General features: G+C 38.3%; 1 protein-coding gene and 1 non-coding gene across 2 annotated transcripts; one reads left to right on the top strand and one right to left on the bottom strand.

Moving 5' to 3' along the window:
- Positions 1-36,235: 36,235 nt before the first annotated feature.
- LOC147636316 (U5 spliceosomal RNA) lies at positions 36,236-36,358 on the bottom strand. Its single transcript, XR_015266566.1, has one exon. It is a non-coding gene; the product is annotated as a U5 spliceosomal RNA (small nuclear RNA).
- A 12,248-nt stretch (positions 36,359-48,606) lies between these two features.
- LOC147636315 (uncharacterized) lies at positions 48,607-51,996 on the top strand. Its single transcript, XM_086802104.1, has 4 exons — positions 48,607-49,015; positions 49,086-49,191; positions 51,582-51,822; positions 51,909-51,996. The coding sequence occupies exons 1-4, from the start codon at positions 48,700-48,702 to the stop codon at positions 51,912-51,914; spliced, it is 669 nt and encodes a 222-aa protein (XP_086658230.1). The 5' UTR covers positions 48,607-48,699; the 3' UTR covers positions 51,915-51,996.
- The last annotated feature ends 20,093 nt before the right edge of the window (positions 51,997-72,089 follow it).

Below are 72,089 nucleotides of genomic sequence, written 5' to 3'. Positions count from 1 at the left end.
AAGCTCCAAGTTTTCTAGAGGGAGGATGAGCTACAAGCAGCTACTAGAGGCCAACAAGGCAAGTAGCCTACCTAGTGCTATTAAAATGCATAGAGCATCTTTACTTTGGCATCATTTCTAGTATTTGGTGCAAACCAGTACAACTAGCAACCAGGCAAGTAGCCTACCTAGTGCATAGCATCTTTAGTTCTGGAATCATTTCTAGTATTTGGTGCAACCTGGTTTGAAGCTAGAGAGTCCACAAGTGTGTAGCTAGTTCCCATCCATCCCAAACCTGCTGAAAGAGGAGGAGCAACACATATAAACGAGAAACACACAAGTGAAAAAAGGAGAGGGCAGCAAGCCAGAGGACTAAGCATGCGTGGTTCTTCTAGCCCTAGTTCTCAGTGCATCTCCATTCCAGTCAATCCGCTCTGCCATGGGTAAGTTGCTATGGCCATAAGAAAATGAGGAGAGACTGCTGCTAAGCGACGAAGCACCTACCTGTCTGGGAGTTGGGAACCTTGCCTCTCAACTGTGCAATCAGACATGATGACATGACAAGATGAGGCTGCAAGAGAGCTCACTTGATCTAAGGTGGTAAAGTGCTTCTGCCAAGGCCATGCGGCTAGCCATTCCTCTGCTTCTTCTCGGTCAATGTTGGTGAAGCTTTGGCTCCTTCTTGAGGATCCAAAAGACAGCCTTCGTCTCCTCCCCCTGAGCCATCGATGGTGTGGTGCTGCTCATCCTTTCTCACAACCCAGCCAACAACCACATGCTGCGATCGATGGTGTGGTGCTCACTCAACCACGGCTTATGCAGGCCTTCGTGCAATGAGGGCATGTCACGAAAGTGGCCATACAAACCAATGTGCTCATGTTGTGGCGGTCTGGTCTCTCTCTGGGCATCCAGACACATATGTCCATGGAAGTTCCCCATGTCCTTGACGATGGCCTGAACTAACCACCCATGGCGATGGCACAAAACCTGCACAGTCATCAGGAGGATGAGAGAGACGAGTGATAGAACACACAGAGACTTACCTCAGATACACACCACCAGCGAGAGCCGAGCGAGAAAAACACAGATGAAACCATAGTATCATTGATTATAATCCTCCAAAATATCTAGCTTGAATTCAATTTACAATCATTCCTTGATCGGTACGTATGGCATCATTGGCAACCAGAACGCTCACCACCTGTTCACTCAGGGGCCTTTTCAATAGTTCCTAGCTCATAGTACCCAAAAATATAATCACATAAGAAAATCCAGATGGACTCTCCATTGAAGATCAGCAAGATCAACCAACAGATCCATATAAAAGAGCCATGGACTCATCCGTTGAGGACCAGCAAGGCCAATCAACCAGATCCATGCCCAAGTTCAGAAAATAACTCTAACTCATTCCATTTTCTTCCCCGACGCACGTGTGGGTATCCTCGGCGACCCAGAGCCCGAGCACTGTATGGTCAACACCCTCTAGGCTCCTTCTTCGCAGGTCACCTAGCGCTTCACTCATAGGCTGCTTCCTTGGTCTCTCATCCACCGTACCAGAAGCTCACCATTTAAATTGAACCGAGGTTGGTCAAGACCTCGGCCGACCTTGCTACACAAGACATCCTCCCTTGACTCTCCGTCAGCTGTTATAACTTTATCACTTAGGTCTCCATGACCTTATTCACAAGATGGTCAAAATGCTTCCCCAGCATTTTGACCTTATTCACAAGATGGTCAAAATGCTTCCCCAGCATTCTTGACATAAAACAATAGGTTTCATAAATACAGTTTCTAGCGAACTCTCATCTTTCCACATTGTTCCACATCATTTCTCGTTATTCCACATTCTTCTACATCAATTCACATTGCTTATTCCACATCCAGTCATGTGTATTCCCATCGTCTTCATCCATTCTCATCCAATCACATCTCATCATCATCACATCACGCCATAACATATCCACATCACATCTCATCCATTCATATCACATCACATCACGCCATAACATATCCACATCACATCTCATCCATTCATATCACATCATATCCATCTACATTCATTCACATCCACATCACATCCACATATCATCACATCACGTTCACATCTATTCACATCCATTCACATCTACCCAAGTCCACATCTCATCTATCCACATCATATCTCATCCATTCATATCTAACCAGATCAACATCACATCACATCCATTCACATCTCATTATATCACATTGACATCTCTACACATCCACTCACATCTCATCGCATCCATTCACATCCATCACACCCATTCATATCCCACATCGCATCCATTCACATCTACCCAAGTCCACATCTCATCTATCCACATCATATCTCATCCATTCATATCTAACCAGATCAACATCACATCACATCCATTCATATCTCATTACATCACATTGACATCTCTACACATCCACTCACATCTCATCGCATCCATTCACATCCATCACACCCATTCATATCCCACATTCATTCACATCTCATCACATCCATCCTCATCTTATCACATCTCATTCACATCCAGCCACATCACATCACATTCATTCATTCCATCCACATTACATCACATCCACGTCTATCCATATCACACCGCATCCATTCACAGCTCATCACATTCATTCACATCCATTCATTCATTCACATGCACATTTATCACATTATATCTCATTCTCATCCATTTTCATCACATCACATCCTTTGTGAGATCCCAGTCTCCACCACGCAACAGATTCGGGGTACTAGCAGCGGAAGTAGCACATCGTGCGCGGGTAGGGGTCTCACACTCGGGGCCTCGCCCACGGATATCCGGACAAGAGACTAATCCGTCGGTTTGTCCAAAATCGAAACGGAAAAAACTCCCTTTACCCGGAAAGCATGGGCGATTCCACCAGGATAACTCTTTACTCTAACGTAGTCAAGATCAATACGGATCAACTGATCTGACTGCACCTTTAACGGTACTTGGTCAATTCAAGGAAGAAACTTGCACTTGGATCATTGGGATCAACGCTTTTTTTCCCATCAAGAGGCACAGCCGTTGATTCCTATCCATAGAACAATTTCTATCTGGGATTTACTTCATCTATCGTAATAATAGAAATTAAAATCTCGATTTACGGATCCATCAGTCCAGCCTAACCCTGTCCAGTCCCATGGGTTAGCCAACCGCCCAACCACTGTAGTGATGGGATCCAATTAATAATTTGGTTAGGTTTTGTCCCGGGTACCAAGGAAAAGAGTTCCAAGGCCCCCTAGCCGGAAGTTCATACAAACATAAAACTAGTCATACCACTTACACACCCAATATGAAATTGCCTTTTTCTTAGCATCAACTAGCTTTAAAACAATCCTTTAATAAAACCATTATGTCACTGATGACAATCCTCAAAGTCTCTGGTTGAATCCTTATTTCCAGTCATTCTTTCATCGGTGTACTTATGGCATCATTGGCAACCAGAACGCTCACCACCTGTTCTCTCAGGGGCCTTTTCCATAGTTCCTAGCTCATAGTAACCGGCAATATATTCATATAATAGAATGGAATCTCCGTGGAAGATCAGCAAGATCAACCCACAGATCCATATAAAAGAGCCATGGACTCATCTGTTGAGGACCAGCAAGGTCAATCAACCAGATCCATGCCCGGTTTCAGAAAACAACTCTTACTCCTTGTTCCAATATCTTCCACGACGCACGTGTGGGTATCTTCGGCGACCCAGAGCCGGAGCACCGTATGGTCAGCACCCTCTAGGATCCTTCGCAGGTGACCTAGCGCTTCACTCATAGGCCGTTTCCTTGGTCCCTCATCCACCGTACCGGAAGCTCACCATTTAAATCGAACCGAGGCTGGTCAAGACCTCGATCGACCTTGCTACGCGAGACATCCTAAATTGACTCTCCGTCTCAGCAGTTGCAACTTTATCAGTTCAGTCTTCATGACCTTAATCTCAAGACGGTCAAAATGCTTCTCCAGCATTCTTGACATAAAACAGTCATTTACAAACAGTCACAAAATACAGTTTCTATAATGAACTCTTGTCTTTCCATATTATCCACTCTCGGACCACATTACTTATTCCACATTCCATTCAGTATTCTACATACATATCCATGTTCGTACGTCCACATCATACATCCAATTTCACATTCATACATACGCATCTACATGCATACATCCACATCTACATTCATACATCCATACCTCCATTTTCACATCCACACATCCACATTCATATTCATACATCCACATTCACATGCATACATCCATTTTCACATCCTCATTCATACATCCACATTCACATACATACATCCACATCCGTATCTACATCCATACATCCACATCCACCTCTTCATTCACATTCACATCCATACATCCACATCTACATCCATACATCCACATCCACCTCTTCATTCACATTCACATCCATACATCCACATCTACATACATACATCCATACATCCACATCTACGTACATACATCCATTTTCACATCCTCATTCATACATCCACATTCACATACATACATCCACATCCGTATCTACATCCATACATCCACATCCACCTCTTCATTCACATTCACATCCATACATCCACATCTACATACATACATCCATTTTCACATCCTCTTTCATACATCCACATTCACATACATACATCCACATCCGTATCTACATCCATACATCCACATCCACCTCTTCATTCACAATCACATCCATACATCCACATCTACATACATACATCCACATCTACATACATACATCCATACATCCACATCTACATACATACATCCATTTTCACATCCTCATTCATACATACACATCCACATACATACATACACATCCACATCCACATCACATTCATACATACACATCCGTATCTACATCCGTACATCCACATCCACATCAACATTCACATTCATACATATACATCTACATGTATACATCCACATCACATTCATACAACCATATTACATCCATTCTCGTCCTAACACATCCCATATACATCTTAACACATCCTAACTCATCTTAACACATTCTATCACATCTCATACACATCTTATCACATCTTTTTACATCTCATACACCTCTTATCACATCCTATCACTTTCCATACGCATCTTATCAAATCTTATCACATCTTATCACATCTTTTTACATCTCATACACCTCTTATCACATCCTATCACTTTCCATACGCATCTTATCAATTCTTATCACATCTCATACACCTCTTATCACATCTTATCACATTTCATATCTTTTTAAAAAAAAAGAGAATTCTTATATTTGATATAAGATTTCTCTACACATTTATTTATACATAAATTCCATTTAAGGAGACTAACACTTTCGAAATTAAAATCAATCTTTTATACATCTTCTTATGCATAAATTCAATTTGGTAGGAAATTACACTTTTAGAATAAAAGAATTTCTCTTATGCATCTAAGTTATGCATAAAATCCATTTATGAGGAAAATCACACTTTTAGTATAAAAAGAATATCTTTTATGCATACCTATATGCATGAAATCCAATATGATAAAAGTAACACTCTTACAATAAAATAATCAACTTTTATGCATACCTCTATGCATGAAATTCAATTATGATAAAAGTCACACTTTTATAATAAAATAATCAACTTTTATGCATACCTCTATGCATGAAATCCAATATGATAAAAGTAACACTTTTGATATAAAAAATTTTCCTTTATGCATACTTCTATGCATGAAAATTAAAAATGATAAAAGTAACACTTTTGATATAAAAATTTTTCCTTTATGCATACTTCTATGCATGAAAATAAAAAATGATAAAAGTAACACTTTTGATATAAAAATTTTCCTTTATGCATACTTCTATGCATGAAAATTAAAAATGATAAAAGTAACACTTTTAATATAAAAAAATTATCCTTTATGCATACTTCTATGCATGAAAATTAAAATTTGATAAAAGTAACACTTTTATGTTAAAATAATAATCTTTTATGCATACCTCTATGCATGAAATCCAAATATGATAAAAGTAACACTTTTATGTTAAAATAATAATCTTTTATGCATAGCTCTATGCATGAAAATCAATGATGCATAATATAAAAATCAATTTCTCTATGATTACAATGAATATCTTTTAATTAATCTAGGATGATAATTCCTAGAATATGGTAGGAAGTCCTCATTTTATGCTTTGAATGAAATTATTTTATGCATAATTTTTATAAAAATTTTGCCATAGCTCCGCTGCTATGACTGATAAATCTCAATTTTTCTAAGGGATAAAGCTTATCATTAAGGAAATAATTAAAATGATCTCTAATTGGATCATTAATCCATAATGGATTGAATCATCAATATACATAAACTAAAAGCATAGAAAAAAGCCATTAATTTGGCCTCAAGCATAGCTTAATCTTGGGTTAAGGAAAAGCTTTATGAAAAGCTTGATTTGGATTGAGAATGGGTCATGAGTATGACCATTTCTTGAGTGAGAGAGAGAAATTACATAAAAACCATTAGAATTTAAACATAAATAGAAATTAACTTCAATAGCATTTATTAAATTATGTAACTCTTCACTACTATTCACCAATTAACTTCAATAGCATTTAAAAAACCATACCAATTAAGCTTCTCAAGCTTGAGAGGGGTTGAGAAGAGAGAAACATTGAGAAATTATAGAAAAGATCAATATTCACTAATTACCTTACAAATTGCTTGATTCTTTCTTCATGGTAGAGGCCCCCAACCAATCAATTGGTTAAGTATGTTGATGGAGCCACTAATTGGGATTGAAGAAAGAGGGAAGCTCCAAAAACTAGTGAATTATTAAATGAATTCACAGTTCTTGGCTTAGGTGGAGTAGAGTAACGATGCATAAACACTATATATTTTTCAACAAGGGGGAGGCTTCTATTTATAGGAAAAATTGAGCTCCTAACCAAACAAACTGATTCTAGAATTTTCCAAATCAGTTTGGTCAATTTTTGACCATTTTTAGGTCAGTTAAGCTAACTTTCTGGAACTAGACTTGAATTAGGAGAGAGGAGAGATGAAATATCTCAATTTTATGAGTTTAAAACTCATTCAAGCATGTGAAATATGCACCTCCTTTAAAGAACTCCCCTTCCTTACATATGTGTCATAATGGAATCATTTTAATATTGCTCATAGTTTTTTTACTAATAAACCTTGTACATTTTCAACTCTTCATCTTATGTGAAATATGCACCTCCTTTAAAGAACTCCCCTTCCTTACATATGTGTCATAATGGAATCATTTTAATATTACTCATAGTTTTTTTTACTAATAAACCTTGTACATTTTTAACTCTTCATCTTATGTGAAATATGCACCTCCTTTAAAGAACTCCCCTTACATATGTGTCATAATGGAATCATTTTAATATTGCTCATAGTTTTTTACTAATAAACCTTGTAAATTTTTAACTCTTCATCTTATGTGAGCATTTACTCATTTTTGGATACCCAAAATATCTCATATTTTTAATATTGCTCATAGTTTTTTACTAATAAACCTTGTACATTTTCAACTCTTCATCTTATGTGAGCATTTACTCATTTTTGGGTATCTTCTTTTACAAATTGGATTTATCTCCTCCCTACACATGGATTGATGCTATTGGCCCATAGGAACCTTAATTGGACCATAATCCAAAAATTTCTGAAAATCTAGACCCTTAGGCTAAGGTCCTTTATACCCATTTCCAATTAATTCCAATTGCACATTGGAAAGTTCTTTTTGAATTTCTTTTTTAGGGGAACTTATTTTAATAAGATGAGATAATTTTCTATCCAAAAATATTAAAAATTTGAATATTCTCTCTCTAGAATATTTTCTCTCTCTAGGTTAAAACAGTTAGAAACAAGTCTTTTATATTTCTTAAGAGGGATTGATTACAAGGGAAGATGTTGACATTTTGAGAGACTGGGGAGGAATCTTACATTCTCTCCCACTTGAAAAACGCGAGATGCCCCCATCTCGCAAACTGGGGGTAATTTCGTAAGATGCACAAGTATGAGACTGAGAGAAATTTTTTAATTAAGATTAATCACCAATTAAAAAAATCTCAAAGAGAGTAGGGTCAAGACAAGAACAAGATTTAAACTTTATTCATTCTTGGAACATATACAGTAAAGATAGAAGAACTCTTTACACTTCCATAAGCCCGTCCATCATATGATCACAAAAGCAGCACTCACAAGCTACGCACGTATAAGGTAACTCATCTATGGGAATGATTCTGTTGGTTATTGCCGCGCCTATCTCAGTGGTATGAGGTGTTCTAACAAAAGGACCTCTGAGAGGCAAACCAAAAACGGGGTAAAGGCATATCTTCTGATGAGGAAGAAAACACGCCAGTAAGAAGACCCGCTCAGAAAACCCAAGATGTCTTGATCTCATGACGCAGTAGTATCGGGGACCCAAACCCAAGGCTTCAATAACCATGGCCAAGCGGACATTGTTGCGAAAGTGCTGCTCAACTGTGAGATCCCAGTCTCCACCACGCAACAGATTCGGGGTACTAGCAGCGGAAGTAGCACATCGTGCACGGGTAGGGGTCTCACACTCGGGGCCTCGCCCACCACGGATATCCGGACAAGAGACTAATCCGTCGGTTTGTCCAAAATCAAAACCGGAAAAACTCCCTTTACCCAGAAAGCATGGGCGATTCCACTAGGATAACTCTTTACTCTAACGTAGTCAAGATCATTACGGATCAACTGATCTGACTGCACCTTTAACGGTACTTGGTCAATTCAAGGAAGAAACTTGCACTTGGATCATTGGAATCAACGTTTTTTTCCCCATCAAGAGGCACAGCCGTTGATTCCTATCCATAGAACAATTTCTATCTGGGATTTACTTCATCTATCGTAATAATAAAAATTAAAATCTCGATTTATGGATCCATCAGTCCAGCCTAACCCCATCCAGTCCCATGGGTTAGCCAACCGCCCAACCACTGTAGTGATGGGATCCAATTAATAATTTGGTTAGGTTTTGTCCCGGGTACCAAGGAAAAGAGTTCCAAGGCCCCCTAGCCGGAAGTTCATACAAACATAAAACTAGTCATACCACTTACACACCCAATATGAAATTGCCTTTTTCTTAGCATCAACTAGCTTTAAAACAATCCTTTAATAAAACCATTATGTCACTGATGACAATCCTCAAAGTCTCTGGTTGAATCCTTATTTCTAGTCATTCTTTCATCGGTGTACTTATGGCATCATTGGCAACCAGAACGCTCACCACCTGTTCTCTCAGGGGCCTTTTCCATAGTTCCTAGCTCATAGTAACCGGCAATATATTCATATAATAGAATGGAATCTCCATGGAAGATCAGCAAGATCAACCCACAGATCCATATAAAAGAGCCATGGACTCATCTGTTGAGGACCAGCAAGGTCAATCAACCAGATCCATGCCCGGTTTCAGAAAACAACTCTTACTCCTTGTTCCAATATCTTCCACGATGCACGTGTGGGTATCTTCGGTGACCCAGAGCCCGAGCACCGTATGGTCAGCACCCTCTAGGATCCTTTGCAAGTGACCTAGCGCTTCACTCATAGGCCGCTTCCTTGGTCCCTCATCCACCGTACCGGAAGCTCACCATTTAAATCGAACCGAGGCTGGTCAAGACCTCGATCGACCTTGCTACGCGAGACATCCTAAATTGACTCTCCGTCTCAGCAGTTGCAACTTTATCAGTTCAATCTTCATGACCTTAATCCTCAAGACGGTCAAAATGCTTCTCCAGCATTCTTGACATAAAACAGTCATTTACAAACAGTCACAAAATACAGTTTCTATAACGAACTCTTGTCTTTCCATATTATCCACTCTCGGACCACATTACTTATTCCACATTCCATTCAGTGTGTACTCGTTCTCATCCATTCACTCATATAGACTACATTATCTCACATACATCTTCATATTCATTATTCTACATACATATCCATGTTCGTACGTCCACATCATACATCCAATTTCACATTCATACATACGCATCTACATGCATACATCCACATCTACATTCATACATCCATACCTCCATTTCCACATCCACACATCCACATTCATATTCATACATCCACATTCACATGCATACATCCATTTTCACATCCTCATTCATACATCCACATTCACATACATACATCCACATCCGTATCTACATCCATACATCCAAATCCACCTCTTCATTCACATTCACATCCATACATCCACATCTACATCCATACATCCACATCTACATACATACATACATACATCCACATCTACGTACATACATCCATTTTTACATCCTCATTCATACATCCACATTCACATACATACATCCACATCCGTATCTACATCCATACATCCACATCCACCTCTTCATTCACATTCACATCCATACATCCACATCTACATACATACATCCATTTTCACATCCTCATTCATACATCCACATTCACATACATACATCCACATCCGTATCTACATCCATACATCCACATCCACCTCTTCATTCACAATCACATCCATACATCCACATCTACATATATACATCCACATCTACATACATACATCCATACATCCACATCTACATACATACATCCATTTTCACATCCTCATTCATACATACACATCCACATACATACATACACATCCACATCCACATCACATTCATACATACACATCCGTATCTACATCTGTACATCCACATCCACATCAACATTCACATTCATACATATACATCTACATGTATACATCCACATCACATTCATACAACCATATTACATCCATTCTCGTCCTAACACATCCCATATACATCTTAACACATCCTAACTCATCTTAACACATTCTATCACATCTCATACACATCTTATCACATCTTTTTACATCTCATACACCTCTTATCACATCCTATTACTTTCCATACGCATCTTATCAAATCTTATCACATCTCATACACATCTTATCACATCTTTTTACATCTCATACACCTCTTATCACATCCTATCACTTTCCATACGCATCTTATCAATTCTTATCACATCTCATACACCTCTTATCACATCTTATCACATTTCATATCTTTTTTTTAAAAGAGAATTCTTATATTTGATATAAGATTTCTCTACACATTTATTTATACATAAATTCCATTTAAGGAGACTTACACTTTCGAAATTAAAATCAATCTTTTATACATCTTCTTATGCATAAATTCAATTTGGTAGGAAATTACACTTTTAGAATAAAAGAATTTCTCTTATGCATCTAAGTTATGCATAAAATCCATTTATGAGGAAAATCACACTTTTAGTATAAAAAGAATATCTTTTATACATACCTATATGCATGAAATCCAATATGATAAAAGTAACACTCTTACAATAAAATAATCAACTTTTATGCATACCTCTATGCTGCATGAAATTCAATTATGATAAAAGTCACACTTTTATAATAAAATAATCAACTTTTATGCATACCTCTATGCATGAAATCCAATATGATAAAAGTAACACTTTTGATATAAAAAATTTTCCTTTATGTATACTTCTATGCATGAAAATTAAAAATGATAAAAGTAACACTTTTGATATAAAAATTTTTCCTTTATGCATACTTCTATGCATGAAAATAAAAAATGATAAAAGTAACACTTTTGATATAAAAATTTTCCTTTATGCATACTTCTATGCATGAAAATTAAAAATGATAAAAGTAACACTTTTAATATAAAAAATTATCCTTTATGCATACTTCTATGCATGAAAATTAAAATTTGATAAAAGTAACACTTTTATGTTAAAATAATAATCTTTTATGCATACCTCTATGCATGAAATCCAAATATGATAAAAGTAACACTTTTATGTTAAAATAATAATCTTTTATGCATAGATCTATGCATGAAAATCAATGATGCATAATATAAAAATCAATTTCTCTATGATTACAATGAATATCTTTCAATTAAACTAGGATGATAATTCCTAGAATATGGTAGGAAGTCCTCATTTTATGCTTTGAATGAAATTATTTTATGCATAATTTTTATAAAAATTTTGCCATAGCTCCGCTGCTATGACTGATAAATCTCAATTTTTCTAAGGGATAAAGCTTATCATTAAGGAAATAATTAAAATGATCTCTAATTGGATCATTAATCCATAATGGATTGAATCATCAATATACATAAACTAAAAGCATAGAAAAAAGCCATTAATTTGGCCTCAAGCATAGCTTAATCTTGGGTTAAGAAAAAGCTTTATGAAAAGCTTGATTTGGATTGAGAATGGGTTATGAGTATGACCATTTCTTGAGTGAGAGAGAGAAATTACATAAAAACCATTAGAATTTAAACATAAATGGAAATTAACTTCAATAGCATTTATTAAATTATGTAACTCTTCACTACTATTCACCAATTAACTTCAATAGCATTTAAAAAACCATACCAATTAAGCTTCTCAAGCTTGAGAGGGGTTGAGAAGAGAGAAACATTGAGAAATTATAGAAAAGATCAATATTCACTAATTACCTTACAAATTGCTTGATTCATTGTTCACGGTAGAGGCCCCCAACCAATCAATTGGTTAAGTATGTTGATGGAGCCACTAATTGGGATTGAAGAAAGAGGGAAGCTCCAAAAACTAGTGAATTATTAAATGAATTCACAGTTCTTGGCTTAGGTGGAGTAGAGTAACGAAGCATAAACACTATATATTTTTCAACAAGGGGGAGGCTTCTATTTATAGGAAAAATTGAGCTCCTAACCAAACAAACTGATTCTAGAATTTTCCAAATCAGTTTGGTCAATTTTTGATCATTTTTAGGTCAGTTAAGCTAACTTTTTGGAACTAGCCTTGAATTAGGAGAGAGGAGAGATGAAATATCTCAATTTTTATGAGTTTAAAACTCATTCAAGCATGTGAAATATGCACCTCCTTTAAAGAACTCCCCTTCCTTACATATGTGTCATAATGGAATCATTTTAATATTGCTCATAGTTTTTTTACTAATAAACCTTGTACGTTTTCAACTCTTCATCTTATGTGAAATATGCACCTCCTTTAAAGAACTCCCCTTCCTTACATATGTGTCATAATGGAATCATTTTAATATTGCTCATAGTTTTTTTTACTAATAAACCTTGTACATTTTCAACTCTTCATCTTATGTGAAATATGCACCTCCTTTAAAGAACTCCCCTTACATATGTGTCATAATGGAATCATTTTAATATTGCTCATAGTTTTTTACTAATAAACCTTGTACATTTTCAACTCTTCATCTTATGTGAGCATTTACTCATTTTTGGATACCCAAAATATCTCATATTTTTTATATTGCTCATAGTTTTTTACTAATAAACCTTGTACATTTTCAACTCTTCATCTTATGTGAGCATTTACTCATTTTTGGGTATCTTCTTTTACAAATTGGATTTATCTCCTCCCTACACATGGATTGATGCTATTGGCCCATAGGAACCTTAATTGGACCATAATCCAAAAATTTCTGAAAATCTAGACCCTTAGGCTAAGGTCCTTTATACCCATTTCCAATTAATTCCAATTGCACATTGGAAAGTTCTTTTTGAATTTCTTTTTTAGGGGAACTTATTTTAATAAGATGAGATAATTTTCTATCCAAAAATATTAAAAATTTGAATATTCTCTCTCTAGAATATTTTCTCTCTCTAGGTTAAAACAGTTAGAAACAAGTCTTTTATATTTATTAAGAGGGATTGATTACAAGGGAAGATGCTGACATTTTGAGAGGCTGGGGAGGAATCTTACATCCTTTCACATATCATCACATCTCATCACATTCACATTCACATCCACATCCATTTACATCACATCACATCACATCACATCACATCTCATCCACATCTCCTCACATTCACATCCACATCTATTTACATCACATCACATCACATCTCATCCACATCTCCTCACATTCACATCCACATCCATTTACATCACATCACATCTCATCCACATCTCATCACATCTTATTCACATCCCATCCTCATCTTATCACATCTCATTCACATCCATCAACATCACATCACATTAATTCCATCCACATTACATCACATCCACGTCTATCCATATCACACCGCATCCATTCACAGCTCATCACATTCATCCACATCCATTCATTCATTCACATTATATCTCATTCTCATCCATTTTCATCACATCACATCCTTTCACATATCATCACATCTCATCACATTCACATCCACATCCATTTACATCACATCACATCTCATCCACATCTCCTCACATTCACATCCACATCCATTTACATCACATCACATCACATCTCATCCACATCTCCTCACATTCACATCCACATCCATTTACATCACATCACATCACATCTCATCCACATCTCATCACATCCACTCACATCTCATCACATCACATTCACATCTTATCATATCACATTCACATTCACATTAACATCTCATCTAATCACATCGCATCCATTTACATCCCATCACATTCATTTACATTCATTCAGATCCACATCACATCTTATCACATCCACTTTTAGTACCGTTTTCTACTTTCGATAATACTGATAGGACTTTTCTAAGTTTCTGCCAATTGCTTGGCCTAGTTAAGCGTACTTTTTCTTGATCCCATTGAATCTACGTATCAGAGTGTTGTTGAAGGTTTAAAAAGGAAAAATAAACCTTATCAGAATTGAATAGTAAAAATTTAGAAAGAGTATTTAAGTATTGTATTTTCATTCCCTAAGCTTCATTAATGAGATTAATTCTAAACTTTTGTTTACTCATTGGATCCTCGATCTTCCCAGGGATTCCAAATTCTCTTTTCTAATAAATAAGAATCATCCAAGTTTTCAAGATGGATATTTTCATATTCTTTCTCAAATTTCTCAAGTAAAATATATTCAATATTCTTCTTTTCAAGTAAAAGATTCATGGGATTTACAAAAATCAATTCTACCCATGTTTCCCAATAAAATTAATAATGCTCAAAATTTTACTTTTGATAATTTGAATTATGCCAAAAATTTCTCTTTTACCATTTAATTACTTGGATCTCAAATATCATGGGAATTCCTCTTTTTGTATAAAAATAAATTTACCAAAAATTAATCTTTTATCATAATCAATTAATTATGCATAATTACAAAAAATTATTTTTCATGAATATGATGAAAATCATTCTTTTTGCATAGGATGTCCAATCCTAGAATATAGTAGGAAGTCCTCTTTTAGCATTATGCATAAAAATAAGATATGTATTATTTTCTAAAAATTTTGCCATAGCTTCGATGTGCTATTACTGATAATTCTCAAAAAAAATTTAAAAGAATAAAAGCTTGTAATGAAAATATGATAGTAGTTCCTCTTTTATGCTCAAAATCAAACTATGAATTTAAATCATAATTTTAACCATAAAATTAAACATAACTATGATTATCCCACTAGATTGATCTAATTTCAACATTCCTCTTTTTCCAATTTGTTAGGATAATCCATTTCTCATTTAGAATGAATTAGAGTAGTTTTTAACTACTCATAATTAATCTAAAAGCATTTACCATTATTTTAATAGCACAAAATCATGAAAATATCGTTTTCTTAATCCCTAGCTTATCAAGCCTAGAGTTTAGCTTTGAATTAAGAGACTATCATTGAGAAGCATCCTTTATCAAGGGATTTAGCCATAAAGATGGCTATTCTTTTAGAGAGAGAGATTTACTTAAAGAAAGCATTACAAATAAGCATAAAGATTAACTTTCTCTTAATTAAACATTAAGATTTTAAGAGAAAGCTTGATTTGAATTAAAACAATAATTTAGAAAGCTTCTCAAGCTTTGAGAGGGGTTGTGAAGAAGAAAGTTATTGAGAAAATTAGAAAAAACCATAAAATTTGATTTTACCTCCAAGTTTGGCTTTCTCTAATTTTCCAGTGAAGCCCCTGACCAATCAATTGGTCCACCAAGAGGAGAAGAGCAACTCTAAGAGTTGTTGTAGAGAGAGAGAGAGCTCCATGCTCCCAAGAGAAAAAAATTTAAAGGATAATAGAAAATATGATTATTTTAATATAATACTCGTATGGTATAACTCCCATATTCCATTACAAATGATTGAGGGTCTATTTATAGGTGAGGAAAGCCACTAACCAAGTCCAACTGGGTTCTAGAAGTTTCCAAGTTCAGTTTGACTCAATTTGGACAAGATTTGGACCAGTTTGGCTCCCTTTTTGATTTGGTTTGATCCAGGAGAGAGGAGAGATAAAAATATCACAATTTTTTTGAATTAAAAATCCTTCCACACATGTGAAAGAGGCGTCTACCTCAAGAGTCCCGCTTTCTTTACCAAGGTGTCAAAATGCATCATTATTCTAAAATATCTCATTTTTTTAGTAATATCTCATAATTTTTAACTAATAAACCTTGTACTCACTCAACTCTTCATCTTATGTGAGCATTTACTCATTTTTGGGTATTTTCTTTTATTCTCTTGGATTTATCTCATCCCAACACTTGGATTAATCCAGTTGGCCTATTGGAACCTTAATTGAACCATAATCTAACAATTTCTGAAAATGTAGACCCTTAGGCTAAGGTCCCTTAAACCCATTTTAATTAATTCCTAATGCATATTGGAAAGCTCATTTTTAACTTCTGTTTTAGGGAAATCCAATTTAGACACTAGGAGGATTTTTATATCCAAAGATATCTCAATTTTGGATTATCTCTCTCTAGGCTAAAATAAGGTAAAACAAGATCTTTCTTCTATTTCAGAGAGGGGAATAATTACAAGAACAGAAGGGGAGGTTCTTACATCTTTACACCTCAAAAGTTGGAGGGAGGAATCTTACATCCTACCCCACTTAAAAACGCGAGATGTCCTCATCTCACAGGTGGAGTATAATCTCTTTCATCTTCTTCCTCTTCAATCACTTCCAGTGTTACTGCCTTGGAAGTGGACGGTCAATTTGAGAACATCTCTTTTTGACTTCCCCTATTCTGAGGCAGAGGTCTTGCATTACTTTGGATTGAAACTGAGAGTTGGTTAAAGGGTCTACCTCTGGGATTTCCCTGATTTTGATGTGGGAACCTGATTCCTCTACTGGAAGGAAGGAGCTTAAGTCTAGAATCTTGGTCCCTGACTTCCCTGCCACAAAAACCTTGATCCAAAGGAGTTGGGCAATCCATACTACGATTTTCAATTCCTTGACAGTTATTATAGCATTTCACTTCTTTGTTTAAGGGTGGAACTTTTGAAGTTGAATTCTAGGGGATTGCATTCCGGGAAAAAGACCTTTCTTCCATTCTAGAACTTCCCATATCTTGAGTTTGACCTTGTTATCTCTTAGGTGGTGGAAAGTTGGAATCACCTTCCGGAGCTAGAAATCTTTTGAAAGATGATGGTGCTAGCTTTGGCGGGACCTTGACATCAAAGGCCTTGCTGAAATCCCTCGTCATCCGCACTACTTTGGCCATGAAAACTGGCTTGGCATTCTTCACTAGGATATTCATAGGTTCGTTCAGTCCTCCCTGAATGAGCCTGGCCATCAGCTATTCTTCATCCAATGGTGGCGAGTACTTGAGGAGGAGAGTGAACGCTTGATGATATTCTTCAATAGTTCTCTCCCCTGGATTAACTCTAAGAATTTATTCATCTTGGTTTCCAAAAAGCCGGGAGGACAGAATCTCTTCCTTAGGTAAATCTTGAGATCATTCCATGTCTAGGTGTTCCGATCCAAACGCTTTGTCTCGCAGTGGTTTCTCCATGCCACTCTAGCTGTTTCTACTATCTTCAGCCTTGCAAGAGCTATTTTACTGTTCTCATTATACTCGGTGACATCGAAGTATTCTTCCATTGCTTCAATCCACTTTGTAAGATTCCTCCCCAGCCTCTCAAGATGACTAGTATCTTCCCATGTAAACAAATCCCTCTTCAGATATATAAAAGATCTTGTTTCTACCTATTTTGGCTTAGAGAGAGAAAATATTCTAGAGAGAGGTTATTCAGATTTTAAATATTTTTGGATGGAAAAATATCTCTTCTTATTAAAATAAATTCCCCCAAAACAGAAGTTCAAAAAGATTTTCAGAAGGTGCATTAGAAATCAATTATAATCTGTTCAAAAGGCCTTATCCTAGGGGTCCAGATTTTCTAAAAAATTTAAATTAAGGTTTTGAGGGGCCAATCAGATTCATCCAAATGTGTGGAGGAGATAAATAGAAGAAATAAAGAAAATCTCCCCAAAAATGAGTAAATACTCACATAAGATGAAGAGTGGACTAAGGACCAAAGGAAATACAAAAAAAATGAATTTTTGACACCTCAGAGTGGGGAGTCTCCCTCATGAAGGAGGCGCCTACTTCACATGTGTGGTGGAGTTTTAAATTTCCAAAAATTGAGATATTTCATCTCTCCTCTCTCCTAATTCAAGTCTAGTTCCAAAAAGTAAGCTAAACTGACCCAAAAATGGTCAAAAATTGACCAAACTAATCTGGAAAATTCTAGAATCAGTTTGCTTGGTTAGAAGCTCACTTGTTCCCTTTGTTGAAGCTTAATTGTGTTTTATGCACTGTTACTCTACTTCTTCCCAGAGCCAAAAAAACTGTGAATTTATTAATAATTCATTAGTTTTTGACCATTCCCTCTTCTAAAGAATTGGTGGTCACTCTTGTTGCAAACAAGAGTAGATTCCTCAAACCATCAAGCCAAAGGAAAGCTCCCAGAAATTCATGTAACTTAGAAATCTTACTTTTTCTTTATTCTTTTAATGGTTTTCTAATTTTTGTTTTCTTTAAAATGATAAATTGATGCTATGCCTTGTTGGAAAGGCTTTCCCTTCATTCTTAAATTTAGCCTTTCTTTATCCTAGTTAAGTAATCAAATTGTTAGAATTAAACTTTTCATATTGTTTCTCTTTTAAAAGTGGAATTTGATTAGTTTCGAATGCTTTAAACCATTTGGGGATAATTTTTAAGTAATTTAAGGTTAGGAAAATTTGAAAAATAGTCAACCATACAAAGGAGGTTATGGCAAAATTTTCTTAAATTTTGTGAAATAAGTTTTATCTTTTATTATTCAAAAAGAGTAATCCCCATCGTTTGTGTATTCTAAAAGTGTTATTTTCATTCTAGGCATAGAAAAATGCATAGTAGAAATATTTTTGTTATAAAAGTGTTATTTCCATTCTATGCATAGAAAGATGTATATTGATTATTTTTTTATTATAAAAGAGTGATTTTCATTAGATTTAAATTCTATGCATAGAAAGATGCATATTGAATTTTTTTAATAAAAGAGTGATTTTCATTAGATTTAAATTCTATGCATAGAAAGATGCATATTGATTTTTTTTATATAAAAGAGTGATTTTCATTAGATTTAAATTCTATACATAGAAAGATGTATATTGGATAAATTTTTTTATTATAAAAGTGTTACTTTCATCAATATTGATTTTTATGCATAAATAGATGCATAAAAGAATTTTTTTATTATAAAAGTGTTACTTTCATCAATATTGATTTTTATGCATAAATAGATGCATAAAAGAATTTTTTATTATAAAAGTGTTACTTTCATTAATATTGATTTTTATGCATAAAAGAATTTTTTTAATTATAAAAGTGTTACTTTCATTAATATTGATTTTTATGCATAAATAGATGCATAAAATAAATTTTTTATTATAAAAGTGTTATTTTTAGCAATATTGATTTTTATGCATAAAAGAATTTTTTTAATTATAAAAGTGTTACTGTCATCAATATTGATTTTTATGCATAAATTTTTTTTTAATTGCAAAAGTGTTGCTTTAATAAATATTGATTTTTATGCATAAAATGATGCATAAAAGAAATTTTTTTATTATAAAAGTGTTACTTTCATCAATATTGATTTTTATGCATAAAATGATGCATAAAAGAATTTTTATTATTATAAAAGTGTTACTTTCATCAATATTGATTTTTATGCATAAAAATCAATATTGATGAAAGTAAAATTGCAAAAGTGTTGCTTTCACCAGTATTGATTTTTATGCATAACAGTTCTCTTTCAAAAAAAGAAAGATGGAACGCTAAGACTCTGTGTGGACTACAGAGGCCTCAATCAACTGATAGTTAAGAATAAGTATCCTATCCTGAGAAGAACTGATGAGCTTCTGGATAGGCTAAGTGGAGCCTAGATCTTCACAAACATAGATCTCAAATCAGGGTATTATTAGATCAGGATTAATGAGCAAGATATCAAAGACAGCCCCATCAATACTCGGTATGGGCATTATGAATTCACTGTCATGCCGTTTGGATTGACAAATGCCCCAGCTACATTCAATCGCTTAATGCAGGACATTCTCAGAGAATACTTGGATGATTTTGTTCTTGTTTTCTTTGATGATATTCTGATTTACTCAAAGAATTCGGCTGACCATGAAGCTCATGTCAGAAAAGTTCTTGAGATTCTAAGGAAGCACCAACTCTTTGCAAAAAAGAGAAAATGCACTTTCTCTGCCGACCATGTTGAATACTTGGGCTTTCTGGTATCCAAAGATGGAATTTCTCCAAATTTTGCAAAAGTCCAAGCAGTCATAGATTGGCCTGAACCAAAAACAGTGAAAGAAGTCAAGGGATTCTTGGGATTGACTAGCTTGTATAGAATTTTTATACCAAAGTATGCTCTCATAGCTTCCCCCCTGACTAAAATTCTCAAGAAGAATATTCCGTTTCAATGGTCTACCAGGTGCCAGAGTGCTTTTGATAAGCTGAAGACCTCCTTGGTAACCAATCCCGTTCTAAAGTTGCCAGATTTCTCCCTATCCTTTGAGGTAGTAACTGATGCCAGTGGTTTTTCCCTGGGAGGTGCACTCATGCAGGAAGGTCATGCAGTGGCCTATGAATCCCGAAAACTCAGAACGCATGAGAGGAATCCTGTTGTCCACGACTTGGAACTACTTTCAGTAGTATATGCCTTGAAGTTGTGGAGGCATTACCTACACTGCAGTGGATGTGGCCAAAGTGTTCCTCAAGGAAATCTTTAGATTGCATGGCCTGCCCAGGAGAATAGTAAGTGATCGAGATCCCAAATTCACGTCAAGATTCTGGACTGCATTTTTTGAAGCAGCAGGAACTTTCTTGGATCTCAGCATAGCTTACCACCCCGCCGAGACCGATGGTCAAACTGAAAGGGTGAACCAAGTAATCGAAGATATACTTCGGTCATGCTGTGTGGCAGGGAATCCAAGAAGTGGCTAAGCTATCTGCACCTAGCCGAGTTTGCCTACAATGCTTCTTATCACAGAAGTATTGGGATGAGCCCTTTCAAAGCTTTGTATGGACAAGATTGCTTAACTCCATTAACTTGGTCTGACCCATTGATTAGGGTCGAGATGTCCAGACAGATGCTTAATGACATGGAGCAGTAGATGCAATCAATTCGCAAAGATATAAAAGCTGCCCAGGATAGACAGAAGCAGTATGCAGATAAGAAGAGGTCAGACAGAAAATTCGAAGAAGCAGATATAGTCTTCATTTGAGTACACCCCAAAAGAAGTTCTCTATCTCTTGGGAAGTACAAGAAGTTATCCCCCAGATATTGTGGGCCATATCTGATTACAAAGAAAGTAGGTGACTTAGCCTACGAGCTTCTTCTGCCTCCTTAGCTCAAAGTATAAATGTATTACATGTCAGCCTTCTTAAAAAGTATATACCAAGCTCGAATCATGTGCTTGATGATGAAATCTTAACTTCTTCAACCCAAGGGCAGATGGAACTCCAACCTGAAGAAATCCTTGATGTTGGAGAAAAGGTTCTCAGGAACAGAATTCTGAGAGAATTATTGGTCAAATGGAGGTTCTATCCTTTTAAAGATACCACTTGGGAGAAAGAAGCTGAACTGTTCGAGATTACCGCCAGTTTGCGAGATGAGGACATCTCGCATTTTTTAAGTGGTGGAAGAGAATGTAAGTTTCCTCCCCAACCTCTCAAGCTGTCCAGTAACTTCCCCTGTAATCAAATCCCTCTTCAGATATATAAAAGATCTTGTTTCTACCTATTTTGGCTTAGAGAGAGAAAATATTCTAGAGAGAGGTTATTCAGATTTTAAATATTTTTGGATGGAAAAATATATCTTCTTATTAAAATAAATTCCCTCGAAACAAAAGTTCAAAAAGATTTTCAGAAGGTGCATTAGAAATCAATTATAATATGTTCAAAAGGCCTTATCCTAGGAATCCAGATTTTCTGAAAATTTTAAATTAAGGTTTTGAGGGGCCAATCAGATTCATCCAATTGACACCTATTTCACATGTGTGGTGGAGTTTTAAATTCCCAAAAATTGAGATATTTCATCTCTCCCCTCTCCTAATTCAAGTCTAGTTCCAAAAAGTAAGCTAAACTGACCCAAAAATGGTCAAAAATTGACCAAACTGATCTGGAAAATTCTAGAATCAGTTTGCTTGGTTAGAAGCTCACTTTTTCCTATAAATAGAAGCCTCCCCCTTTGTTGAAGCTTAATAGTGTTTTATGCACTGTTACTCTACTCCTCCCAGAGCCAAAAACTGTGAATTTATTAATAATTCATTAGTTTTTGACCATTCCCTCTTCTAAAGAATTGGTGGCCACTCTTGTTACAAACAAGAGTAGATCCCTCAAACCATCAAGCCAAAGGAAAGCTCCCAGAAATTCATGTAAGTTAGAAATCCTATTTTTTCTTTATTCTTTTAATGGTTTTCTAATTTTTGTTATCTTTAAAATGATAAATTGATGCTATGCCTTGTTGGAAAGACTTTCCCCCTCTCTTCATTCTTAAATTCAGCCTTTCTTTATCCTAGTTAAGTAATCAAATTGTTAGAATTAAACTTTTCATATTGTTTCTCTTTTAAAAGTGGGATTTGATTAGTTTAGAATGCTTTAAACCATTTGGGGATAATTTTTAAGTAATTTAAGGTTAGGAAAATTTGAAAAATGGTCAGCCATACAAAGGAGGTTATGGCAAACTTTTTTTAAATTTTGTGAAATAAGTTTTATCTTTTATTATTCAAAAAGAGTAATCCCCATCGTTTGTGAATGAAATTCAGTAAAGTAGTAATTGAAATATTACCCTTCGAGAAAGATAGTCCAGGGAGAACCTTTCAAGACTCAAACCCTGAATCAGACTATGACCAAGACGTAACTCCTTCGTCAGTTTCAAGAAAAGACGATGTGACCAGTTCAGTAATCTACACTCAAATCACCCACCGACTCTGAAACTAAGTTGAGACCTTTGATTTTGATCTGAGGATCAAGAATTCAGAATTTGAGGAATTTTGCTTGGGAATCTAGACCTGTGATCTAGAAGTCTTGGGATACGGAATTAAGATATACTCATTGTATTCAAAAGAAAATCAAAACTGAAAACTTGCATAGAAACCCTATTTTCCTAAAGGACTGCCTCATGCCAGAATGCTGGAGGGAGCATTTGGTATATGTTTTTCTAAGGGAAGTTTGGTTGCAACAGCTGGCGGGGAGTGTTCAAAGGACCGCTCACGTGGTAAAAACTTGCCCAGGTCTTGACCAGCCTGGGTATGGTGTAAAATGGTGTGCTTCTGGTACAATGGGCGAGGGCCAACGAAGCGGTCCCTGAGTGAAGTGCCAGGACACCTAAGGAGGATCCTGGAGGGTTCTGACCAGGCGATGCATTGGCTCGCGGTGCTTAGGACGCCCATGCATATGTCGTGGAAGATATATATATGTTTGATGGGTGAGAAAATTATTGTAATTTGTTTACTGACGTGCTGGTCTCAACGGAGAGTCCAGAGTGATACTATTTTGTGAGAAACAAGGATTGAATGGAAATTTTGAGTTATGACATCTGTAACCAATAATTTTTTGTCAATGGATTGTTTTATAAATTAAAGTTTAAAGAGGAGTGTGTGCATATCTGTATTCTAAAGCAAAAGTTAAGAAAGGCATTCAATTATGGGTGGGTGAGTACTTGTCTCGTTTTACCAATTCCAGTGGTTTGGGCAGTGGCTAACCCATGGGCTACCGGATGGGGTTAGGCTGGAATCAGTAGAGTTTAAATAATAAAATTAATCAATAGGAATACGCTTAAAACTTGAATAGTTAAATAATAACCTGAAGACTTCTCAAATGAATAGATCAACGGCTATGCCTGATTGAATTAGGAAAAAAGCGTTTATTCCTTCAAGTTCTGTAATAGTTTCCCTTCTATCTAGTTTATTCAGATGAAGGTTAGTTCAGTATCTTAACCTCGTTAGAAAAATTTGTTAAGAAATCAAAATGGTGGAATCATCCCCATTTTCTGGGCATGGAAAATTTTCCCGGTTTCGGTTTTCAGAATGACCACCAGCTTAGTCTCATGCCCGGACATTCGAGGGCGAGGCCCTAAGTGGGAAACCCTGCCATGTGCAAGAGGGAGCTGCTTCCGCTGCCAGCAAATCGAAAATTCGGTGCGCGGAGGGGACAGTGGGATCCCACACATTTCTCCACAGCCTCGCCCAAGTTTCCCCCTTCACCCTTGAAAGGCCCATGTTGTGATCTATGAAGAGTTTTACGAACATCCGGGACCAGTTTGGCTCCCTTTTTTATTTGGTTTGATCCAGGAGAGAGGAGAGATAAAAATATCACAATTTTTTTGAATTAAAAATCCTTCCACACATGTGAAAGAGGTTCCTACCTCAAGAGTCCCACTTTCCTTACCAAGGTGTCAAAAATGCATCATTATTCTAAAATATCTCATTTTTTTAGTAATATCTCATAGTTTTTAACTAATAAACCTTGTACTCACTCAACTCTTCATCTTATGTAAGCATTTACTCATTTTTGGGTATTCCCTTTTATTCTCTTGGATTTATCTCATCCCAACACTTGGATTAATCGAGTTGGCCTATTGAAACCTTAATTGGCCAAATTTTTTTAAAAATGTAGACCCTTAGGCTAAGGTCCCTTATACCATTTTTAATTAACTCCTAATGCATATTGGAAAGATCATTTTGAACTTCTGTTTCAAGGGAATCCAATTTAGACACTAGGAGGATTTTTATATCTAAAGATATCTCAATTTTGGATTATCTCTCTCTAGACATTTTCTCTCTTTAGGTTAAAACAGGGTAAAACAACATCTTTCTTCTATTTCAGAGAGGGGAATAATTACAAGAATAGAAGGGGAGGTTTACACCTCAAAAGCTAGAGGGAGGAATCTTACAATGAAGCTTCTCTCGGAATGCCTCTTGTGAATTGAGCCTTCGGTTGCTCTCCTCTTATATATCATCTTAGCTTGGGCAATAAAAGGGTTTCTTTTAGAATTAAGGTTACAGTTTAGTGTCCTTAATATTTTCTCTCTTCCTTCTAATAATTACTCTTGTACAAGAGTTGCCAGTTATAGTTACGTAAATAAACCCTAAACCTTCATCATTATAATTACAATTATAGTAAAGACTATTGCTCACATATGCATAAGGGTTGTTTGGGAACTCACCACCACCATTAGTCCGCATAGAATGAAGCTAACCACAAGGAGCAAATCTATTGCTTCCATTGGCATTGTCATTCCACTAAGGGCTCAATCACAAAAACAATAAAGACCGAGCAGAGCTATATAGAGATTTACAAAACATGTCGACTATGCCTCCCTATATGAATGTGATAAAAAGTTATGTGAAGCTGTGAGAAACTCATTCATTATGTCTCCCTATTATTCATATGCTCGGACTTTAAGTGCTTGCATAAGTAGGCCACATATGCCTTCGTACGCATATGTGCCTCGTCGTCATGCATCTGGTAAAGTAGAGCAAGTGCATCACTAGCCTACTTGGCAGTATTACATGTGCCTCCTTACACACATGTGCCTCGTCACGCACCTCGTAAAGCAGAGCAAGTGCATCCCTAGCCTACTTGGCAGTATTACATGAGTGAATAGGATGAATAATGTTCCTTTTTATGAAAAGTGCCGCCAATGCATATTCCTATGCATCCTTGCCATCCCACCTAGCTTGTTCCAGATTGAGAGGTGCGGAGACACATGCCACAATTACATTTGAACTAGTATCACCATTTGAATTACCTATAATATCCTATGCTAACGAGGTAGGGCATTCCTTGATGCTTGTAAAACAACATTTGAAAGCCCTTTGGCAAATCAATATGATACATCATTCGAAAGCCCTTTGGAAAATCAATACATGCTGATGAAGTTGATGATAAGCTCATTGAAGGTTGTTACTAACCTGAATAAACCCTAAACCTTTCGAGAAGATGCATAAGGGTTGTTTGGGAATGCACCATTAGCCGCATAGAATGTCTCTATTGTGCCTCTCTCTCTCTCTCTCTCTCTCTCTCTCTCTCTCTCTCTCTCTCTCTCTCTCTCTCTCTCTCACACACACACACACACACACACACACACACACACATGCGCACAAAGATAGAGCCAAGAGTGTTTTAGATTATGCATAAGAGTATGTCCATAAAATAGTGTTTTAGAGTATGTCCATAAAATAGTGTTTATATACTTTGTCCATGTGTTCACATTGTGGCTACCTAAAATATGCAATAGTAAAAGTAATTCATATACTTTAGGTATGTTCACACTATGGCCACCTAAAATATGCAATAGTAAAAGTAATTCATATACTTTAGGTATGTTCACACTATGGCCACCTAAAACACTGTGGCCACATTAAAACATACAATAGTAAAAGTAATACGTATGTTCACACTATGGCCACCTAAAACATACAATAGTGAAAGTAATTCATATAATTTAGGTGTGTTCACAGTGTAGCCACCTAAAACATACAATAGTGGAAGTTATTAAGAGAGAGAGAGAGAGAGAGAGAGAGAGAGAGAGAGATGCTATACATTGAAAGTAAGATAGCACCACTCCCGCTTGAATTCCCAATATACCGAGGTGTGAGAGAGGGGTGCGTGCGTGTGTGGATGCATACCCACAAGTTTGAAGCTCGAGCATGGGCTCATATGAGAGGCCTTCCATGCAAGAAGCTTGGCACGATACAAATGCAATGATGGTTAAGTAGCCCATCTTACTAGAACCAATTATATACAGTCAAGAAGGCATACAATTTGGTAGATCTTGGGATGCTCACCAAGCCATTATATAGCCTTTTTGTTTAAGTTTGCTAACTCAATTAATAGGGAAAGTAGTAAGAACTGAAGGCCATCCATCAACCTTAACATTAACTCAACCTTGAAGTTGTGGTAGTAAGAAGAACTATGTAAGTAGGGTGTCCATATATCATGGTGTGTCCAATGCCTTGCTAATGATCTTAAATAAGAATCTCCAAAATAAGGTTCTCACCTTAGACTAAGTTTGATGAGAGGCCTCTCTCACCTTAGACTAAGTTTGATGAGAGGCCTCTCTCGTGAATGACTCTTATGAATTGAGCCTTCAGTTGCTCTCCTCTTATATAGCATCTTCAATGAGGCCTCTCTCATGAATGCCTCTTATGAATTGAGCCTTCGGTTGCTCTCCTCTTATATATCATCTTGGCTTGGGAGATAAAAGGGATTCTCCTAGAATTGAGGTTAGAGTTTAGTGTCCTTAATATTTTCTCTCTTCCTTCTAAGAATTACTCTTCTACAAGAGTTTCTAGTTATAGTTATCTAAATAACCTTAAACGTTCATTATGATTGCAATTATAGTGAAAGACTATTGCTAACCTAAATAAATCCTAACCTTTCAAGAAGATGCATAAGGGTTGTTTGGGAACTCACCCCATTAGCCCGCATAGAATGCAACTAACCACCACAACGGGTTAATCGATTGCTCCCCTCGGCATTGTCATGCCACCAAGGGCTTAGTCACAAACAATAGAGACCAAGTAGAGATATAAAGAGATCTACTCCAGTAGATCCATCGGTCTACTATTTCACCCTGTATGAATCTAATAAAAAGTTGTTTAAAGCTATGAGAATAGTCTGGATAGGCCTCACAATACATATAAGTTGTTTGCAAGATCTTTGATCCTTGTGAGAAACTCATTCATTATGTCTCCCTCTCATTCATATGCTTGGACTTTAATCGCTTGCATAAGTAGACCACATGTGCCTCCTTTACGCACAAATGTCTCATTGTGCAAGCAAAGCAAGTGCATCCCTAGCATGTATTACATGAGTGAATAGGAGGAATTATGTTCCTTTTCAAGAAAAGTGCCACCAATGCATGTTCATGTGTATCCTTGTCATCCCACCAAGCTTGTTCCACATTGAGAGGTGTAGAGACAAATGCCACAATTACATTTCAACTAGTATCACCATTTGAAGTACTTGTAATATCCTGTGCTAGCAAGGTAGGGCATGTCTTTATGCTTATAGCACTATTCCAAATCCCTTTGACAAACCAATACATGATGCATCATATAGGACCACATCAAGTAGCTGGTCCCATCAAGCTTATCCTCTTAGTGCGGGGAAAAGCATCCCAAACATATCATTGCCTATCATTTTAGGTTGGCAACAGTCAATAAATAATGCCTCATATAGGACCACATCAGGTAGTTGGTCCCATTAAGCTTATCCTCTTAGTGGGGAAAAGCATCCCAAACATATCATTGCTTGTCATTTTAGCTTGGAAATAATGAATCTCTAACACAACATGCAAATATACCAATAGCCTAATGTGTGACCACTATCCCAAAAGGACACCATTACATTATCTACAAAAAAAAACTTTTCTTTTATTGCTGGTCAGTTGGGGTAGGCCTACCACACTAGCCATGCACTATATAAGACAGCCCACCAACTAACCCACACACACCAACTCGTCTTCTTGCGCACACAAGATGCCGTTGGCTCCAACATAGCAGTAGCCCGGCCAACTCAACATTCATTAATGTATGGTTGACAATCACCATCTTGCTTCATGGCTCCACTACTTATGCATCATATGACAACAGCTACCCAGCTATATCAACCACCAATAGATTTATAGCATTTGATCAACGAACCCATCGAGCACCCGTCGGCTCCAACACTATAGCATACATCAACTAGCTGACACTCTCATAGCTCCTGCACATTATATGATAGTTGCAGCATGGCTCATCAACGCTGCTTATCATCAACTACACTTTTTAGCCCTGCGCATCACTTTCAACTGTCGGTTCTACCACAGCAAAAGAACGATTGATCTACGCGCACATCTTCATCATTGGTTCTACCTTTACATTTTTGCTCCTTTTGTATTCAATAGCACACCCACATCTACACTGCAGTCCTACATTTGCAGTCTCTACACACTCAGAGTGTGCCACCACCATCTTGATATGAGCCTTCATCACCAATCGAGCCTCTTGCGTTGACTACATCCTTCCTTGCCGGTCTACTACTCAAAGTCACCTCACATCAGAGGGCCTCTTGTACTAGATTACTTCATCATTATACATACAATCATTCATCCATTTTATGTTGTGTTGATTTGATCTTATCTCTTGCACATCTGGTCCTTTTGTCCTTTTTCCCTCACACCTACAAGTACTGTAAATGCTCACTGAATGAAACTGAGACGGCTAACAATAGATCACGATGACGAAAAGGCCTAAAAATGTATGAAAAATGATAGACTTTAGACTATATAAATGTTATTAGCAACAACAAGGATGCAAAAGTTGATGATAATGATAATGATAATGATGCTAATGAAGTTGTTAATGATGAAGTTTTAGGATAGCTCAATCTAAGCTAACCAGAAGAGTAGCTCTAGGAAGTGATGATGAGAGCTAACGATGGAGGTGAGAGCCAAGATAACTTGCTCTGATATCAGTTGTTGGAGTGGAGACAAAGGTAGCAACATACACACATGTGAAACAAGTAAGAATAGATGCAGAGAAACAAGTAAGAATAGATGCAAAGAAACACAACAATCAAAGTAAATTGATTGATAATAAGTGAATTACAAGTAAAGTGACATGATAAGGTCACTTATCATAGATGCAAAGAAACACAACATCAAAGTAAATTGATTGATAATAAGTGACCTTATCAAAGCTGAGAAACAAGTAAGAATAGATGCAGAGAAACACAACAATCAAAGTAAATTGATTGATAATAAGTGAATTACAAGTGAAGTGACATGATAAGGTCACTTATCATATCACTTACACACACACACACACTCCTAAGAGTGTTTACACATGCTCGAAGGAAAAAGACCTTCTAAGGAGGGAAAAGTGGTCCGGCCCATTATTAGTGTACATCATATATCTACATCCACACATCACTACCATATAAATGGCTACATGACCATGGTTGGTTGACACTTGGGGGATGAAGTTGAACTTAGGTGATGAGGTTGATGTAGTGAGATGTTTGGTTTTGTGCAAGGCTGCTACAATGTAGGGCTATAATGAGTACAAAGTTTGGTTTCTAATCCTCCAACTCAATTTTTATTATCTTTACTACTCTTCTCTTATCTTCTTGTCTTTTCTATCTTCATTTTCTCCTATCAGTTTCTGATTTCTTTGGCATTTGAATGGTTTATTTGACATTTAATAATGTCCTTCACATTTTTCTTTAAAAAGACAAACGCTTTTGGTGAGCTACTATGATTCAAATCCCATGATGATTTAGCTTAGGCTTGAGATGTTGTCATAGCAATGATACTTAAGTTTAATGCCATCATAACTATGCAGTGATGTAAGTATCACAGTCTTTGATATGCCGCACACATAGCCCCCCTCTTAAATCAATTGTTTAGATACATGGATGAAGTCTTCTAAGGCACTTGCAGTGTTACTATCTTTTTTATACTTATTAATATTAGGGAGGTTGAGAGGCTCGATGGTCAAGTCATGATGGGTCTATTGCTTAGGGGGATTTTACTTGGAACATAAGGAAAAACTTCTATAGTAAGTAACTTGGTGATATTTACTCCTTAGCGACCTTCTACCTAAGCAACTTATCCATCTCCCATGAAGTAACTAATTGCTTAGATATCAATTCATGTGCTTATTGTAGTATTGTTGAAAAATTTAGGACCACAACTCAAAATTTGAGATGCATGAGATACTGTAAGATACACACAGTAAGCCATTGGGACTCATCACAACTAATCAAATTCAAACATCACAACAATGTAGAAGGACACACAAATCAATCAAGTATTAATTGAGAAATTATAAGTACAAAGTTGACTTCAAACTAAATCCACCATATGTGGAGGAAATCCAAGATTCTTTCCTAAGTTCTTATTGGCCTCATCAAGAAGTTTTGATACCAATTTTCCAAGCATCAAGGTAGAGACATCAACTTAATATCTCAAAGAGATCCTCTATGGTGCTACCCACATCACCACCACTTTCTCACATCACCACCAATATAATAAGAAGCAAAAGTTATTGCAACTTCTTTGCGTGAACTTACAATACTGTAGGAATTATTGTGTCAAAATGGGGATGCACCAAAACCCATAAGAAGAAGAATGTGGGTAAACATGATGATAGAGTTAATGTGTCCAAAGTGTCTTAATGAAGAAGAAGGTAGGTAAATGAGAAGATAGATTCAGTGTGTCCAAAGTGGCTCCAATAAAGACACATCTACTACCTCTTTAACCACTCCCTCTCTAAAGGATCCAATAGTGGAACCGGTTAAGTAGACTATGATCAATGCCAAACCTACTTTGGTGTGAAAGAGACTAGGAATGAGATATTATCCTAGACAAGAGATGAGTTGCCTAGAAGACACTACAATCTTGGTATGTGAGTGCAAGGAAAAATTTATAGCGTATATAAATAATACATCCAATGGTGTTATTAGCACAATAACATACGAAACATTTGGATATATCAAGTCAAATTCTATACTTAGTCCCTAAAGAGTAATCAAAAGAAATTTAAAACATGACTTGATGTCTAAGATGTTGATAAGGATGGCATGTGGCTCCAAAAAAGGTGAACATATCCTAACCATTGAGTTAGTAATATGGTGGGATTAATGAGATTATTAAGAAACAGTACCCAAGGGACATCACTAGACTAATAACCTTTCTATCTTCAAGGGTCATTTCTCTAGGGATATCTAAGTCTTACAAGCTAAGAAATAGACCTTAAATATTGGATGGATGGCAACCTACAAGTTGAAAATGAGGTTGTTATGCTAACCAAGCAAGAACCAAGTGCCATTTAAAAACTTGAAGGATAAGACTTGGCCAACATTCTAGTTAATAAATTTGGGAGATTGTTATGAAAGGATGATACTAATTCAAGACCACTAGTGGTTTGCAATAAGGGTTGGGATCATGGTTTATAAGGGTTTGCATCATGGATAGTGGTGCAAGTGTGACGATAACTACCAAAGCACTACTAGCATAAATAAGGAAGGCCTCCTTAAGGATAGACTAAGTTCATTATGAAAATGGGTGATGATACTATTACTAGACCAATGGGAAAACTTTATGAATACTTTCAGGGAAGACCTCCTTTAGAATAAACTAAGCTCATTGTGTCAAAATGGGTGATGGTACTACTACCAAACCAATGGGATACTTTATGCTTGAGAGTCAAGATTTTCTCAATTATGCATCATCACAAGTGTGGTGATGGTACTGCTACCAGACTAATGAGAATACTTTATGCTTGAGAGTCAAGATTTTCTCAATTATGCATCATCACACGTGTGGTGATGAACTTCCTTAAGCAAACCAAACTCTTATGATGCCATTTTGGGCTGATCATTTATGTCAACATCTAAATTTATGCATGATTCGTCTATGGATCATGTATATGTTGGAGTGGAGATAAAGGTGGCAACACACACAGATATGTAGCATGTAAATTATGCATCATCACACTCGTGTGGTGATGAACTTCCTTAAGCAAACCAAACTCTTATGGTGCCGTTTTGGGCCGATCATTTATGTCAAAATCTAAATCTATGCAGGATTGGTCTATGGACCATGTGTATGTTAGAGTGGAGATAAAGGTAGACATATGTAGCATGTAAACAAAGAGAAAACAGAGAACAGAGGATCACAACATTGAAAGTAGATTCATGAGAATGAGTGAAGTATAGATTAAGTAGATTCATGAGGATGAGTACAAATGAAATTATAATATAAGGTCATTTGAGCACAACACTCAACGTAGATTCATGAGAATGAGTACAAATGAAATTATATGATAAGGTTATTTACACACTCACTCAGTTCTGCTATGAATCTTTCTCTAAATTGTTAATACAAAACTTCTATTTCTATAGATTCTAGAATGCATGAAAATTCTTGTACGAAGTATTCTAAACCATATTTTGCTTCAAGCAATTTTGATAAAAAATCCAAGATGCATAAGGGTAAAGATGTAGCCAAAGATGATATTTGGAAAGAAAATAACAATAAACCCTCAAATGGTTAGCTAAAGAATCATACGTGACGTGTTTCAAATGTCACAAGGAAGGTCATCTTGCACCAGATTGTCCAGAGAAGAAAAAGAACTACGCACTTGTGGCTCGTCTGAAAGAATAGAAGGAAAACCAATTTCTATTCTGCATGATGATGATAGTTTCCATGACTTCATTTCCGAAAAGGCATTGAAAGCACTTAACCTAGAGCATCGTACTCTAGTTATAAAGTGAAAGCTGCACTTCAAGAAACTAAGTAGAGGTTACGAGTCTAGAATTGGAAATAGATTCATTGAAAGAAAAGAGAACATTTTTAGTTACTCCTTTGCAAGGTGTTGATGTTATCTTAGGAATGCTATAAAAACATGAACATAATCCTTAGAATAATTATGACACCCATATAATATGGTCAATGAAAGATGACAAACAAATTTATCTCTAATGTCAGACTAAGGGTGACTTAAGTCCTCTTTTAACTCACACCCAAGCTAAAAGAGCTATAAAGAAGAAGGAGAAGATATTTTTTATTCTTGTCAACCAGCTTAGTGCTCAGGCTGACTCTAAACCAAACATGTCTCATGATCCTTTTATTTCTAAGTTCTCTAATTTCTTTATAGATAACCTAGCTCTTGGTTTACCTAAATCTCGTGTAGAGGATCATAAAAATAAAATAATGCCTGGAAGCTCTCCACTATGTAAAGCTTATCGAGTTAACATGCGTGAACAGAAAGAGATTAGAAGAATTGTTAGACAAAGGACTAATTAGACCTAGGAGTTCTCCATTTGATGCTCTAGTTCTTCTTATTAAAAAGAAAAATGGGACATATTGAATGTGTATCGATTATCGTACTTAAGAACCGAAATTCAATACCACGAGTGGATGACTCGCTAGACAAGCTCAAGGGAGCTCAATTTTTTTGCAAAATTGACCTCAAGTCCGGTTACCATCAAATTCGAATGGATGAAAGAAATATTTTCAAGACTTCTTTTAAAGCCCAAACTAGTCACTAATTTTAAGTTATGCCATTTCGCTTGACTAATAGCCTAGCTACTTTTAAGAGAATGATGAATAGAATACTCTTGAAACGCCAAAGTTTTATCATAGTGTTTTTTGATGATATCTTAATTTTCAATAAGAATCGTCAAGAGCACGAACAACATTTGAAAAAAGTGTCAGCTCTATGTCGATCCCAATATGAGAAAATTCATTCAAGAGGAACAGGGCTCCGAGGCAGGTTTGAAGAGGTGGTGTGATAATTTCCGCAATTTTCAACCCAGCATGGCCAACCAGCAGTAAGTAGGGGAGGGGGGAGAGGCGGATTCGTCTTACCCCATCCCCTTATTCATCACCATTGCCTGCTTCAGTCCCTGGAGCAGAAATGCAACCTTCATTCAGCCCAGAACAGCAGCAAGGAAGGAATCGTCAACTGGAGTAGGGTTGAAATCCACAGTCCGGTATAGGTACTTGCTGCCATGAGCCAGTGAGGAGAGAGAGAGAGAGAGAGAGAGAGAGAGCACGAGTGCAGTCGTTTAGAAAGGGAATGTACCACTCACTGCTGTGAGGCAAATGTATACTCACTCGCCATGGTTGGGAGCCCGGAGGTCTCAAGCAGCAGCCAAACATAGGGCAAGCTCTGGCAGGCGGCCCACAAAGATGCCTGTGTTTTAATCGGGCACGGCCAAAGAGCAGGCCGCCCCCGCCGTTGTGATGCAGTTGAGCTCTGGATCTCCACTGACGCGTCTGCAGCTATCAATCAGTAAGCTCCAGTTTTTCTAGAGGGAGGATGAGCTACAAGCAGCTAGAGGCCACAACCAGGCGAGTAGCCTACCTAGTGCTATTAAAATGCATAGAGCATCTTTACTTTTGGCATCATTTCTAGTATTTGGTGCAAACCAGTACAACCAGAGCAACCAGGCAAAAGTAGCCTACCTAGTGCCATTAAAATGCATAGCATCTCTACTTCTGGCATCATTTCTAGTATTTGGTGCAACCTGGTTTGAAGCTAGAGAGTCCACAAGTGTCCGAACCCGCTGAAAGAGCCTCGAGGAGCAGCACATCTAAACGAGAAACACACGAGCGGAAAAAGAAGAGGGCAGCAGCAAGCCAGAGGACTAAGGTTCTTCTAGCCCTAGTTCTCAGTGCATCTCCATTCCAGTCAATCCGCTCTGCCATGGGTAAAGTTGCTGTGGCCACCATAAGAAAATGAGGAGAGACCGCTGCTAAGCGACGAAGCACCTACCTGTGTCTGGGAGTAGGGAACCTTGCCTCTCTCAACTGTGCAATCAGACATAGGCTGCAAGAGAGCTCACTCGATCTAAGGTGGTAAAGTGTGTTTCTGCCAGGGCCATGCGGCTAGCCATTCCTCTGCTTCTTCTTCTTCTTCTTCTTCTAGGTCGATGATGTTGGTGAAGCTTTGGCTCCTTCTTGAGGATCCAAAAGACAGCCTTCGTCTCCTAGGACCCCCTGAGCCATCGATGGTGTGGTGCTGCCCATCCTTTCTCACAACAACCACATCGATGCTGTCTCAACCACGGCTTGTGCAGGCCTTCGTGCAATGAGGGCGTTGTCACGAAAGTGGACATACAAACCAGTGTGCTCATGTTGTGGCGGCCTGGTGGGCATCCAATCCAGGTCCATGGAGGTCCCCCATGTCCTTGACGACGGCCCGAACTAACCACCCATGGCGATGGCGCAGAACCTGCACAGTCAGGAGGACGAGAGCGACGGAAACAAACGAACAGAGCGTTACCTCTCACCTGCGAGAGCCGAGCGAGCGAGCGAGCGGAAGACACAGACGGAGACCTTGTTGTTGTTTTGGACGTACGTTTGGGGAGGAGCTCCTCTCCCTGGAGAGAGCAGCCCGCTGCAAAAATTGGGATATGGTGCTTGTGTTGGGCCGAGCACACGGTATTCTTTAGTAAAAGGCGAAAGAATAGTTCGCTCTGTGCTCAACCCGCACCTTCCGTGAGAGGAAGGGGAACCAACCAGGAGCCTTTATACCCTCCACGGGGACCTCCCTCTTGCGCTGGGGAACCAATGTGGGATAAGTGGTGCAAGGATGGTTGAGTAGACGCTTTTGTAGATCTTGGGAGCCATTTATTACTATAAAGCCTTTTTTGTTTTAGTAGTTTGCTAACACATCTGATTTAGAGAGAAGAACTCAAGGCCATGCATCGGCCCTAACATTAACTCAACCTTGAATTTCCAAGTTTGAAGTTTGAGCATGGGCTCATATGAGAGGCCTTCTATGCAAGAAGCTTGGCATGATGCGAATGCAAGGATGGTTAAGTAGCCTATCTTACTAGAACCAGTTATATAGAGTTAAGAAGTTAGACAATTTTGTGGATATCGGGATTCTCGCCAAGCCATTATAAAGCCTTTTTGTTTTAGTTTGCTAACTCAACTGGTAGGGAGAACTCAACCACGCATCAGCTTCAGCCTTCAATTGCTCTCCTCTTATATACTATCTTCTTCGATGAAGCTTCTCTCGGAATGCCTCTTGTTTGTGAATCGAGCCTCCTTCGGTTGCTCTCCTCTTATATATCATCTTAGCTTGGGAAATAAAAGGGTTTCTCTTCGAATTGAGGTTTCAGTTTAGTGTCCTTAATATTTTCTCTCTTCCTTCTAATAATTACTCTTGTACAAGAGTTGCCAGCAAATTATAGTTACGTAAATAAACCCTAAACCTTCGTCATTACAATTACAATCATAGTAAAGGCTACTGCTCACATATGCATAAGGGTTGTTTGGGAACTCACCATTAGTCCGCATAGAATGCGGCTAACCACAACGAGCTGATCTATCGCTTCCCTCGGCATTGTCATGCCACTAAGGGCTCAATCACCCCAACAGTAGAGACCGAGCAGAGCTATATAGAGATTTACTCCACCTTGCCTACTATGCCTCCTTATATGAATCTAATAAAAAGTTATGGGAAGCTGTGAGAAGCTCATTCATTACGTCTCCCTCTTATTCATATGCTCGGACTTTAACTGCTTACATAAGTAGGCCACATATGCCTCCGTACGTATATGTGCCTCGTCATGCATCTCGTAAAGTAGAGCAGGTGCATCACTAGCCTACTTGGCAGTATTACATGTGCCTCCTTACACACATGAGCCTTGTCACGCACCTCGTAAAGCAGAGCAAGTGCATCCCTAGCCTACTTGTTGGGCAGTATTACATGAGCGAATAGGACGAATAATGTTCCTTTTTATGAAAAGTGCCACCAATGCATGTTCCTATGCATCCTTGCCATCCCACCTCGCTTGTTCCACATTGAGAGGTGCGGAGACACATGCCACAATTACATTTGAACTAGTATCACCATTTGAATTACCTGTAATATCATATGCTAGCGAGGTAGGGCATTCCTTGATGCTTGTAACAACATTCGAAAGCCCATTGGCAAATCAATACATGATACATCATTCGAAAGCCCTTTGGAAAATCCATACATGCTGATGAAGTTGATGATAAGCTCAAGATGCAATGTCAATGATGACCATGTAACACTTATGACACATGCACACAATGGTTACACACTAACCTAAAATTGAACAAAGCCAATTCAAACTGACAATCCCCTAGGATGTCATGGAAACTTACAACATGCGAATGGGCCCCAAAACATGCCTACCAACGCTGGAACAATGAAGCATATTCAAGATAATAGTCATTGAGTTTACTCAACTGGCCCATTGAAAATTGGGGGGGAACATCAATCACCCATTACATGGTACATTTTTGTTATTTTCAAGTTGTTATAATCTATATGTATTTATAATATGTATTTATATACACTCATGCAATTTCTTGTTTCCAACATATTATTTACGCCCATGGATCACATTACTTAGAAAAGTATAGTTCCCTCGACATGTGGAGCACCCAAGGGATGGAGAAGTCACATTATAGGGCAAAGAGAATCTATTTCAAGAACACTCATCTCACAGTGGAGGGTGACATGAACAAATAACCTCATTGAAATGTTGATTTGGTTTTTTCGATACACAATGTGGAGTACCCAAGGGATTGGTTTTTTCGATACACACTTCTTGTAAAAGAAATCCTAGACTATCGTGTGCAAAGGCTTGCCTTGGGAGCTTTACGAGAAGCTACAAAAGCTTTTTTGGTGACCTTTTTTGAGGATGCAAACCTCTGTGCTATCCACACGAAGAGGGTTACTATAATGACGAAGGATCTTAAATCAGCTAGACTTTTGCATTGCCAAGACTTGTAATCAACAGTGCTACTATGTAAGAATTTATCTTTATCAATAGAAAGCTCAACTTTTTTTGTCTTGTCTCATTTTAAGGTTATATAGTCATGGATTTTTGTTTGGAACACATTTTGAAATATGTAAGTTTGAAATATATTTTATTAATGTACCATGTGTAAAATTGAACTAGACTGCACCAATTTTCTCACAGTAAGTTATAAAACACATAAGTGTAATTTTTTGTAAATTCTTCTAAAGAGTTTATAGATTTATAAAAATTATATATTCAATTGAATTACAAAATTGAATTCTGAATTTGTAACAAAACTTTTTAGAAAAAATAGAATTTTTTTTCAAAGAATCCAAAACATTTTTTTAACCCTATGTAGGTCTTACAAGCTTGCATTTTGTACTTCCTCAAATTGAGTAGTAGGTGTTCTCGAACGTCTACTATGCTCCATTCTTTGCTAGCGTTAAAGGTTAATGGTGCCATTGGGTAGTTTGATCGGTAGTTCTATGGGTGAATTTGCACCCTCAGATGACTGCAATGGTATCCACTCCCCCTTTTTCTTCATCCATCGCTTGTAAAAGAATCAGATGTATAAATTTGAGCGTGCTTTCAAGTATTGAAGTGTGATACTTAAAATCACAACTCTGCAAGAATATACATCTCCCTTATGCACCCCTTCCACTATATCCCATACATTTCCAAATAAACCATTCATATGCTTAGATTGCAATTTCTTGCAAATGAACATTGCTGGAGTGGCTTGTGGCAAGAGCTTAAAAACCACGTGCATAAAAAGGTGAATGCGAGCATACCAACTAAGACCTACTGAACAAATGAACATTGCTGGAGTGGCTTGTGGCAAGAGCTTAAAAACCACGTGCATAAAAAGGTAAATGCGAGCATACCAACTAAGACCTACTGAACAAAAGGGCTTTGTAAATTTTAAAGAGGATTGGATATCAATAATCATCTTTTGTTTGAAGGCATCTACACTTCATTTGTGTGGGATTCACCACTCATTGCTACCTAATGAGGGAAATAGAAGCTTTTCAAGTCTTCCATAGTCTTTAGGCCTAGAGGGAACTATGTAAGAGTGTGTGAAAAAGAATATTCTACTGCCAAGAAGTGTCCTAGGGTTCTTGTTGGGAAATAAAACCTCACCTATGGTGGAATGGAAAGTATTGAAGGTCCCTGTTATGTTCTTCAATGGTTGTTCCTCTATGTAACTTGATGGGAATATATCTGCATACACAAAACCACAAAAAAAAAGTGAACAACAAGGGTATAAGAGTGATCTACACTTCATTTGTGTGGGATTCACCACTCATTTTGTTTGAAGGAATCTACACTTCATTTGTGTGGGATTCGCCACTCATTACTACCTAATGAGGGAAATGGAAGCTTTTCAAGTCTTCCATAGTCTTTAGGCCTAGAGGGAACTATGTAAGAGTGTGTGAAAAAGAATATTCTACTCCCAAGAAGTGTCCTAGAGTTCTTGTTGGGAAATAAAACCTCACCTATGGTGGAATGGAAAGTATTAAAGGTCCCTGTTATGTTCTTCAATGGTTGTTCCTCTATGTAGCTTGATGGGAATATATCTGCATACACAAACCTCACCTATGGTGGAATGGAAAGTATTGAAGTTCCCTATTATGTTCTTCAATGGTTGTTCCTCTATGTAACTTGATGGGAATATATATGCATACACAAAACCACAAAAAAAAAGTGAACAATAAGGGTATAAGAAAATGATTTCAATAGAACCACATTAGTAATAAAATACTTAAAATTACAAGGAAACTTGGTTTTTGCTATTTGCGAAGGAAGATGAATGTTTGAAGCCATGTAGATATGTTGAACCACTATCACCATGCCTTCATTTTGAGTTTTCTTGAAAGCTAGGAATCTTCCCTTCCAATGATGTTCCAAATCACCACAAGTTTTGACTCTATGTGGCCCTCTTGAGCTTGGCTGTAAAAGTAAACCCAATCATTAACCCTGAATCTCTCTCCAACCCACATACCTTACTCATTCCTAGATTTGTTAAGAACATACTTAGAGATGGAATCACTAGGTCTCCTATTTGATGTTTCAATGACTGAAAACTTGCTTACAAGAGTATAAAGTGAGTTAAGTGGGATTAGAGGAGGAATAGGGAGGTTAGAAGGCTACTAGAGGATTAGACAAGAGCTTAGAGAGCCATTAAACCTTGCAGCAAGATTTACAAGTGGTTAGAGAGGGATTAAAGAGGTTATAGCAAGATTAGGAGAGATATGGAAGCTTGCAAGAGGATTAGAAACTTGTTGCAAGATTAAGGAGAGATTAAAGACACATAAGAGGATTAAAGAGAGATTATAAGCTTACAGCAAAGATTAGAAAGAGATTAGAAGGTTGCAAGCAAGATTAGAGAGGTTATAGCAAGATTAGTAGAGATATGGAAGCTTGCAAGAGGGTTTGAAACTTGCTGCAAGATTAAGGAGAGATTAAAGACACACTAGAGGATTAAGGACACCCAAGAGGATTGAAGAGAGATTACAAGCTTAGAGAAAAGATTAGAAAGACATTAGAAGGTTGTAGACAAGATTAGAGAGGGATAAGAGAGCTCTAGGACTAATGGTTTACATGTGTAATTAGTTTAAGAGCATAAAAAGGGGCTAGAAAGCTTGGAGAATCCTTTTTTCACTATAGAATAATATGGAAGCACTTTTTTGGGGATAAAATCAAATTTTTGGAGGGAAACAAATTTTTTAAAATTTTTAGGGTTACTTTTTGGCTGTGCAGGTCTAGTGAGGCCCAAGGGAGGTGAAGTGACACTAGTGGAGCTACTAGATAAAAAAGGTGATGTGATTGGGGTAACTAGGGGGACAAGCCTAAAGTATATCAATAAATATCCCTACTTTAGGTCCTAAAGCTAGTGGATAGAATGTGCACTCCCCCCCTCCCATTGGTCCAAACTTGATTAAAATGTCATTAAAATTAATCCTAAAGGATCATTTTTGTATTCCATATTTCCCCTAATGAAGTGAAGTGACATGATAAGGGAAAAAGTGCCTTGGTCCATTATTCGCTTATACCCACACATCACTACTATATAAATAGCTACAAATGCCCCCTGTAAGTGATGATGTGAGCGTGTAGAGGGATCATGTGGCTAATCAAATCCCGAAATGGAAATAAGCCCAAAGCTTTATAAAAAGCTTTAAACTTCTCTCGCGTGAGAGAGTCTTCATAAAAATATGTTTGTAATGTTATCGTGTGTAGAGACATAAGGCGGGTTAATCTCTCATGCAACATGAGTCTCTCCCCAACATTGTTATATGTAGAGACGTAAGCTAGGCTAATCTCTCTTACAACATTAGCCTCTCCCTCACCTAATGATTATGCACCTCAATGTGCTAGAGACTGAGCTTAACACCCATCTGTACACTAGCATAATAACTTACAGTATTCTCTTTATAGTACCAGAGCTCCAATTTATATGAGAGCTATGGAGGCAAGAAAGAGGCTAGCAAGGAAGCAGTACGCAAGTAATGGTATTTCCATCTCTTTCCCTCTTTGATTTTGGAGCAACACCTTCGGTAGGTATGAGAGCTATAGGCAAATGGAAAGTCGTTGTCTCAAATTGAGGGGGGTGGTCAAAAAGCGAGCCAAGAGCAGCGAGCACAAAGCAATGAGTAGAGCTCATGTTCTTGTGAAAGTGAGCAGGTAGTAGGGGCATGGTATGATGTTAAGCGAGCATGAAATGTTAAAGAGAAGAGTGGAACCACAATGCAATTCTGTAGCAATCAAACAAAGAAGACATGAAATGTTCTAAAATGACCATTGCAATAATTTTTTTTTCGAACCAATGGTGCAGATACAAAAAATCACTATTAAACCCATATTGCTTGGCTCGCTAAAAAGATGTTGAATCTATAGTATTCACAATGTTGGAGAGCCATTAGCAAACAAAAGACAATAGATAGGAAAATTTATAAAATAACCAAAACATTTCCAAAACAATAACTAATAAACTCGTACTACGGTTCAGCTGGTATGACATGACCCCCATACATATTTCAACTAAAGTGGGTTGCAGGTTCCTAAAGCTATTGAGGATGACTTCTAATAGACTTAGTTAGCATGTCTTTTACAATTCTCTCAGAAATACAAGCTTGATGAATATGCATATTGTTGTTCACATCCTGTCCAAGAATCATTAAGAACACAAAGTATATGTGCTTGCATGCAAGATATGGTCTTTTCTTGGCCACTCTATCTCTGAACTCCACACATGAACACATTGGATTCTTCTGAATAGTGACCTCTATCAGAGGTGTGTCTTGGCGCCCATTGGTCAATGGATTAATACTAAATGTTTCCTTTACCCCTTCTATATGTATATGGCTGCCTACAACTTCTGCATGCATATCTAAGGCCGCAGTGATTTGACCAAATGCAGCCTTTGAAATTCCTCGTCGATATGGAAATTGTTTCACCTCCTTGTTTATCTCGCTAGTGCCTTTTGCAAGCTCCTTTTCTAGAAAAAACTCAAGAGGAATACCAATGTCATATCCTGCTCTAATAAGCTTGCAGGCTTCTTTCACTTGTAACTTGGTACCTTTAGCAATGGGCCAAACACAAGGGACATCCTCTGGTGGATGTAATATTGTCTTTGTAATTTTCCAAGTGTGCCTAACATTTGTATTACAAAAATAGCAGTACTTCTCCTTTTTCCAGGAGGATAGTTGACAATCACTCCAAAAACAAGGACTGACATCACCCCCTCGCAACCTTCAGCTACACTTTTTCCCCGATGCCCAGTGGTTGCACTTAACTCGATTCATTGTTGGTATCCTCCGCAAGGCCCACTTTGTATCATGCACATCACTTTCAAGGCTCTCTAAAACTTTGCATTGCTCATCGACCTCTATTGTAGGCTCTAACCTCTCTCTTGTCACATAGTTAAACTCAGGCCTATGGCTAGAGTTGCCAAAGTTTTCTTCTGTCGAGTCGTGTAGTGGCCTTTTGGCTCGAATAGTTTTATTCTCACCCTTGAATTTTACCCTATTTGAAAACATAGGGGTCCCCGCCACCCACTGCATCATCCACTGCTCGTGAGGTAGCTATTGGGGATGGACTTGCTTTCTGTCGAGAAAGAGCTCTCTCAACCAAAAGCTCCAATGTAGGCCCACAACCTGTGTATTTTCCTTCCAAGAAAGCCAGTTGTCTGGCACATTGGAAGTAAGCATTGATTAGATCTGTCACACAAGCATCATAAAGACTAATCTTTTGCCTACACCCCTCCCCTGCCAACCAGCTTGCATGCTTGGTCTCTGACATATTTGTCCTTGGGACAAGAGCATTGACAATAGGCTCTCCATCCTACAAGAGAGTGGTAGAAATTGATTAAAAACAATGCAGTGCACATAAGTAGGAGGCACACAATAATACAATGAATAATCTCTTACAAACATTACCTTTAAAATGAAATGACCCCATCGACTAACCCTATAGTGCCACCAACTCAACCAGCTAAGAAGCTTAGGGATGTTTCTATCAGCTGCCTTGCCAGTTGCCCACCATGCTCGTATCTTGCGAAATTGCTGAAGGGCACTTTCTTTGTTTGGGGCAGTCCTCCACTTCCCTGTGCTTTTCTTGATGTGGGCTATAGATGTACCTCTGCGTGTGGACACGAAGGTTGTCTTCCCAATGCCATAAACATGACCTTTCCCTTTCAATCATCTCCTTTCCGTCATTGAAGACACGTCTCACTGCATTCCAGTTAGCGCCACCCTCATCCGCCATAAACCCAAAAAAATTTGCAACCTTTCCTGTGTGCTCCACCATTACCAAATTCATATTTTCCCAAAACATGACTTGAGCATCCTCATCCTCTTCTCTAAATTCACAAGTTGCTATTGTCAATAGCTCACCAATCCTGCATGCCACAAATGGAAACAGAGTTATATTAAAGACACAAATTAAGCAATGCTCTCTACCGCTTGTAACTTACATGTGGTCATAAACATGTGCTCCCATTGTATGCCATCATCCACTCGATGCACATGATCAAAGCAGACCCATGCTTGATTAAGATCCCCATTACCATCCTTGTCCATTCGCCGAACAATCAGTAGTAGTGGTGGCTTGCAATGGAAATCGAGAACCATGGAAGAACTCAAAATGGCATGTTCTTTTTAGATTAAGAATGGCTTCATATCCTTCACCCAGAGGCCGTGTTGTTTTTCGTGTTTGCATTACCATCTGCTTCACCCTGCATTCATAAAGCATACTTAGTGTATTAAAGATGATAATTGCATACTATTCTTTGCTAAATTGCACTTCCTACGTACTTTTTGACATTTATCAAACTTTGCAACTCTTGCGACATCTCTTGTAGCTCCCTCTCTGTCATGAATTCTCCTTGTGCCTTGTCATCATTAGTGAATGCTCTTAGAACCACCTCCCTTGCCACAATCATTTGTACCTTTCTGGGCCCAGCGTTGTGGTCGATGCCCACTGCACGTGCTACAAAGGCCTTGATATTTCGTATCGATGCTCGGCACATTCCCTTGGAAACCATGTGTGTATGTTTGCCATAATGAATAAATAGTCTGCTGTGCATTGATTCTTTTGGCATAAAATAATAGACACAAGCAGGACATTCTTTAAGACACATTGGCACATGCTTGCAGAAAAAACACTCAAGGTTCCCGAAGCTCCCAATTGCTAAATTCCCATATTTTGGAGATTTTATCAGCTGCCCATTCCAATGGAGTTTGTTTGGTTGATTCATACGTGTCCTAAAGAGCAGTGCTCATTCATGCACTGGACGGTTCCCCCGCAGAAGCTCTTCCTAAGAACAAAAGTTTTATTGGCCCTAGTTTGCGTTTGTGGCTTTGTCCAAATGTTGCCCTCGTATTTTTGCTCCATCCCTTCCATACCTTTCCCACCTTCAGGCTCATATGTACTGAAACCTTGGGAAGCTCTTTTACCTTGCCTTTGTAATCACAATCATGGATTAAAGTGTGCAAGACATCAGTAGGAGGTAACATGCGGATTATTTGAAAGCAAGAGACCGCAGTATCAAACTGAACATCTTCCTCTTCCAAATGTTGAAAGCACTTTTCCACAGGAGAGACCTCTATCTCCTCTTGCAATGACCCATGTGCTTGGACATTGATTTCTTCTATCTCTTCAGTGTCCAAGTCACTGCAAAGCACAATGCTCTCTAATTCAATGCACAATGCAAAACAAAAAATGTCAAAGTCAAAGTTAATGCCACTTACATTGGAGTACTCTTTCGAGAACCGGGAGGAAATATAGTTGAGGGGCCTTGTTCTGGGGTCTCTCAAAATAATTCTCTGATTTGGCAATATATATAGAGGACAATGAATGCTCCAGGATAAAATATGCCTCGTCTCCAATCCCTGCATACAAGTGTAAAGGACAAATGGGCTCATACTCTCCTCCAATTTCAAGTAAGGCCTCCACATTTATCCCACCAATAGTTCCAAGCTTCCCCCGGATCATGTTGATTGGCACAAGACATTTGCCATTCGAGAAGGGGACTCGGATGCATGCACCCATTGTAGAATGGAGGAAAACACGAGCCTCCCTGCATAATGCAATCACAACAACAATTAAGGAATTTACATTGAATATTAGCCAAAAATATTTTAATACTAGATGTTCTTGCTCTAATCAATAGCATATACTAGCCATAATACAATTTTACTAGGCTCATTTTAAGACTATGGGTAGAAGCAAATAAAAATATGTATTGCAAAAATAGTCATAATGAAGGGTATCAAAAAGAGTATATGTTTGTGTGTGTGTGTGTATGTATACACACACACGCGCACACACACACACACACATTTGCTTTGTGTTAGTTCTTGCGCTTTTTTATAATCTCCTGTTAGATTTCTAAAACTCTACCAGTTGGATGCCATAGCATAACTGTGCTATAGATTTAAAAAAATCGAAAAAATATTGACCAAACCCTTAAATTTTAGTGTTGAAATTCATTAGTGTTAGGATAAAAAAATTTGTCCAGTGCCTAACTTAGGGTTTTTAGTAGTCGGCTACTTCTTATGAAGCAATTACTTAAGGCTTTTAGTCGTCCTCTGCACAGAAGCATCTTCCCTCGAACACACACGCAGAGAAGCGATCATGAAGCATCATACGTCTCCCCAGCAAAGAAACGCTGATCTCATGCACAGGGCCCTCTCCCCACTCCAATCTTTCTCCCCAACAAAGAGACACAGAAAGGTATCATCATCCATGAATTTGTGCTATTTTTCCTGAATGAATTTGTGCGCTCAGCGCACAAAATAATAGGATGTTTTGCTGCCGCCACACTCCACACACAGTAGCATGAGATGTGCGGCGTTACTTCTTGCTATTTTTCTTGAATGAATTTGTGCGCTCAGTGCACAAAATAATAGGATGTTTTGCTGCCGCCACACTCCACACACAGTATGAGATGTGCGGCGTTACTTCTTGCTATTTTTCTTGAATTAATTTGTGCGCTCAGGGCACAAAATAATAGGATGTTTTTCTGCCGAGCATTGAAAAAATCATCACGATTTTGAGTTCGTTTCAAGCTTCCCCCCGAACTCCCCCGCCAAGGGGGGCCTAAATGGCTGCCGCCGGCCCCCCTTGGATCCCCCCGGCGGGGCAGAAATTTGGAGAGAGTAGTGTAAGAACATGCTATCTATATGGTGCTATCTCAAACACATTGCATAGACTGTCTCTCTTACTACTGTCTATATTATGCAGACTTTGTGTATACAAGAAGCTCAAAAAACTCACATTTGATGTCTTCAAGAAGCTCTCTCAAACACATTGCATAGATTGTCTCTCTTACTACTGTCTATATTATGCAGACTTTGTGTATACAAGAAGCTCAAAAAACTCACATTTGGTTGAGAAACGGCTCACACAGTCGAGAGAGGAGACCAGCAAACATTTGCATCTAAAGAACAATAGAACAAAAAGAAAAAAGTTTGTCCTTAAAAAAGTGTTGGATTGCGAAATATCACTTCTAAAGTTTATTAGTACTCAATATTGAATGCCTTCAGATTTGGGCTACCGAATCTTTATATATTTTCCAATAAATTTGAATGCCTTGAATTGAACACCTGAAAAGGGCTCCGTAAATATTTTCCAATGAAGATTTTTTTAAAATATTCAATACGGCTTTCACTGCCTTGGAATTTGGGCCAAAGCACTCCATATGATAATCTCAAAGATATTTTGTTCGTTAATGAGTTGGCTGTTTTGTTGGATAGTGAATGTGCCACCTTTGTTTGATGATTGTGTTACAGTACTGAATTTAATCTCTTTAGTGAATGTGCCACCTTTTCTTTAAGTTTGTGTCGTATTACTGAATTTGCTGTTAAAATAATCAATTAATTATACAATACGAGTAGAATACTATTTGAAGATTTGTTCTTGTATTTTTGCATGGCTATCTGGTTTTCAAATGAGTTCGAGTCATTTCACTAGAGCATCTTGCTTGAAAGGTTCTTGTTGTGCAAAAATGGATGAGTTACCTCTTGCTAAGCGGAAAAAGAGTGTGCAGGTTGGCCCAGGTGAGAGCTCATCGAGACACACAAGGAGGCAAGCTGATTTTTCCAGCACTTTGGAGCAAGCCGCCTCCTCAAACCCTACTACACGGAGCATGCGGTACATATCATAGATGACACTAACCTAGAGGTGGATATGGATAGGCAGCATCTACATAGTGATGAAAGAAATGAGGAGGATGGACAAAATGTAGTGGGGGCAATTGAGGAAAATAAAGGTGATCAAAATGAGGGTGAGAATACTCAAGGTGGTGATAATGAGGATGAAGGTGAGAATACTGAGGATACTGGGAGAGAGATAGAGGGGGAAGAGAACACACATCCACTAGAGGATCAAGAACAAACAGTTGTCACAACCCAAACTGAAGGAAGCAAGCAGAAAAAAAACAAGGTTGATATTTTTGGGAAGATTCTTGAGACATCTACTCCACAAGCCTTTTTAGATAGGATAGGAGTCAAATTTAGGTCTCCACCTCCACGTGTTCCTCTCTGTAGGATGATCCAGACGGAGGCAATCCGAAAGGTTTCTCCCTCAACAGATAAGTCTCTTACTCGAAGCTTCAAAAAACTAGGTGGGTACATTGAGAGCATGGGAGCTTTCACAGTATCAATTATGGACTTGGAAGGGGAGGAGACACCATTGACACAAGAGAGGGAGGAATCTTGGGATGAGCATTGGAGGACTGTGAATCAACAATTTGAGGAAACTCTTGCACTTGACCCCGATTGGGGTCCGTACTTGAGCCGAAAAATGGTGCATATTCTTGATGGTAATAATCGACACAATGCTTGGATGGACTGCATTTCTACAGGTGAGTTCTCATTGGGATGTTATAGTTTCTTATGCTTCTTTGTCCTTCCTAATTTTGTGTTTTATTACAGGGTTTCAAGGGGATTTGTCCATGCATTGTTGTGTTCTCTGTAAATTTTATGTGTTCGAGCGGAGGGATGTGGGTGAGCTTTTGTTTTCATTGTCCAGGTTGAACAAGTAAGTTAATTTGTTATCAGAGTCTCCTTCTATGTCAAGTAAGTTGTTTGTACTCAAGAATATTAACATATTTTTTCTTTGTTTTGTAGGACGCATGATTATGCATTTGTGCCAACCACATTTGGTGATCGTCTATTTCAACTAAGAAGATTGGGAGAGTCCGACCTAACAACTCTCATGGCACATTTGGACAATGAGGACAAGCTGTGGGTTGAGAGAGAGATGCAGAGTGCATCTGCCAAGAGGAAGGCCTAGTTGGCTTCATTTGCCAATCCAGATTATGACTTGGCTCTTGTTCAAGGACGAGATGGAGCAAAAAATTGATGAGGCATCAAATGGACCACTTGCCGAGTCTGCTAGGGAGAATGTGACTCGAAAGGTAGAAGTTCTCTACAGAGGAAAAACATCAAAATATGCAAGGATTGCTGATCCCTCCAACGGTGAGGCCTTTTGGTGTGCGGTGCTCTCCCTCCCATGGCACGAGTCAACCAATCATGTGGCCACAGAGGAAAAGCTCAATATGATAGGTTCTGCTTGCATCATAGACACAGATAAGGCTCACATTGTCAAGCTATTGGACAACTCTCAGGCTGCAGTGCGATCACTTGAGGGTATGCCAAATGATAAGACAAAGGTTAGGGAATGGCTGCACATGTACTCCTACTGGCTTCAGATCACGGAGCTGGGTTTGAGAATCCAAAATGATATTAAAAATGCCGATCGAGTCAGGTTGCCAGGTGAGAGCCGATTCACCTCTTTTGTTGTTCTATGCAGAAGAAAGTACTTCAAAAGGGCTTTCAAAGTGCACGAAGGAGGCATAAAATTTAGCCATGATATTGACCATCAACCAGGCCTACAAAGTGCTGCACGGCGAGTCGTTTATAGGTTTTCCTACAACATAACCCAGATATTCTTTGTTAAAAAACATGCATGCTTCTTTCTGTGTGTTGTTTTATCATTTGGGCTTTGGCTTGCAGATGGTTGCTTTCTGAAATTGAGGAGCACCAATTGGATATTTTACCCCCTCTCGCTAGTGTGTGGCTTTGTGTTGACAATCAATCTTATATGTATGCCGATTTGAAGCTTGGAAGAGTAAGTGATTGAATTTGTCATTTTGAATCCATGATTGAGAAACATGTTCATATTGAGGGTGAGTTGCGTTTACCCATGTTTGTCATTGAACAGGCCATGTCAAGCATAGAGTCTCGTTTCTGCCCATGGTGGTTGGACCTTGAAAGAAACCATGTGCATGAGGAGGAGCTTGATCTGTATCGCCAACATAAGTCTATATTGGATCTTCGTAGCCAGCAAATTGATCATAATGAGGCCACATCCACATCACATGCAACATCGATTGCATCAGCTTCTTTTCGTAAGTCATTGCCAGTGAATTTAGGGAGGGAAATAGTGAATCGTGCATTGGAGGTGAATCGAGCAATGGAAGCAAATAGGGAGCAGAGTCAACAACAGATATCCAATAGTAGTGCAGGCGGGATACAACCAACTGACATCATAACCAAGACATTGCAAGCTCCAGGTATGTGAGCTTCCTACCTCATCTCTATCGTGATCCGATTGTTTTGACTTAAGACTATGTGTGTTAAATGTCAAAAACCTGTCTATAGGAACCATTTATGCCTTCAATGTCAGTATTGAGGACCTTGTAGCTACTTTTGTGAACATGGAGGATGCATCCTCATTGGGAAAGCAAGTGCTTGATGCCATGAATGTTATTTGCACAGTAGGGAATGTCAAGAGTAGAGGGTCCGATTACTGTGTGGAGTTGATATTTGCAGACTTCCCCTCAAATATCATCATTGGAGGTTGTGTTGCAAACAAGGTTCCATATTGGAATAAGATTGGGGATGGCATGTATGACTCTACTTTTAAAGTTGTTGATTCTTGTCTCTCGGATCGAGGCTTCTTTATATGCCTTTACACTATGGAAGAAGGAGTGACCATTGAGCAGGTTGCACAGAGCGTTGGGTTTGGCATTTATCATAGACAGGTTGTGAGGTGTACTCCACCTATTGGGAAGAAGATGGGGCAAATGATTACTACCCAGGTATTGGTGTTGTTCTCTTTGGGACTGTCATTTGTGCAAATCTTCTTTGTCCCATTTAAGGTGAAAATGCATGAACAATCAACGTGTCTTTGCTTGTAGGTCACTTGTCTAATATTGGCTGTTTTTGTTCGCTCAACATCTCCTGCTACTACAAGCTTTGTGATGCATGGGGATCAACTAAGGGATTTGGCACTAGGTGATGATCTTGATGTAGGGCAAGATCTTATCTTCGACATGTATGTATGCATTCAAATCAAGATAGAATTTAAAATGATTTTCGGTGATCTTTATGGCATATGGTTAATGGTTTGTGTGCGTTTTCAAGAGTGCCATCAGAGGATCTGGTGAAGAGAAAGGGTAGACCATGGCGGGGCGGTTGTCAGAGAGGTCAGCGGCTTAGCAAATACATCGTCTCCGTCTTCAGTCGTCTTGGGGACACGATTTTGGATTTGTTTGCTGGCACTGGAACTCTTGGGCTAGTGGCAGCATTTATGGATCGCAATGTCATAATGTTAGACAAGGATGAGCGGATCTATGATCACCTGTTAGAACCATACTCAGCAAAGGTATGCATGTTGAAAAGATAAATATGTTAGTAGAGAATAATTTTGTATTGATAAAGCTTATTTTTTTTTCTTTGTGTCTCTTGCAGTTATGAGGATCACATGTCTACATCAGAATGCCATTAGAGATAGTCTTTTTTTTAATTGAGACAATCATTTTTTGGGGACTATTGGAAGTAATGTTTTGATGGATGTTATGCTTCTGAATGTTTTTTACAATAGCATGTAGCTGATTGTTGGATAACTTTTATTTGGATTATAAAATTTTTAAATCCTATGGTTATGGTTTCTAAAGAGTATTATATTGTTGTGTAAGTGGTATGGCTATTAAAATTGGGGTGCATCTTAATGGCTTGATTTCTATGCTCTCTGGTCGTTGTGGTTTCCATGTGGTTGCAACAATAGTTTGTTTCTATTAGTAGCTCAATGACCAATTCAACGTCTTTTTAGCGAGCCAAGTAGTATGAGTTTTGTAGTGATTTTTTATATCCGCACCATTCATTTGAAAATGCTTTATTTGCAATAGTCATTTTTAAACTTTTTTAGTCTTCTTTGTTCTGTTCATTATAGAGTTGCACTATGGTTTCACTCTTCTCTTTAACATTACATGCTTGCTTAATATCATACCATGCCCCTACTTGCTCACTTTCACAAGGACTTTATTTCTACTCACTGCTCTGTGCTCACTGCTCTTGGCTCGCTAAATAGACGCACCCAAATTGAGGCATCCTCTTGTGGGTGAAGGAAGAAGACCATATTGTGTGTATTCAACTAAATGACTTGAGTTTGTGCATGTTTCGATGCAAATTGAGCACATTTCAGGCATGGTTTGGCTCTGTAAGATGCCACTCTGTGAAAGTGTCGAGTTTGAGTGTATATGCTCAATTTCTCGTCGAAGCAAAGTTGGGTATGAAAGAGCCAAAAAAGTGTTGTACTAGTTACTTGTCAATGTGATAGATTCTATGATTATGCATATACAGGAAGCACAAATGCCTAAGGAGGCTTGTGACACCTTAGTGAAGATGTATAGCATAAACACCCAAGTCTAAAAGATATAGCTAAATTAGGAGCTGCATTATGTGACTAGAGGAAAGTTGAGTATAAATGATTACTTAGGGAAGAGTAAAGGGCTTATAGATACCCTTGCTTCTATTGGATTACCAGTAGATGATGATGATGAGTATAAAAATGATTACTTAGTGAAGAGTAAAGGGCTTATAGATACCCTTGCTTCTATTGGTATTATTAGTAGATGATGATGATATGATTTCAGTGACCTTGAATGGCCTTGGCAAGGAATACAACCAATTTCAGACCTCTATTGGGTTCAAGAGAAATTTATTGATTTTTAAGAACTGATTTTCATGAGGAGATTAATATTGGGAGAAGTTCATCCTCTGGAAATACAAATGAGTATGCCTTCTACGCAGATATAAATAAAGGTAGAGGCAGATCGTCATCTCAAGTCCGAGCTAGAGGTCATTTGGAAACAGAAATCATGGACAACAACAAAAATAGGAATCAAATGTAACAAAACAGGTGGAAGAGGCTACCCTAGAGGCAAGGGGAGCCAAAGAGATTGGGGTGGCTAGCAAAGAAATCAAAATGCAAATAGCATAGAGTGCTATTAAGTTATGGAAAACTAGGGCACCTGGCAAATGACTGCTATAGAAAACAGAATGATACCAAAAGTGGAAAGTTACAGCACGGTGATGATAGAAGTGAGCAAGCTCGCTGTCTGTGATGCAACATATGCTCAACTCCATGACATGATATATTTCAAGATTAAGAGATATTTAGTATATGGATTTTGGTGCCTCTAACCACATGACCAGTCATGGTAAGTGGGTTAGAGATATGCAAAAAATGGAAAAACCATGATTTATAGAAACTCCATGATAGGAGATATGTCAAGATCAAGAGATATTTGGTATATAGATTCTGGTGCCTCTAACAACATGACTAGTCATGATAAGTGGTTGAGAGATATACAAAAAATTGAAAAACCAAGATACGCGAAAACAAGTCATGATAAGTGGTTGAGAGATATACAAAAAATGGAAAAACCAAGATACGCGAAAACAAGTGATGATACTGCATATTCCATTGCACATGTTGGTAAAGTGTGATTGTCTATGTAGGATGGCAAAACTTGGTATATATACTTCATGTTCTAAATATTATCAGAACCTAGACAGATGGTTGACCAGGGTATAAGTGAGGTTTAATCCTCAAATATGTTTTATGGAAGACTTTAAAAATTAGTGCCGCTTGGTTACAAACGCTTGGTTACAAAGGATAACATAAATGGAAGGATGTTTAGTTTGGATCTGAACATGCCTAAGGTGAAGGAAACCATGTTTATGCATGGGATAGGTGTCATTATAGATATTGATATATGGCAGAAGCACATTGATCATGTGAATATACACAAAAAAGAATTTTGAAAGAGTGGTTGTCCCACCATTTTAGCAGCACGAACTTACCAACTCCTTTCACTAGATATATGAGGAGTTGTTTGCACATGTGAATATGTCTCCTTTGAGGAATAGACTCAAGGGAGGATATTCCAACTTAATGTAACTATAAATCAAATGCATATTTTTCTTTTGTGAAATAACATACACACTTATATTGCCATACCCATTTTAAGCTATATTCAATATTGTCTTCTCCATGGACACTATAGTTAATATTTACATATGTATAGTATAACTAATGTAAATATTTTCTAGACTTTAAACCTAACTAAACTTATGGAATACTAACTATATAATATACTAGCTTTACTAAATACAAACTTATTATGCGGATATTATACTTAATACTATACTAAAAACTAAATATAAACTATATTATGTTGGATATTATACTCAACACTATAATAAATACTCAATATGCTAAATATAAAATATGTTATTTTGGATATATCAATGCCATATTGTATGCTGAAGTCTCATGTTTGTATAGCTCCCATTACGAGGAGTAGATATGGTTGATTCGCCCACTGCCACCGGATGCCTAGCATCCTCATATTCACATGGGAAGGTAGCCTAAGAGGCCATATGGTTTAGATACGACTTACATTAGATTTGGCACATTACCATATAGACTACCTTCACATGGGAATTACCATATAGACTACCTTCACATGGGAAGGTGGCCTAGGAGGCCATATGGTTTAGATATGACTTACGTTAGATTGGGCGCACTACCATATAGACTACATAATGCTACATTGGGACTCTCATTTCATAATGGTAATGGACCAAGAATTTACTCTTGCACACTCTATTGTGACATTGTGGCTATGGCATGACATTGTGGGCTCCAAGATCAGTGCAGATGGTTATGGAAAGTGGGGTAGCTACATAGCCATGTTTAGATCATCTTTATGGCCGATGAGGGGGAAATTACAACTATGTAACAATTTTTAGTTTGATGCCCTAATCTCACCATTGCACCATTGATTTGCCTTTTGTAATTTCCCCATGCTTTTATTACTTCCTCCAATTCATTAATATGTAACAATTTTTAGTTTGATGCCCTAATTTCCCCATGCTTTTATTACTTCCTCCAATTCATTAATATGTAACAATTTTTAGTTTGATGCTTTTATTACAACTAACAATTTTTAGTTTGATGCCCTAATCTCACCATTGATTTGCCTTTTGTAATTTCCCCATGCTTTTATTACTTCCTCCAATTCATTAATATTATATTGTTGACTCATAGCATTATGACATTTTGCAATTCCCTTCAACGTGTTGGGCTAGAATGCTCTCTCCTATTGATGATGGTAAAACTTAGCTCCCCTATCTTCCTGCAAAGTGGTCATCTCTTTACTACTATGTTTTTATTCTATTTCATTGAGGCCTCCCCATCACTTGTAAGCAGTCAAACCACACACTCGAGGTCATGGACATCTTCTTGCACCTTGTCCTAACCCTCACATTGTTTCCCTAGATATTTCACCACACTTGAACAAGATACCCTCATTGAATTTTTCTGGTTCTTTTATTAGACGAATTCCCAAACAAAAATATACAACCAATTAGTCTTCAACATGATAAAATATAATGTTAATGCCCAACACAATAAGCAGGAAGTATTTTTATCTTGGTTTAGGTAGTTCTTTACAATTCTTTTTTTCTTCCCTTATTAGGACTCCATATGATCTAGCTTTTGAGAAATTATTTCAATTTCTTACCATAAGAATAATCTCCCATGTGCTTGAAGCAAACCGGGTCATCAAGTCCTACCAAAGAAGTCTTGGAATTTCATCTAGCCAAAGCACAACATGCTTACACAAGGCATTCCAACAAAACAAAGGGCAATTTCCAATTGTTGAAAGGGGATGGGATGTACTTCTAAATAATGAAGCAAATATTAAAGCAAGTGGGCAAGCAATGATTAAAGCAAGTGGGCAAGCAATCATCTCACAATTTTATATCATTTTCAATTATGAAGAAAATTAATGACATCTCCATGAAGCTCTGACTTCAACCAGTTAGATAATGCATGACGTTTTCCATGTTAGTTGTTGTTGTTGAAGCCATACGTAAGTCCTTTGGAGAAGGTGCCCTTTTAAAGCTATGTTTTGTTGACACCTATTTGTTGGTTTTGATATTTTAGGGATTTTTTGAGAAATAATGGTGTTGGCTAGCATGTGGCATTTTTTGCTAGCTTAGCTTGTGTGGTTATGTAAATACCTTAGCTTGTGTGATGGCCATGCAGTATATGAAGGATAATATGTGTATATGTAGCTTTACCTACAAAGGGGATATATAATATCTACAAAGTATTTTTGAAAACGAAAATCCGTACATAAGCCCTACTATGTCCAAGGTTTTGAACACGCTGAAACCAGAAGTGATAAAAATTGTGATTCCAGAGAAGATATTCCTTCATTTATTCAAGCATGGCTCTAACTGTCTCGCAAGCATCAATACCTCACAAAGTTCCAAAATTGAGGGACATATGAAGCCGTTTGACTTGATGAGGAGAAGAACCCAACATTGTTAACGGACTACCTAGATGCAATGTAACTCTTGTCAACAAGCTAAGCAAGAAGGAATATCATGTGCATCCCCGCACTTGGATGCTACATGAACATACTATACAGACAAGTTCAAGGACCTAAGGTCGGATATTATCCTTGTCTTCCGAGTGGTCAGTTAGTTGTGCAAGTCTCACATAAGCCATACCAAATGTAATCCTCTTGTATAATGTAATGATATAAAACTTTCATTTATTAGACCTAAACCCACACAATGAGCCCAATTAGAAGTCAAACTCGGTGTTTATCCAAAGTGGGGTGAATGAGAATCCATTGTCAAGGCATTATAACAACACCCTAGGGGATAAGGTAGGATGCTTTAGGGCTTGCTATAGGCTATGGACAAGGGTGGCCCCATGGGTAGCCCATATTGTCCCCAAGGCCTTTCCCAAGAAGCCTAAGGTAACATGAACCCCTATACAAGGGGTATTTGGGGGGGCTAATTCCTCCACCTCATGCCTACAAGAACCCATGCATAAACGTAGCCAAAGGTAGTATTTTGTGCAAGGAAACACAATTGCATGTTGCACAAGGACGAAAACGACATGTTTTGTTAACATCCATAAATACAAACATTCAGAGGGTTATTTGGGACCTAATCATGGCTCTCTCTCTCTCTCTCTCAACACACACACACACACATACTCATACTGAAAATATAAACGGAATATTATCTACACAAACTAACAAGTTAAAGTTCTATCAAATACAAAAGAGTATGCCTTCATAGTAAGAGAGATAACAGAGCCAATGCTTAGCAAGCAAGGTAAAAATTAAGAATATGCCTTTATGAAAGTGTAGAATAATTGGCTAATCTTTTTCAAAGGGTGCTTGGAAAGTGTTGATAGTTGGGCGAATGAAACTTCGTATAAAGATAAAAGTAGTATTAGCCCTTATGTAACTTATGGTAAGTGTGAGCACAATGTAGTCTAAACTTGAGTCTTGCAATTCACTATGAGGTTACCTACTAGTAAGGAGATGAATTGTAACCTCCTCTTGGTCAGTCCACCACTCACACCATTAGCTTGGTGCCCAGTGCCCAATTCATGTGGCCACATCTCTTATTAGTTTAAATTTGAAATATATCATCTTTGGTTTTCCCTCTTATCCCCCCACCTTTTCTTCCTTCAGCTATGTCCCAGGACCCATTATGATTATCGCTTTATTGTCCATGTTGGCATTTGGCTTCCTCTAGTTGCCCATCCCTACTACCATAATAGTCCCTAGAACATCCCTAATGGAGGACATCTTCATGCACATGTGGGTTCTCAGCTCCTTTCAAACTTGGCACACCATTAGAGTGATGAGGAGGATGAAAGAAAACCAATCTCAAGCCACCTCCATGTAAATCTGCAAGAAATATGGGCAAGCAGGGCCGCATCATAGAATTTTGACTTCATGATGACCATGGCTTCATTCTGCTCGAGTTTGTCAGGAAGGGTGGGCCAAGAGTGTCTTAAAGAGGACACCCTAGCATTACACAATGTTTGAAGATGAGAAGGGGGGATGCCATATGCATCAGTCCTCAGATGCTTGTCATGACTCTTCAGACCACATATTGTCTAGCTTGGGAGAGATGGTGACCATAGTGAGTTCTAATGATAGAGTAGAAATTAAGTCATAGTACAGAGCACATAATAGTGTAGGTGTGTGCATGTGTAAAGGGTTGATCCATACCCGAAGGTGGAAGGCCTATGAGAATGAGCTAGAGTTATGGCATATTCATAGCGCCAGCTCATGTAGTCTAGTTCACACTAAGGACTAACATTTGTATGTTATAGTAGGAGAGTACTTTTCCTTATTGTATAGTATTGTTATCTACATGTTATAGTAGGAGAGTACTTTCCCTTATAGTGTAGCACTCTTATCTATATGGTATGGTTGTAGAGAAGACAAGACAATACATTACAGTTGGTGCAACGTGGTTTGGTTTTATAGGCTATAAGACTATTGCTACACCAGGTACACTCAATCTCCAGGATGCAAGTGAACCATTTGATGCATCACTTTATCAGGTTGTTGTGTTGAGGTTATTGTTGGGTGCCTCATCTATCTACTTTGATGCAAGGCCAAACATTCAATTTGAGGTCTCCCAGTGGTTGAGCATGTTTATGCACAATCCGTTATGCACAATCCGAGGATGAGCACATTAGTAGGGCTACCAAGCGAGTATTTTGATACTTATAGGGTACTCATTTCTTTGGGCTATTCTATGCTAAGAGGGTTGACATTCATCAGTTAAATGCTTTCAGTGACTCCAATTGTGCTAGATGTCATGATATGTGAGCATCCACTAGTAACGTTTGCTTTCATCTTGGTGGTGATTCATGTATATCATGGCTCAACAAACAAGAAGTAGCCAACATTGGGCCACTTTGAGTTGTGAAGCTGAGTATGTGGCACCTTCCACAATAACTATGGAGTGTGTATGGCTTAAATTCCTTTTTGTAGATCTTATTATTGGACTATAGGACCCCACCTCCATCTTTACTCACAGCAAGAGTACATTGGCAGTATGAGTGTTTCATGCTCATACAAACATGCTCATACAAAGCACATTAAGGTGCATTATCATTATTATGGGGAGAAGCTCATTTTTAGGAGATAATAGCCTAGCTTATGTCTCTACATATGACAATGTGGTAGATATGTTCACGAAGGCTCTCTCCTCCACGAGAGAAGTTAAAAGATTTTCATAAAGCTTTGGGCTTTCTACCATTTGGGGATTAATGAGCCACATGATCTCCCTATATATGTTGACATCAATGTAACCATTTATATGGTGGTGATTTGAGGATGTAGAGACTAATAATGGGTTCCCTCCTTAGGAGGTATGATTGAGTATGTAAATGTTTCATTTGTACTCATTCTCATGAATCTACTTCATTTATACTTCACTCATTCTAATGAATCTACTTTTGAATGTTGTGCTTCTCTGTTCTCTATTTTCTCTTTCTTTACATGCTGCCTGCAGATGTGTGTGTGTTGCTACTTTTATCACACCACTCCAGTGTACACATGATCCATAGACCAATATTGCATAAATTTAGATTTTGACATAAATGATCGGTCCAAAATGGCATCATAAGAGTTTGGTTTGCTTCAGAAAGTTCATCACCACACAAGTGTGACAATGCATAATTGAGAAAATATTAACTCTCAAGCATAAAGTATTCCCATTGGTCTGGTAGCAGTACCATCACCACGTGTGACAATGCATAATTGAGAAAATCTTGACTCTCAAGCACAAAGTATTCCCATTGGTCTGGTAGCAGTACCATTACCCATTTTGAGCTTAGTTTATTGTAAAGGAGGTCTTTCCCATTTCTAAAAGTATTCATAAAGTTTCCCATCGGCCTAGTAATAGTATTATCACCCATTTTCACAATGAACTTAGTCTATCCTAAAGGAGGCCTTCCCTATTTCTGATAGTAGTGCTTGGTAGCTATCGTCTCACAGTTGCACCACTATCCATGATGCAAACCCTTATAAACCATGATCCCAACTCTACAAACCACTAGTGGTATTGCATTAGTGTCATCCTTTTTATAACATTCTCTTAAATTTATTAACTAGAACGTTGGTCAAGTCTTATCCTTCAAGTTTTTAAATGGCACTTGGTTCTTGCTTAGTTAGCACAACAACCTCATTTTTAGCTTGTAGGTTGCCATCCATCCAACCTTTAAGGTCTATTTCTTAGCTCATAAGACTCGGATATCCCTAGAGCAATGACCTAATAGGCATTTTGATCTTTGAAGATATAAACACTATCAGTCTAGTGATGTCCCTTGGGTACTCTCTCTTAATCATCTCATTAATCCACCATATTAATAACTTAATGGTTAGGGTATGTTCACCTATTTTGGAGGCACATGCCATCCTTCATCAATATCTTAGACATCAAGTCATGTTTTAAATTTCTTCTAATTACTCTTTAGGGACTTATGGAATTTGACTTGATATATCTAAATGTTTCATATAGGTTATTGTGCTAGGAATGCCTTTGGATGTACTAGAATTTGACTTAATATATCCAAATGTTTCACATGTTATTGTGCTAATAAAACCTTTGGATGTATAAGTTTGTAGTGTCTTCTAGTCAACTCATCTCTTGTTTAGGATAATCTATCATTCCTTTTTAAAATTTAGGTCGAGTCTCTTTCACACCGAAGTGGGTTTGGCATTGACCATAGTCTACTTAATCGGTTCCATTATTGGATCCGGAGCAGTAAAGATAATAAAGATTGAGTTGGACAATTAGAAAATAAACTTTGTATTCATTATAGCCCTATATTGTAGTAGCCTCGCACAACCTACCAACCATCTCACTACATCAACCTCATCACCCGTGTCAACCAACCATGGTGGTGTAGCCATTTATATGCTAGTGATGTGTGGATGTCGATATATGATGTACACTAATAATGGGCCGGGCCACTTTTCCCTCCTTAGAAGGTCTTTTTCCTTCGAGCATGTGTAAACACTCTTATGAGTGTGTGTGTGTGTGTGTGTGTGTGGGGGTGTGTGTGTGTGTGTAAGTGATATGATTCATGCCACTTCACTCTTATGAGTGTGTGTGTGTGTGTGTGTTTAAGTGATATGATTCATGCCACTTCACTTGTAATTCACTTATTATCATCAATTTACTTTGTTTCTCTGCATCTATTCTTCCTTCTTTCACATGTGTGTATGTTGCTACCTTTGTCTCCACTCCAACAACTAGTATCAGAGTAGGTTTTCTTGGCTCTCACCTCCATCCTTATCTCTCATCATCACTTCCTAGCGCTACCCTTCAGATTAGTAGAGATTGAGCTATCCTCTTAGGTGGAGAAGGTAAACCCTATAGTGTTTTGTTAACTTTCTTAACAACAATTTTTTGTAACTTTCGGGCCATTTTGGTGGGCGTGTTTTGGGGCCTATTCACATGTTATAAGGTTTCCATAGACATCCTAGGGGCTGTCAATTTGAATCAACTTTGTTCGATTTTAGGTTTTGTGTGTAACCATTGTGTAAGAAAGGGGCTACTCATGGCATGGAATATGCATGGGTGTAGGTCACCATCCTAAGGCAACACTCAAGGCATGGAGTAGACATGGGTGTAGGTCACCATCCTAAGGCAATAGCCAAGAAGGCCATGGAAGTTTGGGCATGAGCACCAAGAAGACATAATGTTTATAAAGTAAAATATGATAAAAAAAGGTACAATGCCCATGAGCCCTATGCTTAATACAACCCAATGCCCCCAAAAGTACACATGTAAATGACCCTAAGCCTAAGTGCCTAGGCCCCATCCCCCATGTGCATGTGCAACCAAATCTACTTCATTACAAAAACTCCCCTCCTACAATGATTTTATCCTCGAAATCAAAGGGCGGTCGTGCACAAAACAAATACAAATGCTATATACAAGAAGCACAATACGTGAGAAAATGTCACCATCCTAGAGAGCCAATACCAATACATGAATCTCATGACCCCCGACGTCAAATGGAAAAGATAAAGGAATCCTGTCGATGATGAGGCTAGTCGAAAATCCTCCAAGGTCATATGAAAAATCTACAAGTATTGCCCCAAAGATGAGGCAATCCATGCAACTGTGATCTCATGGATGAAATGTAAATCCAAGCCTTGTAGAATCCAAAGAAATGGCTCTCATATTGCCTAGACCGAATAGAGAATATAGAAAGCCCATGTTGGGGACGCGAATAGCCAATCCTCATGGGTCGAAGGGATAGACTATTAGACTATTGCTACACCAGTAAAGGTAGATATGCTCAATCTCCACAGGATGCAGGTGAACCATTTGATGCATCACTTTATCAAGTTCTTGTAGAGGTTATTGTTAGGTGCCTCATCTATCTGATTTGGTACAAGGTCAAACATTCAATAGTTGAGGAAGTTTATACACATTCCGAGAAGCAAGAACATTAGCATGGCTACCAAGCGAGCATTTTGATACTTAAAAATCACTCATTTCCTTCGGCTATTATATGCTAAGAGTGGTGATATTCATCAATTAGATGCTTTCGGTGACTCCGATTGTGTTAGATGTCATGATATGCGAGCTTCCACTAGTGGATTTTACTTTCATCTTGGTGATTCATGTATAGCATGGCTCAACAAACAAGAAGTAGCTGACATTGGGCCACTTTGAGTTGTGAAGCTGAGTATGTGGCACCTTTCACAATAACTATGGAATGTGTATGGCTCAAATGCCTTTTTTGTAGATCTTATTGTTGGACTATAGCACCCCACCTCCATCTTGACTGACAGCAGCAGGAGTACATTGGCAGTATGAGTGTTTCATGCTCATACAAAGCACATTAAGGTGCATTATCGTTATGTCAGGGGAGAGGCTCATTTTTAAGAGATATTAGCCTCGCTTATGTCTCGGCATATGACAATGTGGTAGATATGTTCATGAAGGCTCTCTCCTCCATGACAGAAGTGAGAAGATTTTCATAAAGATTTGGGCTTACTGCTACCATTTGGGGATTAATCAGCCACATGATCTCCCTATACATGTTGACACCAATGTAGCCATTTATATGGTGGTGATTTGAGGATGTAGAGACTAATAATGGGTTGGGGTAATTTTTCCCTCCTTTGGAGGTATGAGTGAGTGTGTAAATAACCTTATCATATAATTTTGTTTGTACTCATCCTCATGAATCTACTTTGAGTGTTGTGCTCAAATGACCTTATAATATAATTTCATTTGTACTCATCCTCATGAATCTACTTAATTTATACTTCATTCATTCTCATGAATCTACTTTCAGTGTTGTGCTCCTCTGTTCTCTATTTGCTCTTTGTTTACATGCTACATATGTGTGTGTGTTGCTACCTTTATCTCCACTTTAACATACACATGATCCATAGACCAATCCTGCATAAAATTAGATTTTGACATAAATGATCGGCCCAAAATGGCACCATAAGAGTTTGGTTTGCTTAAGGAAGTTCATCACCACACAAGTGTGATGATGCATAATTTACATGCTACATATGTGTGTGTGTTGCTACCTTTATCTCCACTCCAACATACACATGATCCATAGACCAATCATGCATCAATTAGGATTTTGACATAAATGATTGGCCCAAAATGGCATCATAAGAGTTTGGTTTGCTTAAGGAAGTTAATCACCACACAAGTGTGATGATGTATAATTTGAGAAAATCTTGTGAGCAGAAATGCACTAGATGTTGTGCATTCAGATGTATGGGGTCCTACGAAGACCATATCTATGGGAGGCTGCTCTGCAGGTATTATGTGACTTTCATTGATGACCACACAAGGAAAGTGTGGGTATATTTCATGAAGGAGAAGAGTGAGGTGTTCACTCACTTTCAGAATTTCAGAGTTTTGGTTGAAAAGCAAACAGGGAAATATGTAAAGTGCCTAAGGTCAGATGGAGGGGGAGAGTACTTCTCCAATGAGTTTTCTGAATTCTTGAAGAAGAATGGTATTCGGAGACAGTTTACATGCAGATACACTCCGCAGCAAAATGGAGTTGCTGAGCAGAAAAACAGGCACATTGCTGAGATTGCGCGAGCATTGATGGAAGAGAAGAATATGCCGCATTGTTATTGGGCTGAGGCTGTTTCTACAGCAGTATACATCATGAACAGGACTCCAACTGCAGCCATACATGATGTAACTCCAGAGGAGAGGTTTACTGGGGCAGAAAACCAGATTTGTCTCATCTGAAAGTTTTTGGATGCATTGCATATGTACATGTGCCAGATGAGCTGAGAACTAAGCTGAATCCAAAAGTTGAAAAATGTGTGTTTATTGGATACTCCCTTGAGCAAAAGGGATACATGTGTTATAACCCTGCTACACGTGAGTTGAGGGTAAGCAGGGATGCTGTTTTTGATGAGATGAGCAGCTGGTATGCTGCTGAAAAAGAAGCTATTGGGGCTGATGTGAGTGGAAGTGTGGTTGCACAGAATGCAGGTCAGCAATCACAGTCTTTGAGTGGACCAGGAGAGTCCTCATCTAGTGGGTCTATTGATAGACCATGGAGTGGCAGGCTGCATCATAATACCAGTCCTGCAAATGTGATTAGTACATCACATAAAGGAAAAGAGAAAGTGGTTGAGCCCCTTGGTATGCCTGACATTTCTGCAGGGCATTCTCATGTTGATGGAGAGTCTAGTGGCTCAGATATGAGCCTTGATGAGAAGCTTGGGATCCCAGCTATGAGAACACCTGGTGTAAAGAAGGCTATGGAAGCCATGCATGAGAAGCTGCGAAGATCTGGGAGAGTGAAAAATCCTGTGCAGAGATTTACCTATGATGGTTATGTGGCACATCACTATGCATATATGGCAAAGGTTGTGCAGGTTATTGAGCCCACATGCATTGATGAGGCTGGAAATGTGTATTGAGAGAAAGCCATGGATGAGGAGATGGATGCACTATATGGAAATGAAACTTGGGATTTAGTACAATTGCCTGAAGGCAAGAAAGCCATTGGATGCAAGTGGGTGTACAAAGTTAAACATAACAGTGATGGAAGCATAAACAGGTACAAGGCTAGATTGGTAGCCAAAGGATATACACAGGCATATGGGATTGATTATGAGGAAACTTTCAGCCCAGTTGCCAAGATGGCAACGGTGAGAGTTGTGATAGCAGTGGCTGCGTCAAAGCAATGGTCTTTACATCAGATGGATGTAAAGAATGCATTCTTGTTGCATGCAAATGAAGATCAATACAAGGATGCAACAAAAAAGACACTTAGGGCTCTTGAAAAGAGTTCAAAGTTGTAGATGAATGTGGGAGGGGGCTTGACAATAATCCCACATGGGAACTTTTGAGAGTTCTAGAATTTTTGTATAAAAGGTAGCTCTTTTGAGAGCTAGGCAACACTCTTTGGTCATTTGGTTGAGAGGCTCATAGAGAGAGCTTGCTCCATAGCTCCTTCTCAAGTGCTCTCCCAAGGCTCTCCATCTCCATTCTTGTTTCAATCATGTACTTTCTATTCTTTACATTTTCAATGATATGAGGTTTTGGTCTACACTCTTGCTAATCTAGATTTCTTAATGATGTTTTGATTTGTGAGTTATAGAGTGCTTGTGATGAAGCTTGTGCTTGAAATAATGTGTAGTGGAGGCTTATGTGATAGCTCTTTGCATATTAGGTTCCTTGCATAAGTTGCATTTGTGTGCTTAAGTGTAGCCTAATCTTGATGCTTTGATTATGTAAGATTGATTGCTTGAGTGTTGAGAAGGATTGAGTAGGACTAGAGGACATTAGTGTGTGGTTAACTCTTCTTCTCCCATTCGGGATAGCCTCTATGCGCTAACCGGGTTGCATTCACGGATTGACAAGTGTGTGGGTTGGAGTGTAGCCTCCGCTATGCTATGATGTCCCAAACAATGGCGCCGCTGCCGGGGAACGCACACCTAAGTTAGTGAAGGGTGTTAACCATTACTTCTTACTAAGTGCTCCATTGATTGCAAAATCGTGGATTAGGGTAGATTAGAGTAGAGTTTGCAAGGGCATTGAGTGTGTGATCTCAAGGGCGCCTTGTGTGCTTTCGTTTTTTTGATTAGAAGCAAAAAAAAAAACAAACAAAATTAATTAAAACCTCTTTGCGGTAGAGAAATCCCGCCATTAATCGGATTTAAGCACTCTCTGTTGTTGCATTGGTGACGGGGTTGGTGAGTGGGAGGTAGAGCATTGGAAGCGGTTTTTTTTTCTTTCTTTCTTTTATTGTTTTGATTTGTTGCTTGTATAGTTTGGATTTGTTGCTTGGTAGAGTGGCGTCCGCAGCAAAGAAATATATATATATATATATATATTTCTATATATTGTTATATATACGCTGAAAGCCAAGGCTTTATATAGATTTATAAGGGCTGCATAACGTTAGCGCACAGGGCGCTGAAAGCAGACGTTTTTTTTAAATTAAAAAAAAAACAAAATCGTTTTGTTGGTGTAGGCGGCCGGCGGCGAAGGCGTAGGCGGATGAGAACGAAGGCGTTGGCATAGTGCCTGCAGCAGCCGGCGACGATGGCGTAGGCGGGTTGAAGCTAACGAAGGCGGCGGCTGGTGCTTCAGCTGGCTGGCGGGGTCAGGCGACTGCAGAGAGCAAAGCTGAGGCGGCTGGCGAAACCACGCAGAGAAGGCGACTGCAGAGAGTGAAGGCAGGCAGCTGCTGCTGGGCAGCCGGCAGTTGGAAGAACGCTGTAGGCGGCAGCTGCTGGGCAGCCGGCAGAAGCGGAAAGGCTGTAGGTCATCGAAGAGGAGAGGCGTGAAGCGTGGAGAAGTGGCTGTTGCCTCCAGCAGTGGAAGGTTGGCAGCAAGCAAAGCGCGTGGAGGCGCGGAGCGGCGGCTGCTGGAGAGAGCCGCGGACTGCAGCAAGCGAGGAGGCTGTCGAAGAGAAGGCGGCCGGCTGCATTGGCATAAGCGAGAGCCAGCTGTGCCGGCGAGAGGTGACTGTGCAAGGAGGCGGAAGCAGAGGGTGGCGAAAGGGAAGCCGAGAGCGAAGGCGGTGGTGGCGGGCCACAGCAGAAGTCGAAGAGAAATCGAAGGCGTGGAAGCGGTGGCTGCGGTGGCTGCGGGGTAAGGAGGAAGCACGCTGCGAACTGAAGAAGACGGTGAAGTGGCCGGCAGGTGAAGCATTAAAGGCATCAACTCTGTAGAAGAAGGTGGGGGCCGACGAGCAGCTGGCTGCAGCAAACGGGGAGAAGGCAAAGCACGTGGATGCAGCGACACTTCCGGAGAGCGGCGAAGCGGTGAAAAAAGATAAGGTAGGTGGTATTTTTCTTTTTTTTTATTTTTCTATTTTTTTAATTAATTTTTCAATGTTTTTTTGTATTTTTAAATAAAACAAAAAAATAATAATATTTTTTTATTAAAAAAGAGAAAAAAGATTTAAAAAACAATTAAATTTAAAAAAAAAGAGATTAAAAAAGAAAAAGAAAGAAGGAAAAGAAAAAGAAATTTAAAAAAAAGAAGAAAAAAAAGGAAAAAAGAAAACAATTAAATATTAAAAAAATAGAGAGAAGAAAGGAAAAAAAAATAAAAAAATAAAATTTTTTTTTATTTTTTTTAGTCCATATTGTTTGCATATTTTTTATTTTTTTCATTTCTGTAATTTGTAGCATAATTAGAGTGATTTGCATTGTTTTAACTTTTTGTTATTAAAAAAAAAGACAAAAACAAAAACAAAACAAAACAAAACCCAAAAAAAAAAAGAAGAAGAAAAAAACAATTTTTATTTTTGTATTTTGAAACCATTGTTCATCATTTAAATTTTTGCATAATTAAGGTAGCTTGCATTTTTTATTTTTATTTTTGTAAATGATGCATAATTAGTAAATTCATATTTATTATATTTGGCACGAAATTTATTAGTTAAAAAAAAAACCAACCAAAGGAGAAAAAAACAAAAGAAAACTAAAGAAAATTTAAAAAAAAAACAAAACAAAACAAAAAAATAAAAAGAGAAAAAAAAATTTGAGTATTTATTAGGAGTCTACTTTTTTGCATAATTTGTAATTCTTCATTCTTTAATTTTTTGCATAATTAGTTTAACTTGCATTTTTTTAAATTTTTGTAACTTTGTGCATAATTAGTATTTTTTTAGTGTGATTCATAATTTTTGTGTTAAAAAAAAAAGTAAAAATCATAAAATCATAAAATCATTAAAAAAAACATTTAAAAAACAAATAATAAAAAAAATACGGTAGATAGTACACTACACATATTCTTTTTAGTTGCCTTTAGGGGTTAGGTAGGGTGAAAAATATATATATATATATTCATATATATATATATATATATTTCTATTTAAAAAAAACACACAAAAACAAAAACAAAACAAAAACACATAAAACCAAAAAAAAAATTTGACCTTATGCAATTGCGGTCGGGACGTCGTGTAGATTCTGCCATAGGACCTAGGGCACCTTCTAGAGTACCTACGCAGGAAAGTGGGACCCAATCGGTAGGAAATTTGGCAGATATTGCTGAAACACTTTCTGAATCCCAATCCGATACCCTTTCCTCTAGAACAACTAGTTCATTGTCCATGGACAATCTAGGGCTGACAAATAGTCATCCCGTAGCCCCAAATAGAACACCCTCAAGATCCTTTAATCCATTTGAAGCTGACACCATGGGGTTAACACTCAATGTGAGACTCCAATATGTCTACACAAATGCTCAAGGAGCTGAGATCTTTAGGGACCCACAACAACGGTATCTTGTTAAGATCGCCGACATATTCTCAGAACTTGATAGAGAACCTCTAGTCAATGACCAGGGTAACATGTATATGGGTGGAGATGGTGTTCACTCTACGAAGTCACCTACCATCCAAAAAAGGTAGACAAATTAGGGGAGCTCTCTAAAACCGAGTTCTTAGATTTATCAGAACTTTCCAGAGCAAGGGAGTCTAGAGATGACTGGCTCATTGAGCCGGACATGCCTGGACCATCCAATGCCCAGTCCTCAAAGCCATCCATAGATGATTTACTTCTTGTAGATCTAAATTTGGAAAGGGATAGGAAAGGTAAGAGCAAACTGGATCAGGGGGCTGAAAGCCAATGGGAGTTTGTACGACAAATTCCTGTGACAAAGGTCTTACAGGATGACCCACTTCAAGAGGTCTATAAGGACTCGTTAGAGGGATATTATGCCACGACTAAATTGCCACAGCTAGATCTTCCTCTAGCTCATGTGGTGGTAGTTGAGAAGCTTGCAGGACACATGAACAGAATAATTGATAAATGGGCCAATGAATACCGAACCTTAGATTGGAAAGAGATTTGGGAACTCACGTGGAAAGGACAACCATTATTTATGGAAGTGTTCTCATCAAATACAGCCAAACCAGGAGAGACAACCTTTCTTGGAGAAACTGTTGCTCCTCCCCTACGAGAGTTCACTAGAGAGGGACCTTCAACATCCAAGTGGACCACAGCTAGTAGCCCAACTCTAGCACCAAGATATCGTCCTACACCAAATGTGCGACCTCAGGTCACACCACACCAACATCTCTCTCACTATAACAATCGGAGGATAGGGGAGCCAACTCGGCCTCCCATAAATGCACCTCCTGAAATGAGGGTGACAAGATCTTTGGAAGGGTTTGGTGAGGCTGGTAATAGGGTACCCACACCAATTTTGGAAACATGTGGGCCATCTTTCCAAAGAGAGGAACAATTTCCACTGAGAGTGAGAGGCCGTAGGCCCTATGATGAGTATTCACGACAAGTAAGGCCATCAACTCTTCAGAAATTGGTTAAGAAGTATGAAGGGTCGGGAGATCCATACGATCATGTAGCAGCTTTTAGGCAAGCAGTTCGAGCTGAGCAAGTTGCTGATAAGCATACTCAAATAGAAGGGTTTGGACTCACCCTTGAAGGAAAAGCCCTTGCTTGGTTTCAGGCATTAGAAGCTTCAGACAAAACTTCTTTACGAGTTTTGGAAGAGAGATTCATTGCTGCTTTTTCCTTGATGGGAATTCAACATGACACGGTAGCACACATCTACTCTTTCAAGCAAGGCGAGAATGAGAGTGTTAGAGACTGTGTAAATAGAATGAAGCAGTACATTAATCGTTGCCCAGAAGATGAGAAGCCCGCCCAAAGTCGATTAATTTCTCTCTTCTTAAAAGGCCTAAAAAATTCGACACTGCATACACATCTCTATGCGAAGAAACATACAAGTTTCAATGAGTGTTGCCATGATGCTATGGATTTCACCGATAACCTTAAGTTCCAAGATGGTTCTGGCCCTGAGGTGAAACCTAGAAATCAATGGGGTGATGACCAAAGTTCAGGGTCTAGCGCGCTAGTAAATCCTGACCAGATAGCCAACCTAGTGCTAAGGAGATTAGGACAAACCTATCGTCCACCCATGCAGCCACAACAACAGCAGCAGAGAATGAGGAGTGTACTTCCTACAGGCCCTCATCTTTGTGGAGCATGTGGCGGTGACCATAAAACAGAGGACTGTAATACCTTTTCTCCTCTAATCACAAACCAACCCACAAAAAAGTGGTGCCAAGCCTGTGCTTGGAACTTTACTCATACCACACAGGAATGTACTCGCATTGCGAGAATGAGACAGGAACGTGAGCAGCCGAGGGGTGGAGTGGCTCCACAAATGTATCAACAGTATACTAGTTTTGAACGTAAGCCACCGATGACACAAGAACAAGCACGACCTGTTCTTGGTGCTCAACCTCCTGCTCTAGGGACTGCTCCTGTGAGGGTTGTCGACTACGACAATTCAAATATGTGTAGAGAATTGGTAAACCCACGCTATGTGGAAGAAGAATATGTATCATATTCATCCAAAGAAAATATCTTTGAAAGTCCCGCATACCCAAGCCCAGCACTGGACGGGGAACAAAACTCTTTAATGTTGCTAGGCGGCTACCAACCTAGGACTCCAGGCCCCTCAAGTCCATGGCAGCCAAGGAAAGTAGAAGCCAAACCAATGGGCCCCTGTTATGAGTGCGGAGAACCCCATTGGGCTCGTGATTGTCCACATCGCTCAAGGCAAGCATCTCGGTCAAATACAATAGTACAACAGTTTCCACCGATTGAAAGATATTGTCTAGGGTGTTGTGTAGAACACTTCCCAAAAGATTGTCTGCTGAAACCACATGAGGAAGGCACCTCTCAACCAAAGGTTTCACTTAACCTTGTAGGGGCAGTTCCATCGCCACCTTCATCTGAGAATGAGGATGTCGTGCCACTTAGAGTCATGACTCGATCACAGACAAGAAACGCTGAAATACAAACTGATGAGACACCTCGAACTAGGGACGCAAGGACAAATCTAGTGGACAAAACCCTACAGTCCAGTAGAAAAAAAAAACCACTCGGAGGAAGAAGAACCGAAGCAAACAAACTAAAAGTGCATCCACTAGTTCTCAGGAGACCTCTAAACAAAACATAAAGGATAAAACTTTTACATCCCAGGAAGTGCGTGAGGAACATCAACCTCAACCTGAGCCTAGTGTTAAACAAGATGAGGCTAGTACGACTGAGGTTAGTTCTGGGGGTTCTGTTTTTGTGGATAAAGTGAATGAGACTCTAGAGGCCATCATTGATGCTCATAGAAGTCGCATTGCAGCTTTATCTGAGCTACCCAAAAAGCTTCAAGAATACCCAAACCCTCGTGAGGAGAAGATCAATCTAGCTGTACATCAGCAACTCATTAGGGAAGCTCAATCAA

Source organism: Cibotium barometz, chromosome 8 (genome assembly GCF_041138505.1).
Source record: "Cibotium barometz isolate CiBa-2024 chromosome 8, ASM4113850v1, whole genome shotgun sequence".
NCBI classification, from domain to species: domain Eukaryota; kingdom Viridiplantae; phylum Streptophyta; class Polypodiopsida; order Cyatheales; family Cibotiaceae; genus Cibotium; species Cibotium barometz.
This window is presented reverse-complemented; position numbering and strand designations above follow the sequence as displayed.

Bases quoted from the DNA above. Each gene is read 5' to 3' on its own strand.
- LOC147636315 (XM_086802104.1), top strand. From the start codon at position 48,700: ATGATCCAGACGGAGGCAATCCGAAAGGTTTCTCCCTCAACAGATAAG. The intron at 49,016-49,085 runs GTGAGTTCTCAT...GTTTTATTACAG, and splicing joins GATGGACTGCATTTCTACAG to GGTTTCAAGGGGATTTGTCC. The intron at 49,192-51,581 runs GTAAGTTAATTT...TGCGTTTTCAAG, and splicing joins TCATTGTCCAGGTTGAACAA to AGTGCCATCAGAGGATCTGG.